The sequence below is a fragment of the Emys orbicularis genome, assembly GCF_028017835.1.
Source record: "Emys orbicularis isolate rEmyOrb1 chromosome 21 unlocalized genomic scaffold, rEmyOrb1.hap1 SUPER_21_unloc_10, whole genome shotgun sequence".
Taxonomy (NCBI): domain Eukaryota; kingdom Metazoa; phylum Chordata; order Testudines; family Emydidae; genus Emys; species Emys orbicularis.
This window is the reverse complement of record NW_027045152.1, coordinates 1-51,076: the sequence shown is the minus strand read 5'-3', so window position 1 is coordinate 51,076 and position 51,076 is coordinate 1. Positions and strand designations below refer to the sequence as shown.

Genomic DNA, 51,076 nt, shown 5'->3' with positions numbered 1-51,076 from the left:
CCACTAGCCTCGCCCCCTTGCTCCAGGCTGGTTTCCTGATCTCAGCTACGTTCTGAGACCAAACACTTAGATGGTTTTTAGTATATTTAATGTTGGACTGGGGGGCTTTACTTACCCAGGTCATCCCATTTGCCCTTTTCAAACATTGGTACAACATTAGCTTTCCTCCACAATTCTGGAACTTCCCCAGTATTCAAGAGTTGTTGACAATCACCATTAATGGCCCAGTGAGTTTCTCAGCCAGCTCTTTTAAAACTCTTGGTTCCAGTTATGTGGACCTGCTGATTTTAAAAGTGTCTCTGAAGTTATAGAACAGTGGTTCCCAAACTTTAACAACCTGTGAACCCCTTTCACTAAAATGTCAAGTCTCACAAACCCCTTCCTAAAAATAAATATTTCTAGGGATTTTCTCCTTTACCTGAGTATAAATTATAAAAGCAGTGATCTTGGAAATATAAAATTTGTTTTTGACATGCTTATTACACACTATTATTATTTATCATTACCGTATTTTTATTACATTATTAAAACGGCAACACTCTTCCAAGATCTCACTTTGGTAGCTTGTATCACTTTGAATAAGCCTGTTATAAGACAAGGCTCCTATGGTTCATCAAGGAGTATCAGATGTGAAACAGCAGGAAGGGATTTAAGAAGCCAACTCCGAGTTCCTCGTACACAAGTATTCAGGTCTTGAGCAGCCCAGGCAAACAACACACATTACAACAAAGCTTAAACTTCTTCTTCATAATTTTAAAAACAATACTAGCTGCCTATTTCATTTTTAAAAAACAGCAAAAAATATCCACCTCCCTTTCCATTTCTTATAAGGAGTCTTGAAGTGTGATAGGGGCTCTGTGCTGCTGGCCCCGTGCTGCCCGGGATCCCTAGGGACAGCTCTGTCCGCCATTAGGGAATTTTTTCCTGAGAACCCTCTGTAACATTTTGTGAACCTCTGTTATAGAATGTAAAATGTTTCATTATATGCTATGGCTGCCTCATGTATTTTTCTTAAAAACAACAGAAATATTAATTGGACACTTCTGCCATTTCTGCATTATTATTGACATCTCTGCTAGCCATAGAGTTCTCCTGGTCTCCTTTGCGTCCCTTATCAATTTTCTACATTTCCTAGTTCCTAATTATATCTTCATTACTGTCATCTCCCTTTTTATTCTATTAGTTATATATATATATATTTCCTCTCTTGCTGCAAATCTCTGATCAGACCTGTAACCTCCACCTCTGTCAGCGCCAGCCAGGGAAAACTCCATTGCTTAATGGGCCGGGACTGAGGCCCTAAACCAGCCCCTCTTGCATGTTTATGATCCGTGCATCTGAGTGGCAGATGTCACCTCAGAGCTGTCGGGCTGAGGCTGTGATGGGGGAATGTTCCATCCTTTAGCCTGAAATACATAAGCATTGGTACCAAAACACTTGGGGGTGTCAGGCATGTCCGGGCTATAAACCTGCTGAGGGCGGGGCCCAGTCCAGGCTCCACCCCTGGGCTCTGCGGGGCGGGACCTAGTTCCGCCCCGCCCCTCCCTCCAGCGCGCTCTGCTGCCGCCTGGTGGCCTCTGCACCGAGCGGCCCGGCAGGCGCATGCGCAGTGCGGGGCTCCCCATTGGCCGGCGCTGGGTGGGCGGGGCCGGGAGGCGGCCAATGGCGCGGCGAGGCGGGGGTATAAAGCCGGGGGCGGCCCCCGCGCGGGGAGCGGCGGTGGCTGCTGCCTCCGGAGCAGGGAAGGAGGGGGGCGGGGCTGCCGCGGGACGGGACCCAGGCGTCCGGGGCGGGGGCCGGAGTCACCCGGATGGGTCCGGGTCCCCGACGGGCGGCCCCTGGTCCCCAGGACTGTCTCGGGGGTTGGTCAGACCGGCCGGGGGGGGGTCAGAGCAAAGGTCCCTCCAGCCCCTGTAGCCTGTCTACACACAGGCAGCGGCTGGGACCCGCCCCGTCCATCCGGAATGAAGACTAGCCTGCAGTGTGCAGGCGGTCAGCCTAGATGTGCACTAGAGCCCTCTTTAAATAGTGGTGCTACACGAGCTATTCCCTGGTGACTCGTTAAATTTATCAATTAATTCCAAAGGAGCTGGTCCAAGAAGTAGTAATTGCAGAGGTGGTAAGATGGAGAATATATTATAATGGATGGTATGCCCACATCTTGAATACTGTGTACAGATGTGGTCACCTTCCTTACATAGTGTTTGTCAGCGGGTGGAGATAGATGGCCTTGGTGAGATAAGACCATCAAGAGTCTGCAGATGTGACTTTATTTGCAGGCACAGACATATAGGATTTCCCCCCCCCCCCAGTTAGGTCCATCTTGGGGCCCCCACAGCCCCCTTGGGAGGTCAAAGCCCTGTCTGTTTGTTCAGTTTCCCAGGCAAAGTGCAGCATTCTTAATTCATAGCAAGACCTTTAATTATTCTTGTTGCTCTTCTCTCTGGACCCTTTCCAATTTCTCCACATCTTTTTTGAAATGCAGTGCCTCTCTTCCCATTCTGTATGGAGCACTTTGTATGCCAAATCTAAGTCGTTAATGAAGATATCGAGACGGTATCAAGTTTGACAGGATTTGTTCTTTACAAATCCATGCTGGCTGTTCCCTATCACCTTCCAAGTGTTTGCAGATGATCTCCTTAATTACTTGCTCCATTATCTTCCCTGGCACAGAAGTTAAACTAACTGGTCTGTAGTTTCCTGGGTTGTTTTTATTTCCCTTTTTATAGATGGGCACTATATTTGCCCTTTTCCAGTCTTCTGACTTCTCGGTGAAGACCGAAACAAAGAAGTCATTAAGCATCTCTGCCATTTCCAAGTTTCCTGTTACTCCCTCTCTTCACTAAGCAGTGGGCCTACCCTGTCTTTGGTCCTCCTCTTGCTTCTAATGTATTGATAATGACTTAGATTATTCAAGGAGTATGGCAGAAAGGGATCTAGGGGGTTATAGTCCAACTCCCAATGGGGGGGGGGGGGTGTCTATAATACATACTCTGAGTAAATTACTAAATAAAAAGTGATTTTATTAAATACAGAAAATAGGATTTAAGTGGTTCCAAGTAGTAACAGACAGAACAAAGTAAGTCACAAGCAAAATAAAATAAAATGCGCAAATCTACGTCTAATCAAACTGGCTCCTCTCCCCCCTTTATATATCTGTTGCATAAGGCAGGAACCCTTTGTCCCCCCTCACTGGAAAAGCACCAGGTTAAAGATGGATTCCAGTTCAGGTGACATGATCATATCTTGCCAGCACACACATATACAGGAAAATGGGAGTCATCAAGATTCCAAACCATCATTAATGGCCCACACTTTACATAATTACAACAGGCCCTCAGAGTTATATTTTATATTTCTAGTTTTAGATACAAGAGTGGTACATTTATACAAATCGGATGATCATACTCCGTAGATTATTTTATAAAACCATATAGACTGCACAACGTCACAGGAGGTTTAGGTTGGACATTAGGAAAAAGTTCCTAACTGTCAGGGTGGTTAAACACTGGAATAAATTGCCTAGGGAGGTTGTGGAATCTCCATCTCTGGAGATATTTAAGAGTAGGTTAGATTAAATGTCTGTTTTCCAGTCTGAGAATCTATGAATTTATACAGGGTATAACAGATTTATTTGGGGTTTGTATCTAGCTGGTTTCGGTTAAGCCTGCAGCTTTTCCCAAGGGGGGGTGGGGGTGTCTCTGTGACCGAACCCATCACAATGGGCTCAAACATTTTCCCCAACATAAGACAAACACAGACAGGGTGAGCAGAGGAGAGTTTATTTCACCAGCAGGCTGAGAGATTTTTTGGGGGGGGGGGTGGGGAGGAGTTATGATGACCATCGGGCAGTAACAACGCCAGGGGCTCCACCGCAGCATTCCAGGGCTACATCTCTCACCGGATCTGGGAAAGACAGAGAGAATTATTGGGGAGGGGAGGGAGCACTGATTCCCCCTCCCCCGCCGTGCACTACTCCTTCCAACCCGTACTCAGCAATTCCCCTGGTATGGAGACATTTCCCCCCCCCCCCCCCAAACTCACGGTGTACTTGTCCCACTTCTTCTCGGGGTCGTAGGGCTCCCAGCGGCTGGCCGGGAAGATGTGCTTGTTCTTCTCGTACCAGCTGCGCAGGACGACCTTCCCAGCGTGGGACTGGGGGGAAGAGAAAGAGCTCAGTGGGGCTGGGGCTGGCCCTCCCCCACGGCAGGGACACAGGGCCTGTTCCCTCTAGGGGACATGGGGATGGGGGGGGGGGGGCACGCTCACCTCATCCTTCTCCACAGTGGCATCGCTCAGGAGTCGCACGTCCTCGTGAACGTCGAAGTTGAAGAGCGGCCCTGGGGAGTTGGGGGAGGTTAGTTGTTTTCTGACCAGCCCCAGCATGTCCCTTCCTCCATGGTGGTGGTGGAACATGACAGTCAGGGATCACCTTCCCCCTCTGTCATGGGGCCAAAAGTGACTAGAAACCCACCCCCCCCCCCCCAGGGGAGTGAGATTGGGGGCCATGGGGGGGGTGTCACTCACCACTTTTCCCTCTTGCTTTAGTCACGATGAAGTCGTAGAAGCTGTGATGCTGGCAGAGGGGGAGGGAAAGGGTTAAAATTCCACATCCCTTGGCCCGGCGCGGCCCCCCCCGCTGCAATGTGTGTGTGTTACTCAGATGCCCGGGGGGTGGGACGAGGGGGTGAGATTGTGGGGGTGACATTGACGCGCTGGCTGCGCCCAGAGACCAGCTGACACTCTGCAGCCCGGCCCCTGCAAGGACCAGCCCGAGGGGTCAGCGTGGCCCCAGGAAGGTCGGTCTCCTGGTTTGGGGCTCAGAGGGGGGAGCCCTGGATATTCCCCCCCACACACACACACATGATGGGGTGTTACACTAATAGCCACACTCCGGCTGGGAGGGGAGGGGAGGGGGAGAGGCTCCCCAGGGGTTCCATCTGTGAGCCCCCCCACAGGGAGCTCACGGGGTGACCGGGGGCTGAGCGTGCCAAGGCTGGACCCCCGAGCAGGCTCTCATTGACCTGGGAGGGAGCTCCTGGGGCGGGACGGGAGGGGAGAGAAACGTGAGCAGAGGACGCTGGGAGCCCGCGCCAGCCACTTACGTGGGGGATGATCAGATCCTCCTTGATGTACATGAGCTGCTCCACCCCGGCTGACCTGGGGGGGGGGGGGGGGGCGTGCAGTTGTCAGAATGGGGGGGAGAGAGAGAGACACACACACACACCCCAGCTCCCACCTCCCCAGTATGCACCCCCAGCCGCGCCCCCCCCCCGGCCCCCACCTGAGCTCGCTGAAGTCCTTGCGCAGGATCTCGAGGGCTTTCTGCAGGAACTGCTGCATGGTGTTCCCCTTCTTCATCTGGGGGAATGGGGAAGGTTAGGGCTGGGATGTCTCTTCCCCCCCCCCCCCCCCCGATCCTTCTCCCCCACAGGGCTGGGACAGCTCCTCTGCTCCCCCCCCCCCGCCCCCGCCCCAGTCACGGCTCCTCTGCGCTGCGCGCCCCCACCCCCCCACTCACCTTGACCGTGCGCCGGTGGCCGGAGCCATCCCAGTAGCTGAAGGTGATTTCAATCTCCTCGCCTGGGGGGGGGGGGGGGGAAGGCATGGGTCAATGCGGGGAGGGGACAGTCCTGCCTCCCCACCTGCCCCTAACACCCCCCCCCCAGATCCCATCCAACCCCCTCAGCTACAACCTCCCCCCCCCCCCCCCCAATGCCTACTGACAGCTGGAATCCTCCTCCTCCCTCCGCTCCCCCGAACCCGCTAATGGCTCCAACTCCCCCTCCCGTCCCATCTCCCCACCAGGCCCAGCCGCCGGCATCCCCCCAGGACCCAGTGGCAGGCAGTTCCCCTGGCCACGTACTCTTGATCTTCTCCTGCTTGGCCTCCCACTCCTGGCGCAGCTCCTCGCGCAGGCGGTTCTCCTCCTCCTGGGGGGGGGACGACACAGCTCAGTTGGGGAGGGCCTGACTCCCGGGTTACCCTGGGGTCCCGGCTAGAGGAGGGGGGGGTTGATGTTCACCTCGTGGTCCCGGCTGGGGAGGGGCGGGGGGGGGAAGGGGGGCGCGTACCTCACGGTCTGAGGGGGGGGGGGGGCAGGGCAGTACCTCGCGGTCCCGATCCGGCAGGAAGCTGGTGTCCACATCCGGATTCTTTCCCAGTTTGCGCTTCTTGGGGGGCAGCTCTGTGGAGAGAACGGGAATGAGACCCCCCCCCCCATACAATCTCCGCATGGACCCACTCCCAGGCTTCCCCAGCCCCCCACCGCACCTCCGATTGACTGGCCCCTGCCCGACGGCACCCCCTACAGCCCCCCAGCTCCCTCACGGGCAGCATCCCTGACACCCCCCCCCCCATACACACCCACCACCAGCCTGGCCCCACAGCTCCCCCTACAGCCCAGCCCTCCACCCCACCCCAGGCCCCTCCGCCAGCTTCCCAACCCACCCACCCTCTGGCTCTTCCTCCTCCAGCTGCTCTTCATCCTCCTCCTCATCCTCCTCCTCGTCCAAGGTGAAGGACAGGCTGGAGATCTTCCGTTTCTGCTCCTGCTTCCGCTCCCGCTCCCGCAGCCGCTCCAGCTTCCTGGGGGGGGGCAGGCCCCACCGGGGGGGGTGTCAGCACCCACCGGGGGGAGTACCATGTGTGTGTTGAGGGGGATCAGCATCCAATGACAGGGGTCAGTGCACCACGGGAACCTCAAACCCGGTGGTCGGTGCCCCATAGCACAGAGGGATCAGCCCCCCAACAGGGCCCCCAGACATGGGGACCCCCACCTTGGAGAGAGGAGCGGAAGCCTGAGGAGCCGGGTCCCCTCCCCCAAGAAATACCCCCTAAAAAGGGCTCCCTCCATCGGAGAGGAGACACAATGACCCCCCCCCTTACAGATCCCGCCCCCCCCAAGTTAGCACGGGAGCCCGGCAATCAGAGTCACCCCCCCACCCCACTCACAGCTGCAACTCCTTGGACTGCTCCTTCTTGGCCAGCTGCTTCTCCCGCTCCTTCACCAGCGCCTCCTGCTTGGCCTTCATGTCGTTCAGGGTCACCAGGCCTGGGGGAGAGGGTGTGTGTCAGGACGCCTGGGTTCTCTCCCAGCACCGGGAGGGGAGCAGGGACTAGTGGTTACAGCGGGGGGGCTGGGAGCCAGGACTCCTGGGTTCTCTCCCCAGCTCTGTGAGGGGAGTGGGGGGGTCTAGTTTTTTTGTTTGGGGCGGGGGGGAGGAGCCCAGACTCCTGGGTCCCCTGCCCACACTCACCCACAGTGCTGGATTTCAGTTCTGCTTCCACCGCATCGTAATGAGCCGAGAACTTCTTATCGATGTTCGACTTCATGATGTTCTCCTGCCGGGGGGGCATGGGCGTGAGGAATTGGGGGGCCGGTCTGCCCAACATGTCCTGCCTCCTCCCCCAGGTCTCTGCACTTTCCCCAGTTCTGCCCCCAGCTGCACCCCACCCCAGGTACCGTCCCCACCCCCAGAGGATCTGCCCCCCTTCCGTAGGGTTCCCATCTGTCCCCCCCTCCACCTCCCCCACCACCTCAGCACTGCCCCAGTAGCTCTGCATCCCTGGTCCCCACCCCCACCCACCCCCAGGCCCCGGGGTCCCCCAGCCCCCCACCTCCGCGATGCGCTGCCGCATCTGCTCCATGTGCTCCCGCTGCCGTTCCCGCTTCTTCATCAGCTGCAGGGCCCGACCGGCCTCGCTGGCCGCCCCCTTGTACTGCGCCATGGTCGGGGGCTGGGGGGGACCCCAAGACAGAGAGAGCGGGTGGGGGACCACGGCCTGTGAGGCGCCCGGGGTCGGGGGGGCTGAGGAGGGACCCTAGGAAGGGTCAGTGGAGAGGATGTGAGGGGGACTCAGGGGCCCTGTGGCTGCCTGGGGCCTGGTGGTCCCTGGATATGGGGAGCAAGGCGGGGGGGGGTCACTGGCTGGGGCTGGGGGTCCTGGGCGCTGGGGGGGTCCCAGGCACTGGGGGGCAGAGGCTGGAGCTGGGGGTCCCGGGCGCTGGGGGGTCGCTGGGGGGGCAGAGGCTGGAGCTGGGGGTCCCGGGCGCTGGGGGGCAGAGGCTGGAGCTGGGGGTCCTGGGCGCTGGGGGGGGTCCCAGGCACTGGGGGGCACAGGCGTGGAGCTAAGGGTCCCGGGCGCTGTGGGGGGTCCCGGGCGCTGGGGGGGTCACTGGGGGGCAGAGGCTGGAGCTGGGGGGTCCCGGGCGCTGGGGGGTCACTGGGGGGCAGAGGCTGGAGCTGGGGGTCCCGGGCACTGGGGGGCAGAGGCTGGAGCTGGGGGTCCCGGGCGCTGGGGGGCAGAGGCTGGAGCTGGGGGTCCCGGGCGCTGGGGGGTCACTGGGGGGCAGAGGCTGGAGCTGGGGGGGGTCCCTAGGCGGGGGCAGCCTGGGGGGGGGGGTCCCGGCGGGTCACGTGGGGGGATCCCGGCGACGTTTCCGGTCGGGGCCGCTGGACCCGCAGAAGCTCCGCAGCAACCAGCTGACGCGACGTCACCCGCACGCGCCGAGTGACGCAGCCCAGCCGCTGCCTCGCCCCGCCCCCCGCTATGCAAATCGCTGTGTGCGGGGCCGGAGGGAGCCGCGGAGGCTGCCGGGAGTGGGCGGTCACCGCAAGGCGGGGGCGGAGCTTCCCACATGCGCGGGGGGGGGGGGCACCGCCCCTTTCCTAGACTCACAACATCAGAGTTGGAAGAGCGGGGCGGGGGGGTGTTACTTAGCCCCACCCGCACCGAAAAGCAGGAGCGGCCCCGGGGTACATCACCCCAGCCAGCGCGGGTCCCGCCGGGCCTCGAACGCCGGTCCTGGGAACTGGTGCAGCGCTTCATGCCCCCCCCCGGGAGCCAGCCTAGAACCTCCCCTGAGCTGTCCCCTGGGAGCCAGCCTAGAACCCTCCCTGACCCCTCTCCTGAGCCAGCTTAGCGCCCCCCCCACTGTGAGCTGTCCCCTGGGAGCCAGCCTAGAACCCCCCAGCCAGTCTAGAACCCTCCCTGACCCCTCTCCTGAGCCAGCTTAGCGCCCCCCCCCACTATGAGCTGTCCCCTGGGAGCCAGCCTAGAACCCCCCCAGCCAGCCTAGAACCCTCCCTGACCCCTCTCCTGAGCCAGCTTAGCGCCCCCCACTGTGAGCTGTCCCCTGGGAGCCAGCCTAGAACCCCCCAGCCAGTCTAGAACCCTCCCTGACCCCTCTCCTGAGCCAGCTTAGCGCCCCCCCCACTGTGAGCTGTCCCCCGGGAGCCAGCCTAGAAACCCCGCCAGCCAGTCTAGAACCCTCCCTGACCCCTCTCCTGAGCCAGCTTAGCGCCCCCCCGTGAGCTGTCCCCTGGGAGCCAGCCTAGAACCCCCCCAGCCAGTCTAGATCTCTCCCTGACCCCTCCTGAGCCAGCTTAGCGCCCCCACCCACTGTGAGCTGTCCCCTGGGAGCCAGCCTAGAACCCCCCCAGCCAGTCTAGATCTCTCCCTGACCCCTCTCCTGAGCCAGCTTAGCGCCCCCCCCCACTGTGAGCTGTCCCCTGGGAGCCAGCCTAGAACCCCCCCCAGCCAGTCTAGATCTCTCCCTGACCCCTCCTGAGCCAGCTTAGCGCCCCCCCCACTGTGAGCTGTCCCCTGGGAGCCAGCCTAGAACCCCCCCAGCCAGTCTAGAACCCTCCCTGACCCCTCTCCTGAGCCAGCTTAGCGCCCCCCCCCCCACTGTGAGCTGTCCCCTGGGAGCCAGCCTAGAACCCCCCCCAGCCAGTCTAGATCTCTCCCTGACCCCTCTCCTGAGCCAGCTTAGCGCCCCCCCGTGAGCTGTCCTCTGGGAACCAGCCTAGAAACCCCGCCAGCCAGTCTAGAACCCTCCCTGACCCCTCTCCTGAGCCAGCTTAGCGCCCCCCCGTGAGCTGTCCCCTGGGAGCCAGCCTAGAACCCCCCCAGCCAGTCTAGATCTCTCCCTGACCCCTCTCCTGAGCCAGCCTAGACCACCCACAACGTGAGACCATCGCTTCTTGTCCGGTCACTGCCACCCCTGAGAACAGCCGAGCTCCATCCTCTTTGGAACCCCCCTGCAGGTCGTTGAAAGCAGCTATCAAATCCCCCCCCACTCTTCTCTTCTGCAGACTAAACAATCCCAGTTCCCTCAGCCTCTCCTCATAAGTCATGTGCCCCAGCCCCCTAATAATTTTTGTTGCCCTCCGCTGGACTCTCTCCAATATTTCCACATCCTTCTTGTAGTGTGGGGCCCAAAACTGGACACAGTACTCCAGATGAGGCCTCACCAATGTCGCATAAAGGGGAACGATCACGTTCCTCGATCTGCTGGCAATGCCCCTACTTATACAGCCCAAAATGCCGTTAGCCTTCTTGGCAACAAGAGCACACTGCTGACTCATATCCAGCTTCTCGTCCACTGTGACCCCTAGATCCTTTTCTGCAGAACTGCTACCTAGCCATTCGGTCCCTAGTCTGTAGCAGTGCATGGGATTCTTCCGTCCTAAGTGCAGGACTCTGCACTTGTCCTTGTTGAACCTCATCAGGTTTCTTTTGGCCCAATCCTCTAATTTGTCTAGGTCCCTCTGTACCCTGTCCCTACCCTCCAGCGTATTTACCACTCCTCCCAGCTTAGTGTCATCTGCAAACTTGCTGAGGGTGAGTCCACGCCATCCTCCAGATCATTAATGAAGATATTGAACAAAACCGGTCCCAGGACCGACCCTTGGGGCACTCCGCTCGAAACCGGCTGCCAACTAGACATGGAGCCATTGATCACTACCCGTTGAGCCCGACGATCTAGCCAGCTTTCTATCCACCTTACAGTCCATTCATCCAGCCCATACTTCTTTAACTTGGCGGCAAGAATACTGTGGGAGACCGTATCAAAAGCTTTGCTAAAGTCAAGGAATAACACATCCACTGCTTTCCCCTCATCCACAGAGCCAGTTATCTCCTCATAGAAGGCAATTAGGTTAGTCAGGCACGACTTCCCCTTGGTGAATCCATGCTGACTGTTCCTGATCACTTTCCTCTTCTCTAAGTGCTTCAGAATGGACTGAAGTGCCCCCTTCCGCCCCGGCGACACACCTGAGACCTGGTGCGGGGGGGGGGCAATGGGTCCCGCCTCCCCCTCCAGCTGCTCCCCTGTGGGTACTGGCCACCCCTGTGCCAGGTATCAGCCCCCCATGTGCCACCATCCACCCCCCTGACCCAGGTACCCACCCCCACTTGCCAGTTATCAGCCCCCCCCGTGCCAGGTACCCCCACCCCCCATGTGCCAGCATTGCCCCCCATGCCAGGTACCCCCCTGTGCCAGGTATCAGCCCCCCATGTGCCAGCATCACCCCCCCATGTGCCAGCATCACCCCCCGACCCAGGTACCCCCCCGTGCCAGGTATCAGCCCCCCCATGTGCCAGCATCCACCCCCCACATGCCAGGGATCAGCCACTCCCCTCCCCCCAGCTAGTTATCAGCCCCCCCCCCCCATGTGCCACCATCCCCCCCCCCCAACCCAGGTATCCACCCCCCACATGCCAGGGATCAGTCACTCCCCTCCCCCCCCAGGAGGCAGGAGCGTGGTTGACTAAAGTAACTTTATTGCCTGGACACAATTGAGCGGGGGGGGGGGGGGGGGGTGGTTTGCGGCATTGTTAAACAGTGACAGCATGGGGCACACCCCACCCAGAGCCCCCCCCAGAAACGGGGCTGCAGTGCCCCCCCAGATCTTCTCCCCCTCTTGGCCCTGGTCCAGTATTAATAATAACTTAAAATAAATTACAGCGAGCAGCAGGTGCTGGGGGGGAGCACTGCCCCCCCATGAAGTACACGAACCTGCCCCCCTACACGGCTAAGGCGGGGGGTGGACACAAGACAGGGGGCAGGGGAAATGGGACCAGCTTTGGGGGAGCGGGGTGACCCCCCACCCAAGACATCTCCCTGCCCCCCCCGATCTGGGGGGGGGGGGGGAGTCTCCCGGGCCTTAGAAGTGCCCTACAGAGCTGCCCCCGGGGCGAGGGAAGACTCCCCCAGGGGGAGGTGGGGGTTGGGGTAGTGCCAGGCTTGGTCCCTGCTTGGGGCAGCAGCTGTGGGGTGGGAGGATTTGGGGGTGATAGGCCACAGCTGTTCCTGGTACTTAGGGAGGTACTGGATCGATGTGTGTGTAGGGGGGGTTGGTCCCAGAGGATGGGGGGGTGGGGGGGGAAGAGTCACAGCTGGCCCTGGTTGGGGGGACTGGTCCTGGTGCAGATGGGGGAGGAGAAGTCACAGCTGGTCCCTGTGCTGGGGGGGGCAGGTCCCAGTGGAGATGGGGGGGCCCCAGCTGGCCCCGGCGGGGGGGGGTCACTGCTCGTCCTCCCCAAAGACGTGGCTCTGGCGCCGTTTCATGCTCTCAAAGTCAAAGGCGGCGCCGACCATGCGCCGGTAAATGTCCTTGATGTCGTCACAGGTCGTCTCGAAGTGGGTGGTGGCGTCATATGACCGGGAGCAGAAAATCTGGGGGGGAGGGGGGGGATGAACACGGTGTCACCTGGGGTGGTGGTGAGTTTGCACTCGCTCCCTTCCCTGCTCCCCCACCCCGCAACACCCCCTACCTACCACGCATCCATCCCCCATCAGCACCAGGATACCCCCAGCCTGTCCCCCAGCCCATGGGACACCCCTAATGCAGCATCAGAACAGCCAGGTGGGGTCAGACTAAGGGTCCATCTAGCCCAGTGCCCTGTCTGCTGCCAGTGGCCAGTGCCAGGTGCCCCAGAGGGAATGAGCAGAACAGGGAATCACCAAGTGATCCATCCCCTATCGCCCATTCTCAGCTCCTGGCAAACAGAGGCTACAGATACCATCCCTGCCCGTCCTGGCTAATAGCCACTGATGGACCTATCCTCCATGAATTTATCTAGTTCTTTTTTGAACCCTGTTATGGTCTTGGCCTACACAACATCCTCTGGCGAGGAGTTCCACAGGTTGACTGTGAGTTGTGTGAAGAAATACTTCCTTTTATTTGTTTTAAACCTGCTGCCTATTCATTACATTTGGTGACCCCCAGTTCTTGTGTTAGGAGAAGTAAATAACACTTCCTTATCTACTTTCTCCACAACAGTCATGATTTTATAGACCTCTATCATATCCCCCCTTAGTCGCCTCTTTTCCAAGCTGAAAAGTCCCAGTCTTATTAATCTCTCCTGATACGGCAGCCGTTCCAGACCCCTAATTATTTTTGTTGTCCATTTCTGTATCTTTTCCAATTCAAATATATAATTTTGAGATGGGGTGACCACATCAGCACACAGTATTCAAGATGTGGATGTGCCGTGGATTTATATAGAGGCAACATAATATTTTCTGTCTTATTATCTCTCCCTTTCCTAATGATTCCCACCATTCTGGTCACTTTTTTGGCTGCCGCTGCACATTGAGTGGATGTGTTCAGAGAACCAACCACAGTGACTCCAACCCCCCCTCTCCGGTAACAGCTAATTTAGCCCCCATCGTTTTATACGTGTAGTTGGGATGACGTTTCCAATGTGCATCACTTTGCATTTATCAACAGTGAATTTCCTCTGCCTTTTTGTTGCTCAGTCACCCAGGTTTGTGAGATCCTTTTGTAGCTCTTGGCAGGCTGCCTGGGACTTAACTCTCTTGAGTAGTTTTGTATCATCTGCAGATTTTGCCGCCCTCCCCCGGCCCCCCCTCCCCCGGCCCCCCCCAGAGGGGGGGAAGATGGGACGTCCCACAAAGGGGGGGGAGGGAGATGGGAATTCCCTGCAGGGGCGCTCACCTGGCTCTCCGAGCCATCGTCCATGGGCTCGTACAAGTCACTGATGGCCACAAACCTGCCGGGGAAGAGGGTGAGTCACACTCACGCAGTCCCCACCAGAGGCCTTTACCCCCCCCCCAGCTCCTCCCTCCCCCACTTTCCAGCTCACCTGGCGAAGCAGAATCTCCCCATCCCCCACACTGACCTTCCCCCCCCGGGGGGCTCTGCACCTCAGGCAGCACCCTGGGGCCCCCGTCATTCACCGATCGTGCGTTTGGTACAAAGCCGTGGGGGAGGGCGTGTGGCGAGTCCGGGTCTGCTGGGCGTTATCGTCCCGTGGGCCAGCCCAGGGCCGTGACGGGGGCTGGGAGATGCCCATAGAGGGACACCCCAGGCTAGTGGGTTTGGGGGGCTGAACCCCAGGGACCCCGTCAGACCCCCCACACACTGGGTTCCAAGCTCCCCAGCTCCCTCCTTGCCCTATTCCCCCCACAATTCCCAGCCCTTCACCCAGCTCCCTACCCCCCCGGCCTCACTTCTGGTCGATGGGCTCCAGCAGCTGCAGCGCCGGCTCCACCTCCCGCTCTGGCTCCGACGTCTCCACCGTGGTGCTGACAATGGCGATGAACTTCCCGGGCGCGGCCACGTTGTGGGCCCAGGAAACCAGACAGACGTAAATATCTGGGGAGGGGGGGAGGGGTCGTGAGGCTTCGTAGAAATAGCGGGCGTGCCTCAGTTTCCCCCAGAGGCTGCCCAGTTAACGAGGGGCCAGGGAGACGAGGAAATGCAGCTGGCGACACCCCCGCAGTGACCGAGTCGCCTGTACAGGCCTGCGGGGTGCTCAGTGTGGTGCCCCCCCCAGCACTGCACCCCTCCCCCGTGGCTCAGCCCCCCCCCAGCACTGCCCCCGTGGGATGCCCCAACTGCCTGCACCCCCCTCCCCCCCCCCGCAGCTCTGCCCCACGTGATGCCGCAGGGGGTGGGAGCTCCCAGGGACAGGCCCAGCCCCCCTGGCGCTGACCCGACTTGCGGCCCAGCTGGTTCTGGGGCAGGATGATCTGGCAGGAACCGGCCTCGCTGGTGCCGTGGATGGGGTGGCTCAGGATGCAGATGACCCGGACGACGCGCCCGGCCCCGCGGACTCGCTCTGGCACGTAGCTGGGGTCGCAGATCAGCTGTTTGCACCGCGCCACCTGGGGGGACAGGAATTCAGCCCCTCCCAGGCCTGAGCCCAGAGAGAGAGGGGAAACCCCCAGCCCGACTCCCCCTCCCCCCCGGCATCCCCCAGATTCCCTGCTGGGTAAAGCGACACCCCAAGGCAGAGCCAGGAACCGGGCCGGGGGGGACAGGCAACCCCTCCCCCAGGAGAAGGAGAACTGGGGGCAGCCACTGGGGGTTGGGCCTGAGCCCCCCTCCCCAGGGAAGAAGCGCCCCAAACCCAGCCCCTATCGGACAAGCCAGCCCCCTGATACCCCAGGCAGGGGGCACTGATGGAAACCAGAGAACCCCCCTTCAGATTTAACGGGGAGCCTAGTGGGGAACCCCCCAAAATCACTGTGTGTGTTGGGCTGGTGCCTCCCCCCTGCACCCCCCGCTCACCTCCCCCTCCGATCGGACCCCCACGACCCGGCCATTCTCCATCACGATCTCGTCCACGGGCTTGTTGAGCATGTAGGTGCCCCCGTAGATCGCGCTGAGCCTGGAGGGGGACAGAGACCTTGGAGACCAGCCGCCGCCCCCCCCGAGCTCTCTGCCATACCCCCACGCCCCCCACTCACCTGGCGAACCCTTGGGGCAGCTCCCCCAGCCCGTAGAGCGGGTAGAGGTAGGGGCTCTTCCCATAGCGGGCCAACGACTCGCTGTACAGCTTGATCCGGTTAATGGTCTCTAGGCAGGGCTGGTCCAGGTAACTGTGGGGAGAGATGGGGTGAGGGGGGCCCAGGGCTGGGGCTGCGGGTCGGGAGTGAGGGGCACCGGCAGAGCTGGGGTGGGGGGTCCAGGACAGGGGGTTTCATATTTCATATGAATAGTGTGAGTGCCTCAGTTTCCCCACGAGCTGCATGGCTAACTAAGCGGGGTGGGGGGGTGTTGATTTTTGCAGAGACCCAGAGGTGCCCGGCTGGCAGGAGCTGGGCCCCCCAGGAGACCATGGCCACGCCCCTTGCGTGGATATTTGGGGCAACCCCTGGGCAGGAAGCCGGCCGGGGACCCGCTGGGGGACAAAGCGCCAGGCAGAGCCGGGGCAGGAGCTTTAGAGCCAGGGCGAGGGGGGCGCCCCCCCACCCTCCCCGGGGCTCTGACCCAGGGGGACTTGCTGCAGGGACGTGACCACCCCCGAACTGGGCACGGCCCCCCCGGGAGCGGCTCCGGAGCACGACTCACTCGTCGGTGCGGTACAGCGCCAGCGCGTGGCCCGTGAAGTCGATCACGTCCTGCCCCAGGTCGAAGCGCTCGTACACGTCCCGCATGGGGGTCCCGTGGGGGTCGACCCCCTCCAGCGTCTGGGGCTCGTTCTCGTCAAAATTGGCCACGAAGACGAGGAACTTCCGGAACCTGCGCTTCTCGAACATGCCCATGAGATCTGCGGGGGGTGGGGGGGTCGTTAGTGCGGGGGGATGGGGTGGCGGTGGCTGGAGGGCACGGGGGGTGGGGAGAGGTGCCATGTGGGGGGGAGAAAACCAGGCTGGGGGGCTTACATCACCCCAGGGGATGGGGCCATGGGGGGGTCAGAGGGCACGATCCCCTTGCGGGGGGACACCAACTCCCCCCAGTCTAGGGGGGGATGGACAGCAGGGGGTCCCCAGAGCAGTGGGGGAGTTCCCTCGGGGGGAGGGGCCCCTTGGGGGGGGGAGGGGTCCTAGGAAGGGGAGCGGTGGGGGGTCCCCTCGGAGGGGGCAGTGGGGGGTCACTCACTGGACGCCAGCGCCTCGGTCTCGGTGGAGGGCACCTTGTGTACCTGCCCCCCCCTGTAGACGAAGCTCCCCTCCACCACCTTGAAGTCCAGGTACCGGGTCACCTCCGTGTACAGCAGCATCTTCACCAGTTGGCCTGGGGGCGGGGGGGGGGACTACGGTGAGGGGGGGCGAGTGGAGCGACACCCCCCCTCCCCCAGCCCCGCATGAGTTCCCCAGAACCTCAACTCCCCTCACATCCGAGGCCCCTGCTCCCCCGGGCCCCCCTTTACCGTTGGCCATGAGGAATTTGGGGATCAGGTCGACGTTCCAGTCCCGGCCGCGCCCCATGGACTCAGGGGGCCCCTCGGGGAGCCCAAAGCGTTTATACAGCTGCGGGGGGGAGGGAGAGAGAGTTAGAGTCACCTGTCCCAGCCCCCTGCCCTCTGGGGCACCCCTGCCCTCCAAGCCAGCCCCCACATCCTCCCACTGGTGAACTCTCCCCCAGGCTCCTTCCCGATGAGCCCCCTGCACCCCCAAACCAGCCCACCTCCTCCCACTGGGGAACCCCCTGCACCCCAAAACCAGCCCCCCACCTCAAACCCTGTCCTTCTAGGGGACCCCCATGCCCCCCCAATAGACCCCATCTTGAACCAGCCCCCCCATCAAACCCCCTTCCGCTGGGGCCTACACCCCCAAATCAGCCCTCCTGAGACCCACTCCCCGCTGCCCCCCCATCACCCCAAGGCCCAGCCCCTCACCTCCTCCAGGGGGGTGATGGAGGAGCTCTCTCCCCCATAGTAGGGGTTCCGGTCCATGTGCAAAACCTTCTTCCCGTTCACCGACATGATCCCCGACAGGATGCATTCCTGGAGGGCGGGGGCGGGGGGGGGGGGTCAGTGCCAGAGCCGCCAGGGACCCCCGCCTCAGAGCCCCGGCTCCCATCTGGCCCTGGGGTGGCGGGTCGGCGGCTGGGTGGGAGCAGGGAATGGGCCCCTTCTCCCTTCCCTCGAGATAGGGCAAGAGGCTGGGTGGGGCTGGAGGGAGCTGATGCAGGGTCAGGAGCTGGGATGTTGGAAGGGGGGCAGGGTTACATTTGGGGTGCAGTGGGGGGCACCCACCCTGGCAGGAGTGGGGCAGCCCAGTTGTACCTGGTGAGCTGGGGGGGTTAGTGACTGTTGGGGAGGCAGCTTTGGGGTGCAAAGGGAAGACGCCCCCAGCTGCCAAGACCTGGGTGGGGGTGGTAAGGGGGGACTTCACGGCCCCATTGGCTGGTGCAAGGGGCCAGCACAGGGGGGGGCTGCACCCTGCTGTGCAGTGCAGGGAGGGGGGGGCTCTGTGATCCTGGAGGGGCTGACAGAGGGGGAGCTGGGGGGGGGGTCACTTCCCACCTCTCCCTTGGCAGAGATGCAGTGGGGGGATAAATGGGGGGAGTACCCCATTTGCAGGGTGCTGGGGGGGCAGGGCGCACTGGGGGACAGGTGGGGGCTGAAGGACGGGTGATGGGTTAGGGAGGGGGAACGGGGGGTGCACGGAGTGGGGAGCACAATGGGGAAGGTTCCAATAAGAATCTAGTGGGGTGCCCGGGGTGGGGTGCCCAGAGATCGGTGCAAGAGGGGTGCATGGGGAGGAGACGCAAGGGGGGACAGGGAAATATTACCATGGGGGGCTGAGGGACACTGGGGTAGGAGGAGCGAGACATGGGGGGGGGAGCAGAGGTTGCAATGGGGGGTCTAGTGGGGTGCCTGGAGATGGGTGCAGTGGGGGAGTTGCAGTGGGGCACATTAGGGACTGCAATGGGGGGCCATGTCAGGGGTGCCAAGGGGGATGTGCATGCGGTGCAGGGCACACAGAAGGTGCAGTGGGGGGTTGCACTGGGGGAGTTGCAATAGGGAGGCCGCAGGGGGGTCCCACACCAGGGGGTGCACCAGGGGCTGCATTGGGGGGCTGCAGGTGGGTCCCACACCCCAAGGTGCAAGGGGGGCCCTGGGGGTGCACCAGGGGGCTGCATTGGGGGGCTGCAATAGGGGGGCTGTAGAGGGTTACACACCTGGGGGTGCAAATGGGGGGGGTTGCACTGGGGAAGATGCAATGGGGGGCTGCAGGTGGGTCCCGCACCCGGGGGTGCAATGGGAGGTTGCATTGGGGGAGTTGCACTGAGGGGTGCAATAGGGGGGCCGCGGGGGGGGCGCGGGGGGCCCGCCCCCCAGGGTGCAAGGGGGGCCCTGGGGGTGCACCAGGGGGCTGCATTGGGACGCTGCAATACGGGGGCTGTAGGGGGGGTCACACACCCGGGGGTGCAATGGGGCCCGCATTGGGGGCCCGCCCCCCGGGGTGCAAGGGGGGCCCTGGGGGTGCACCAGGGTGCTGCATTGGGACGCTGCAATACGGGGGCTGTAGGGGGGGGTCACACACCCGGGGGTGCAATAGGGGGTGCACCGGGGTCTGCACCCGGGGGCGCAATAGGGGGTGTAAGGGGGCCCGCATTGGGGGCCCGCCCCCCGGGGTGCAAGGGGGGCCCTGGGGGTGCACCAGGGGGCTGCATTGGGACGCTGCAATACGGGGGCTGTAGGGGGGGTCACACACCCGGGGGTGCAATAGGGGGTGCACCGGGGGCTGCACCCGGGGGTGCAATGGGGGGTGCAAGGGGGCCCGCATTGGGGGCCCGCCCCCCGGGGTGCAAGGGGGGCCCGCCCCCGGACTCACGCTCAGCCCGGTACCCAGCACGATCACGTCGTAGGCCTCGTCCATGGCGGCGGGTCCGGAGCCGCCTCCCCCCGCCCCGCGCGGAGCCAGGCTGGGCCGCAGCGCCGCCCGCCCCGGATCCCTCCGCCTGGAAACGAGTCCCGGGCCTACCTACCACACCCCCGGATCCCTCCGCCAGGAAACGAGTTCCGGCAAAGGCGCTTGACACGCCCCCCTCCGCCTGCAGGCAAACTCCGGGTCAGGGCCTCTTCACCGCCAGAAGTGGAAACCCTCCTCCAAGAAATAGAGTTCCGACATCCATCCCGTCAAAGCACCGCATCCCTCCGCCGACAAAACTAATCCCGGCTCAATATTGAAGCGTAGCCTTCGCCCCCGAAGGGAAAAAACCCCAGATCCTTCCGCCCAATAAATGAGTTCCTATTCTGCGCCGCATGAGCTTGTCTCCGTCCGCCAGAGAACAAAGTCCCAGGTTTAATTCTCTCCCTAGCTATCCCAGATCCTTCCGCCACAACTGAGGTCCAAATCGAGACACCAACCCCGCTCCCTCTGCCAGAGAAAGAAGTCCCAGGCCCCTCCCGGCCCCCTACAACCCCCGGACAGACAGACGGACACAGCGGCTGGGCCCAGACACGATTTATTCAGGGGCTGGGGGGAGAGGAGGGGGGGCCCAGGGGCCCCCAATAAATAAAGAAGCAGCCCCCAGCGGGGGTGGGGCAGGGTTAGAGCAGCTGGGGGGGAAGACAGGAGAGCAAGGGGGGGTCTAGACCCCCCCCCTTCAGCTGCTGTGTGGAGCTTGGGGCAGAGTGTGGGGGGGCTGCACGGGCCCCAGTGCACAGAGCCTGGGGGGAGGGGGGGAGAGAGCAGGGTCCGGGGGGGGGGGCGCACAGCTTAGGCCCCCGCGCACAGAGCCTGGGGGTCCCAGCTCGGGGGGAGCAGGACCCAGCCCCACCCTACTCGCCCTGGGGCACGGCGATGGTGGCCCCCTTGGGGTCGTCGAAGCGGTCCATGGTCTTGAGGCCTAGCAGCATGTGGAGGCCGCAGGCGAAGATGGCGCCGAGCAGCAGGGCCGTGAGCAGCCCCATCCACGTGCCCGGCGCGAAGAACCCGGCGCAGTCGCTGGCGTAGGAGAACTGCAGGCCCATCACGTTGAACCCCTGCAGCTGGGGGGGGGGGGGAACGGTTAGATTCAGCCAGGCTCCCAGCCCCCCTCCGCCACTCCCCCGCCCAGCGCCAGGCTCCGAGCCCCTCCCCGAGCCAGGAGAGAACCCAGGCGTCCCAGCCGGTACCTGCACATCCTGGAGCAGCACCCCCCAGCTGGGGCTGGGGCCGTGGCCCCGAAGCCCGGCCCCGAAGCCCGGCAGGCTGCTGAGGTGGGCGCAGTGCCAGGAATAGTTGCTGGGGGCCGTCACCTGCGAGGCGTTGAAGACAGTGGGCCTGGCCAAGGGCGTCGCCAGCTCCAGGCGGCTCAGCTGGAACCAGTCCCGGCCCGAGACAGGAAACCGCCGGCTGGTCATGTGGAACCTGGAGAGGCGGGGGGGAGGGGGGACGGCTCATCCAGACATGCCCCAGCCAGAACCCCCTGAGCCTTCAGCCAGGCCCCCCAAAGCCACCCAAGGGCCAGACAGACCCCCAGAAACCCCCAAGGGTCAGCATACGAAGAGCCACACTGAGTCAGCCCAAAGCGCCGACCGTGGCCAGTGCCAGGGGCCCCAGAGAATGAACAGAACCGGTAACATCAAGTGATCCATCCCCTGTGATCCAGCCAGATCCCCACAGACACCAGCAACCTCCCACCACTTACCCCCTCCCCAGCCTCCCGACATATCCCAGCACCCCCAGAGCCTCCCAGTCAATGTAGTGACACCCCCCAGGAGACAGCACACGTCTCTCCCAGGCCTAGCCAGCCCCCCAAATACTCACGTGGCAGTCAGAGGGGACCCAAGAACATTCGCATACTTCAGCACCAGCCTGGATAGGGGGACAGAGACAGTGACCCTGGTGGTGCCCCACACTCCCAACCAGCAGCCCCCTATCAGCCCAGCCCTGGGCTCCCCCCAGCTCTGCCAGTGCCCCTCCTGACTCGCACCCCCTGGTAGCCCAGCCCTCAGTCCCCCCAGCTCTGCCTGTGTCCCTCACTCCTGACCCGCACCCCCTGGTAGCCCAAGCCTAAGCCCCCCACCACTGCAGTGCCCCTCACTCCCGACCCGCAGCCCCACTCTCACCGGGAGTCATTGGAGCTCCAGGATGAGCCGCTCACATCAACGGAGGCCTCAGCCCCGAACGTCTGGGACGTCAGGTCGACCCACTTGCTGCCCTGGACCACAGAGAAGTTCTGGGCCCAGAAGAGGATCCGGGGCTCACCGGTCAGGGGGTACCGCACCGGGGGGTGCTGTGCTGGTGCTGGGGTCGGCTTCTGCAGCAGCTGGCGGCCCACTCCCCCGGGGGCCACCCCAGAGACGTCCCGGAGAACCTGGGGAGAGGGCTGGGTGAGAGCTGGGGGGCAGCCTGGGGGGGGGGGAGGAGTACCCGGGGGCCCCAGCTCAGGGGTTAGGGCAGGTCTCTGGGAGGGGGGGTTGTCAGTGTGAATGGGACATACCCAGGAGAGGTGCATGGCCAGGGCACCAGATATGGGCATGTACCCAAGGGGCCCCCCAGCCAGGGGAGGAGGGTCAGTGGGGGGACATACCCCTGAGGGGACCCCTGGCCAGGGGAGGGGACGTACCCCTGAGGGGACCCCTGGCTGGGGGGGGCAGGAAAGAGAGAAGAGATGTACCCGTGAGGGGGCTCCGGCCGTCAGCAGCGCCGTGTAGGGCACGTCCTCCTCCTTCAAGGCGCTGAGCACCTGCCCAATGATCTCATCTGGGACAGACACATCAGGGGTTAACAGCACTGCCCCACGGCCCCACTGCCTCCCCAGCTAACCCCTCAGCCAGCCCCCAACACTGACCCACCCTACCCCAGGGGCTGTGGAGGGGATACTCCCCACACCAATCGAGGCACTTCAGGGGGGAAATGAGGAGCACCTAGCAATGGGGGGAGGGTCCCTGGGTACGAAGGGTGGCTGGGAGACCCAGCCATGGGGGGCAGAGGACCCAGGATCGGGGTAGGGGAGGGGCCCTGGGGAGCCAGACTCACCGTTGCTCATCAGCACCTCCTTGGGGGCCATGAGGCTGGAGCTGGAGATGAAGAGAAGCACATCAGGGGAAGATGCCAGAGGGCACCCCCCCCATGTGGGCCCCATGCCGGGACCTCCAGCCCCACATTCCCGCAGACCAGCCAATCACAGCGTCTCCAGCCCCCCACTCTCCAAGGGGTGAACCCAGAGCCACAGCCACAGACCTGGGTAGTGCAGGGCAGGCCGTGGGGTGGACATGGGGCAGCTGGACCAGCAGCAGGGCGGGCAGGCCAGGTCATGGGGGGGGGGGGAGGAGGAGGGAGAAGACGAGGCACGTACCCAGTAGCAGGGCGGGCAGGCCAGGCCATGTGTGTGGGGGGACGACCATATGGGGCACGTACCCAGCGGCATGGGGCAGCCGGACCAGCAGCAGAGCAGGCCAGGCCAGGGGGGGACATGGGGCACGTACCCAGTGGTGTAGGGCAGCCGCACCAGCAGCAGGGCGGGCAGGCCAGGCCGTGGGGGGAGGGGGGGACATGGGGCACATACCCAGCGGCATGGGGCAGCCGCACCAGCAGCAGGGCGGCCAGGCCAGGCCAGGCCAGGCGGGGGACATGGGGCATGTACCCAGCAGCAGGGTGGCCAGGCCAGGGGGGGACATGGGGCACGTACCCAGCGGTGTAGGGCAGCCGCACCAGCAGCAGGGCGGGCAGGCTGGCGTTGAGGCGAAGCTCCCTCAGGGTGCCCGGCTCCACATGCAGGGGGCTCAGCCCCAGCTTCTCTTTCAGCAGCCCCAAGACGCCGGCGGCCGCCGCCCCCTGCACGGCTGGGAGCACGAGGGTTGAGGGGGCCCCCGCCAGGGCGCTCTGTGTGTGTGGGAGGGAAGAGTTAGAGACAGGCACCTGACCCACAGCCCCTCATCCCCGACCCACAGCCCCATCAGGGCCCCTTACCCCACCCTGCAGCACCTGCCACCCCCCAACCCACAGCCCCTCACCCCCAACCCACAGCCCCATCACGGCCTCTCACTCCTGAGCCACGGCCCCTGCCTCCTATCCCCCTCCCAGTCCCACCAGCTCTGTCCGGGCCCCCCTTGCTCACCTCCAGGCTGGGGAAAGCGCTGTCGGGCTTGTTGCCGAAGACCCCCCCAAACGCTGTGAAATCCTCCAGGCTGAGCTGGGCAGGGGGGCAAGAGGGCATTAATGGGGGGTGATTTGAGGCCCCCCCAGGCCCAGCTCCCTCCCCATTGGGCATGATACATGTATTATCGGGGGGAGGGGGGCAGCACAGAAGCTGGAATCTCACAGGGAGATCAGTCACTGATCACATGACGGGGGGGCGCGCGCGGGCTGGGCTCATTTCCCCTTACAGAGGGGCTGTGAGGGGAGGGGACAAGCAGGAGCAACCTCCTCCCCCTCCCGCCCCCCCAGTGAAAGGGCCCGGGCTGGATTCTGGGAGCCCTGTGGGGCTGCCCCCCGCCAAGGTAATTGCCCCCATAGCTCCCAGGGAGCTGGGGACCCCAGACACCCCAGCAGTCGGGAGGCTCCCCCACAGACCCCCAACCCACCTGGCAACAGGCGGAAGCACCCAGCTGCTGCCCAGGGCCAGAACCCCCAGGCTGAGCCCCACGAGCACAGCGGGGTAAGAGCAAGACTGGTAAGTGCATTGTGGGGGGGACAGTAGAAGGCAGAGGTACTTGGGGGACAGGGGTGTTGTGGGGTTCACTGGGGCAGGAAGATGGGAATCTTTAGGGCCAAAGGGTATTTGGGGGCCCAGAGGCCAGGCAGGGGGACCCCCTTGGACCTTGTAGGGCTCCCTGTATTTCAGGGGGCCCAGAGGCCAGGTAAGGGGACCCCCTTGGACCTTGTAGGGCTCCCTGTATTTCAGGGGGCCCAGAGGCCAGGCAGGGGGGACCCCCTTGGACCTTGTAGGGCTCCCTGTATTTCTGGGGGCCCAGAGGCCAGGCAGGGGGACCCCCTTGGACCTTGTAGGGCTCCCTGTATTTCAGGGGGCCCAGAGGCCAGGCAGGGGGACCCCCTTGGACCTTGTAGGGCTCCCTGTATTTCTGGGGGCCCAGAGGCCAGGCAGGGGGACCCCCTTGGACCTTGTAGGGCTCCCTGTATTTCAGGGGGCCCAGAGGCCAGGCAGGGGGGACCCCCTTGGACCTTGTAGGGCTCCCTGTATTTCTGGGGGCCCAGAGGCCAGGCAGGGGGGACCCCCTTGGACCTTGTAGGGCTCCCTGTATTTCAGGGGGCCCAGAGGCCAGGCAGGGGGACCCCCTTGGACCTTGTAGGGCTCCCTGTATTTCAGGGGGCCCAGAGGCCAGGTAAGGGGACCCCCACAGGGGGACATAGAATCATAGGACTGGAAGGGACCTCGAGGGGTCTCTAGTCCGGTCCCCTGCACTTATGGCAGGACTAAGGATCATCCAGCCCATCCCTGACAAGGGTTTGTCCAACCTGCTTTTAAAATTCTCCCGAGGGAGATACCACAGCCCCCGGGGTGATTTCTTCCAGCGCTTAGCCACCCTGACAGGAAGTTTTCCTAACGGCCCCCCCCAAGGCCTCTCTTCTCCACACTAAGCAAACCCAGGGGCTTCAGTCTTCCCTCATAGCGCCATGTTTTCTAGCCCTCGGATCCGTGTTTTGCTCTCTGGACGGTCTCCAGTTTGCCCAGGTCTTTCCTGAACCGCGGGGCCCAGCTCTGGACACAGGCCTGCCGCCGGGGCCTTGTGAGCGGGAGCAGAATCACTGCTGGTGTCTGGCCTGCGACACTCCTGCTGACACAGCCCACCATGATGTTGGCTCCCCCCCAGTGTAGCCTCATTGACTCATATTTCGCTTGTGATCCACTGACACCCCCAGATCCCTTTCCACGGTGCTCCTGACTGAGCCGCCATTGCCCACTTGGGCATGGGGGGCGGCTGTATGTGGGGGGGAGGGGGAGGGCAGAGGCCAGGCAGGGCCTCTCCAAGGACACGGGGGGGGCAGCTGTACTAGGGGGCCCAGAGGCCGGGCAGAGAAGACATGGGGGGGGGCTGTGCTGGGGAGCCCAGAGGCCAGTGGGGGGAAAGAGGAAGGGGTGCCCAGGGGCCAGGAGGGGCCCGGCTTGGGGGGGGAAGGCAGGGGGGCTGGGATCGGGGGGGCTGGGGGGGCCCAGATAGGGGGGAAGAGGTGGGGGAAAAGACATGGGGGGGGCCGAGGGGACCCAGAGGCCGGGCGGGGGTGGGGGAGAGACAGGGGGGACAGGACTGGGGAGGAAGAGGCGGGGGGGCTGGGAGGGGCAGGGGGGACAGGACTGGGGAGGAAGAGACATGGGGGGGGGCGAGGGGACCCAGAGGCCGGGCGGGGGTGGGGAAGAGACAGGGGGGACAGGACTGGGGAGGAAGAGGCGGGGGGGGCTGGGAGGGGCAGGGGGGACAGGACTGGGGAGGAAGAGACATGGGGGGGCCGAGGGGACCCAGAGGCTGGCCGGGGGGGGGGGGGAGACAGGGGGGACAGGACTGGGGAGGGAAGAGGCGGGGGGGGCTGGGAGGGGCAGGGGGGACAGGACTGGGGAGGAAGAGGCGGGGGGGCTGGGAGAGACAGGGGGGCAGGACTGGGGAGGAAGAGACATGGGGGGGGCCGAGGGGACCCAGAGGCCGGGCGGGGGGGGGGGGGGGAGAAGAGACAGGGGGGGCAGGACTGGGGAGGAAGAGGCGGGGGGGGGTTGGTGCGATGGGGGGGCAGGGGGGCCCGGCTGCGCTGGGGTCTCACCCGCTCCTGCAGGAAGAGCAGGACGTTGCGAGGGCCCCGCTCCAGCGCGGGGGCGAGGAGCGCGCTCAGCTGGGCCGCGCCGACCACGTGTCCCTCGTAGCTGTCGGCCAGGGGGGGCCAGAGGGAGCTGGGGGGGGCACAGGGGGGGGGCACAGGGGGGGTCAGAGGGTGACAGCGCCGCCCTGCCCCCCCAGCAGTGTCCCCCCCCGCCCATGCCCCCCCTCACTGCCCCTGCCCGGCCCCGCCCCCCCTGCAGTGACCCCCCCCCTCACTGCCCCCGCCCGGCCCCCCCCAGCAGTAGCACCCCCCTCACTGCCCCTGCCCGGCCCCCCCAGCAGTGCCCCCCCTCACTGCCCCCCGCCCCCCCTGCAGTGCCCCCCCAGCAGTGACCCCCCCCCTCACTGCCCCCGCCCGGCCCCCCAGCAGTGCCCCCCCCCGCCCGGCCCCCGCCCCCCCCAGCAGTGACCCCCCCCCCTCACTGCCCCCGCCCGGCCCCCCCAGCAGTGCCCCCCCCGCCCGGCCCCCCCAGCAGTGCCCCCCCCCTCACTGCCCCTGCCCGGCCCCCCCAGCAGTGACCCCCCCCCTCACGGCCCCCGCCCCGCCCCCCACCTGTGGCCAGACCAGCCCAGCAGCGGGACCCGCTCGGCGCGCGCCGCCCCCAGCACCAGCCCCGCGAGCACCAGCTGCGCCGCCGCCATCTTGGGCACTGTCCCCACCCGCGTCCGCCGCCGGGCCTTGGCCACTGCCGCCGCCCCGCCCCTTGACCCCTCCTGCCAATCACAGCGCGGGCTGCCCTGCCCCGCTACGCCTATCACAGCAATGGCCGCCCCACCCCGCCAATCACAGCGCGGGCCGCGCCGACGGCGACCAATCAGAGGGCGGGGAAGCGGAGAGCCAGCCAATGGCAGCGCCCCGTTACCCCCCAGAGGAGGGGATGTTGGGGGCTGCTCCCCCCAGGGCCCCACAGGGGAAGGTCCCAGCAGCTCAGCCCCCAGGGTTACTTGGGGGTCAGGCCCCAACCCCCCATCACAGGGAGACTTGAACCCCTGCACACCCGGCGGGTGGGGAAACCGAGTCACAGCCACGGGGTGCTACAAACACGGGGGGGCGGAGCCGGCTCGCAGTCCCCAGCCGCGTTCCGGCCAGCACGGTGCCCACCAGCTCTGCCGGCTTCTCCTCCCGCCCCCCACGGCCCCCCACCACCAGCGCCCCGTCCCTGCCTCGGCTGGAGCAGGCCTGCCGAGCGCCGGGGCGGCTGCCCCCCACGGCTGCTGGACCAGCTGGCTAAGCCGGCGCTCAACAGAGCCAGGTCTCGCCTCCAGCCTGGGCGCTGGGGGGTGGCTGAGGGAAGGGGCAGGAGGGCAGCCCCTGTCCTGGCCCAGATCCCTCCCCCCTTAAGCCGGACACCAAGCTCCCCCACCCTCAGCCCCCCATTACCCCAGCCCCCTCTGCCACCCCCCAGCCCTGGGACAGTCTCCACTCCGACATCAGGGTTAAAATCCTTTATTGGAAAAGTCCAGAGTAAAAAAAATGGGGGGGAGGGCTGGGTGCCAGGGACCACAGGGAGCAGGAGAAGGGGGGTGCTGGGGGGCCCCCTATCCTGACTCATGCAAGTCATTGTCTTTCTGCATGATTTAGGGGAGTTGAGCCAGCAGCCCACTTTGACCCCCATGCATGTCGGGGGGTAGGGGTATTTCCCCCCCCAGGAGGAAACACCCCTTCCAATCCAGCCTGACCCAGCAGGGCCCCCACAGCTTGGATGGGGGTGTGGCCAGCAGCCCCTCAGGGGCTGCCCCCCCTTTATAAGGCCTTCACCAGTAGGGTCCGGGGGGGCCACAGGAAGAGTCCAGGGGGACAGGAGGCTCCAATGGCTTCCAGGCGGTTCCCAGATGTGGGCTGCTCAGCCAGCCCCTGCCCCATGGTGGGTGAGGGGCAGCCCCAGCAATGGGGCAATCTCCTGTCACGGGGGGCAGGGATAGGCCGGTCAGCCAGCGAGTGGGGCAGGGAATGGGCCAGCTGGCTGGCATGTGAGGCAGAGGAGAGGAGCCAGCATGTGGGGCAGAGGTGTCAGATTGGGAGGGGCCGGCCTGCCGGTGAGTGGGGCGGGGGGGGAGGGGGCAATGGGCCAGCCGGCTGGCATGTGGGGCAGAGGTGTCGGGCAGGGAGGTGCCAGCCTGCTAGTGAGTGGGGCGAGGAAGATGGGCTGGCCGGCCTGCTGATGTGTGGGGCAGAGGGGAGCGGCCCGCCAGCATGTGGGGCAGAAGTGTCAGGCGGGAGGGGGCCGGCCCGCCAGCATGTGGGGAAGAGGGGAGGGGCCAGCGTGCATGTGGAGCACAGCTGTGGGGCAGGGAGGCCAGCCACACACACACACACACACACACACACACCCCCGGCTATCTCTGCCACTGGAACGTCTGATGCAGCCGCTCGGCCTGGCCCTTCAGTGCCTGGATCTCGCCCTGGATGAAATCCGTCAGCGCCTTGCGCATCTCCACCTGGGGGTGAACGGGGGGGTCAGGGCTCCCAGACACACCCACCCCCCCAGACACCCCCACACCCCGCCCGCCAGACACCCCCCCCAGACACACTGCCCCACACCCAGACACGCCCCCCACACCCAAGACACTGCCCCCCAGACTCACCAGGTCTCCCCCAGCTGGTCACTATCCCCCTCCCCATGGGTCACTCCCTGCACCCCACACAAACACAGGGCCCCCCCATGGCCCCCCAGCTCACCGCTGACTTGTTCTCAGCCTGGAGACGCTCCAGCACGGGCCGGACGCTGAATGGTTTCCCGATGAGAACAGTGATCCGCTGGGGGGGGACACAAGGGTGAGTGGGGACCCTGCTGCTGCCCCTGCCCCCTCCCCCCAAACCCACCCCCCAGCGTGAAAAGCCACCCCCCTGCCTCCCGACCCATGGCAGGGAGCTCCCAACCTCCGACACACACACCCCCCCCCGCCAGCTGATGTTTACATAGGGCCTACCCAGTGCAGTGGGCGGGGAAAGGGCTCCACTCCGCACACCCCCAGCAGGCAGCCCAATACCCACCTGGCCGACACGGGGCACATACGGGGGGGTGTTGGGCAGCACATCGTTCAGACCTGGGGGGGAGAATGTTAGAGACGTGGGGGGGGACTCCAATCCCCCCCACTCCCCCTGCAGGTTATCCACCTAACCCGGCTCACCCACCTCCACGCTCCCCATGCCCCCCCCCAGCTAACCACCACCCCCCCAGCCCCACGCTCCCCATGCCCCCCTCCCCCAGCTAACCACTGCCCCCCCAGCCCCACGCTCCCCATGCCCCCCTCCCCCAGCTAACCACCGCCCCCCCAGCCCCACGCTCCCCATGCCCCCCTCCCCCAACCAGCCACGGCCCTCTCAGCCCCATGCTCCCAGCTAACTACCGCCCCCAGCTAATGACCCCACTGCACCATGCTCTCCAACCCCCCCCACCATATCCCCCCTGCTAGCAGCCCCCCTTCCCCTTGGCTGACAGGAGATTTGGGGGGCCCAGCAAAGCCTCACCGACGTGCCAGAGGGGCAGGATGACGGGGTGCTGCCGGCACTCGGCCAGGAGTCGCCCGATCCCTGGGGGGCAGAGAGAGGAGGGGTTAGAAAGGGCAGCCCCCCCCCTCCCCACTCCCCTTCCCCCCATGCACTCACCCCACTTGAAGCGCATGAATTCCTGGCTCATGTTCACCTTGCCTGGGAGTGAGAAGAGAGAGGTGGGTTGGGAGACACAAGGAGACCCCCTGATGGCCCCCACAACAACCGTGGTTGGGCCCCAATCAGGGCTCCTCCACCCCCCCATGACTGGCTGGGCCGGCTATTCTGCAGTGCCCCTCACCCCCCCCCCCCCCGTGCAGCACAGTCCTACCCCTCGCCCCCCACTACCCCCAATGCTGTTCTCCCCCCAAAATGAGCACGCCCCAAGGGGCTGTGCCCAGCTCCTCCCCCACGGCCCCTGCCCGGAGTTACCCTCAGGGAAGATGTGCACCCAGTCCCCGCGGTTGAGCTTCTCCAGGATGAAATCCATCCCCTTCTGATAGACGCCATCCCCTGGGGGGGCAGTGCCATTAGCCCCTGGCCCACAGGTCCCCCCCTCCCCCCCTCAGCCGGTCCCCCCACCCTGCTCCGGCCCCTGCCACAGCCCCCTCACCCCCACATTTTCCCCTTAGCCTCTTCCGCTCCAACTCCTGCCCCCGGGTGCCTCAGCGTCCCATGTGACCCCAGCCACCACCACCCCATATCCCCCTCTCCCCCTCGCCCAGTCTAAATAAAATAAATAAATTAATGGAGATATCCTATCTCCTAGAACTGGAAGGGACCTTGAAAGGTCATCGAGTCCAGCCCCCTGCCTTCGAGCGGCGAACAGCAGAGGCTAACAGAGGGAGTTTGCCTGGGAGCTGTCCGAGAGGAGGGACGCTAAGTGCTGCATTAGGGGGGCTGTGTTGGTGAGTATCTGAGTGTCTGTTGCTGGGATAGTTTGTCAGTTTGACCCTGTGCTTGATTGCTTGCTTGTTTGTTTGAAAAGTGTGAATTGGGAGTGCTTTGTTCCAGGTGGGCCTGACTGGTATAGAAGGGCAGTCAGCAGCGAACCAGCTGAGCGGCGAACAGCAGAGGCTAACAGAGGGAGTTCGCCTGGAGAGAGCTCACTGAGGCTTTCATCTGCAGGTTTCTCCGAGTAGTTCTTGCAACAGCTGAGGAAGCTCTTAAGAGGAAGGTGATATGGAAGGTGAGCGATCAGCTGTTGTAATCTGCACAGGTTGTGACATGTTTGTCTTTCTTCCACAGGACAGAAGCGACTTTGTCTGTACAAAGTGCAAGCTGGTCTCCATATTGGAAGAGAAGGTTTGAGGTCTGGAGAAACGAGTATCGACTCTGCGTTGCATAAGGGAAAATGAAGATTTCCTGGACAGACGTCAGGAGAAGCTTCTACAGCCACAATGTTCTGAAGATTCAGAGCAGGCGCAGCAGGGACAGACGGATGATGAAGAAGTTTGGCAGCATGTGACCTCCAGAAGGAGAAAGAGGAGCGTCCATGTACCAGCAATGGAGATACAGGTGAGCAATCGTTTCCATGTTCTCTCCACAGGTACTAATGCGGAGAGTGGAGTAGATGACCCATCTGAGGGAAGGGAGCAGAAGGAGACTCCACCGATTGGAAGGCAAAAGATGCACTGTCCTAGGGATGGGGGTTCCACGACCACCACTCCCAAGAGGAGGAGGAGGGTGGTGGTGGTCGGGGACTCCCTCCTCAGGGGGACTGAGTCATTTATCTGCCGCCCCGACCGGGAAAACCGAGAGGTCTGCTGCTTGCCAGGAGCTAGGATACACGATGTGACGGAGAGACTGCCGAGACTCATCAAGCCCTCGGATCGCTACCCCTTCCTGCTTCTCCACGTGGGCACCAATGATACTGCCAAGAATGACCTTGAGCGGATCACTGCAGACTACGTGGCTCTGGGAAGAAGGATAAAGGAGTTTGAGGCGCAAGTGGTGTTCTCGTCCATCCTCCCTGTGCAAGGAAAAGGCCTGGGTAGAGACCGTCGAATCGTGGAAGTCAACGAATGGCTACGCAGGTGGTGTCGGAGAGAAGGCTTTGGATTCTTCGACCATGGGATGGTGTTCCAAGAAGGAGGAGTGCTGGGCAGGGACGGGCTCCACCTAACGAAGAGAGGGAAGAGCATCTTCGCCAGCAGGCTGGCTAACCTAGTGAGGAGGGCTTTAAACTAGGTTCACCGGGGGAAGGAGACCAAAGCCCTGAGGTAAGTGGGGAAATGGGATCCTGGGAGGAAGCACAAGCAGGAGAGCGCAAGAGGGGAGGACTCCTGTCTCATACTGAGAAAGAGGGACGATCAGTGAGTTATCTTAAGTGCCTATACACAAATGCAAGAAGCCTGGGAAACAAGCAGGGAGAACTGGAAGTCCTGGCACAGTCAGGGAACTATGATGCGATTGGAATAACAGAGACTTGGTGGGATAACTCACATGACTGGAGTACTATCATGGATGGATATAAACTGTTCAGGAAGGACAGGCAGGGCAGAAAAGGTGGGGGAGTTGCGTTGTATGTGAGAGGAGTATGACTGCTCAGAGCTCCGGTATGAAACTGCAGAAAAACCTGAGTGTCTCTGGATAAAGTTGAGAAGTGTGAGCAACAAGGGTGATGTCGTGGTCGGAGTCTGCTATAGACCACCAGACCAGGGGGATGAGGTGGACGAGGCTTTCTTCTGGCAACTAGCAGAAGTTGCTAGATCGCAGGCCCTGGTTCTCATGGGAGACTTTAATCACCCTGATATCTGCTGGGAGAGCAATACAGCGGTGCACAGACAATCCAGGAAGTTTTTGGAAAGTGTAGGGGACAATTTCCTGGTGCAAGTGCTGGAGGAACCAACTAGGGGCAGAGCTTTTCTTGACCTGCTGCTCACAAACAGGGAAGAATTAGTAGGGGAAGCAAAAGTGGATGGGAACCTGGGAGGCAGTGACCATGAGATGGTCGAGTTCAGGATCCTGACACAAGGAAGAAAGGAGAGCAGCAGAATACGGACCCTGGACTTCAGAAAAGCAGACTGACTCCCTCAGGGAACAGATGGGCAGGATCCCCTGGGAGAATAACATGAGGGGGAAAGGAGTCCAGGAGAGCTGGCTGTATTTTAAAGAATCCTTATTGCGGTTGCAGGAACAAACCATCCCGATGTGTAGAAAGAATAGTAAATATGGCAGGCGACCAGCTTGGCTAAACAGTGAAATCCTTGCTGATCTTAAACGCAAAGAAGAAGCTTACAAGAAGTGGAAGATTGGACAAATGACCAGGGAGGAGTATAAAAATATTGCTCAGGCATGCAGGAGTGAAATCAGGAAGGCTAAATTACACTTGGAGTTGCAGCTAGCAAGAGATGTTAAGAGTAACAAGAAGGGTTTCTTCAGGTATGTTAGCAACAAGAAGAAAGTCAAGGAAAGTGTGGGCCCCTTACTGAATGAGGGAGGCAACCTAGTGACCGAGGATGTGGAAAAAGCTAATGTACTCAATGATTTTTTCCCCTCTGTCTTCACAAACAAGGTCAGCTCCCAGACTGCTGCACTGGGCAGCACAATATGGGGAGAAGGTGACCAGCCCTCTGTGGAGAAAGAAGTGGTTCGGGACTATTTAGAAAAGCTGGACGTGCACAAGTCCATGGGGCCGGATGCGCTGCATCCGAGGGTGCTAAAGGAGTTGGCGGATGAGATTGCAGAGCCATTAGCCATTATCTTTGAAAACTCATGGCGATCGGGGGAGGTCCCGGATGACTGGAAAAAGGCTAATGTAGTGCCCATCTTTAAAAAAGGGAAGAAGGAGGATCCGGGGAACTACAGGCCAGTCAGCCTCACCTCAGTCCCTGGAAAAATCATGGAGCAGGTCCTCAAGGAATCAATTATGAAACACTTAGAGGAGAGGAAAGTGATCAGGAACAGTCAGCATGGATTCACCAAGGGGAAGTCGTGCCTGACTAACCTAATTGCCTTCTATGATGAGATAACTGGCTCTGTGGATGAGGGGAAAGCAGTGGATGTGTTATTCCTTGACTTTAGCAAAGCTTTTGATACGGTCTCCCACAGTATTCTTGCTGCCAAGTTAAAGAAGTATGGGCTGGATGAATGGACTGTAAGGTGGATAGAAAGCTGGCTAGATCGTCGGGCTCAACGGGTAGTGATCAATGGCTCCATGTCTAGTTGGCAGCCAGTTTCAAGCGGAGTGCCCCAAGGGTCGGTCCTGGGGCCGGTTTTGTTTAATATCTTTATTAATGATCTGGAGGATGGTGTGGACTGCACTCTCAGCAAGTTTGCCGATGACACTAAACTAGGAGGCGTGGTAGATACACTAGAGGGTAGGGATCGGATACAGAGGGACCTAGACAAATTAGAGGATTGGGCCAAAAGAAACCTGATGAGGTTCAACAAGGACAAGTGCAGAGTCCTGCACTTAGGACGGAAGAATCCCATGCACTGCTACAGACTAGGGACCGAATGGCTAGGTAGCAGTTCTGCAGAAAAGGACCTAGGGGTCACAGTGGACGAGAAGCTGGATATGAGTCAACAGTGTGCTCTTGTTGCCAAGAAGGCTAACGGCATTTTGGGCTGTATAAGTAGGGGCATTGCCAGCAGATTGAGGGACGTGATCGTTCCCCTTTATTCAACATTGGTGAGGCCTCATCTGGAGTACTGTGTCCAGTTTTGGGCCCCACACTACAAGAAGGATGTGGAAAAATTGGAAAGAGTCCAGCGGAGGGCAACAAAAATGATTAGGGGTCTGGAGCGCATGACTTATGAGGAGAGGCTGAGGGAACTGGGATTGTTTAGTCTGCAGAAGAGAAGAATGAGGGGGGATTTGATAGCAGCCTTCAACTACCTGAAGGGGGGTTCCAAAGAGGATGGAGCTCGGCTGTTCTCAATGGTGGCAGATGACAGAACAAGGAGCAATGGTCTCAAGTTGCAGTGGGGGTGGTCTAGGTTGGATATTAGGAAACACTATTTCACTAGGAGGGTGGTGAAGCACTGGAATGCATTACCTAGGGAGGTGGTGGAGTCTCCTTCCTTGGAGGTTTTTAAGGCCCGGCTTGACAAAGCCCTGGCTGGGATGATTTAGTTGGGAATTGGTCCTGCTTTGAGCAGGGGGTTGGACTAGATGACCTCCTGAGGTCCCTTCCAACCCTGATATTCTATGATTCACTAGCAGGACCAAGTTCTGATTTTGCCCCAGATCCCTAAGTGGCCCCCTCAGGGATTGAACTCACAACCCTGGGTTTAACAGGCCAATGCTCAAACCACTGAGCTATCCCTCCCCCCCAGTCCTCTCTCCCACATGTATCTCCCAACTCCCCTGGCCCAGCCCCATGTGCCCCCCCAGGCCAGCCCCTCCGCCTGCCACCCTCACCTCGGCACACGGGGACGCACTGGCCCAGGCTGAAGAAGCGCGAGTGCAACTCTCGGGTGAAGCAGATGTCAGCGGCCGTGGGGGTCCTGAGAGGGGAGCAGATAACACATAAATGGGGGGGGGGAGAACCACAATCCCTCCGCAGCACTGCTGGCCCCTCCCCCACTGGACAGAGGGCAGCGGGGTGGGGAACCCCTGTAGGCCGGCCTGCCTCGGACCCTCCAGCACAATGTGGGCCCCCGATGTAGTGGGTGAGGGGCCCCTTCAGGGAGGTTATGGGGACGACTGATGGGGAGGGGTTCCCCACAAACTCCCCTCATACAGCCCCCCACTCACCAGCGCATCTTCTTCACGTTCCAGACGTGCCGAAGCTTCAATATACCTGGAAATTGGGGGCAGGGGAGAACAATTACTGGGGGAATCTCAGCCAGACCCCCCACAGGGAGATAACTGACGTGGGGGAGGGGTCTGTTCTCTCCACGGGCTGCTCCGGGGGGGGAGCAGGAATAACACCGAGAACCAGCCCCCCTACCCTGACAAAAGGGTCTCTGCCCCCCCTGCCCCTAGAATGCAAAATCCCTCTCCCAGCCACACTCTCCAGGGGTCCCCCCAGAGATGGGGCCCCCTGCACCCAGCGCCTACCCCAGAGGTGGGGGTCATCCATGCAGGACTGGTGGTTGGACACGGTGATGAGGGGGGTGCCGGGCTGGCGCCGCTCGACCAAATCGTACAGAACCTCCTTGTTATGGACCCGCAGCCGGTTCATGCGCCCTGCGGGGAGGGGGCGCAACTTAGATGTGGGGGGAGCAGCCAGGGGAGACCCGTGGTGGGCTCCCCCACCCCCAGTGGCCTGGATGATTGGGGCACAGGAGCAGGACAGTGGAGGGCAGGGGGGAGCTCGGGGTGGAGGGGCAGTGCGTGGGTCTGGGAAGCAGGGCGGGGGTGCGGTGGGAGGTGCAGGGCAGGGGGGCTCAGGGTGGGGGGGCAGTGTGTGGGTCCGGGGGAGCCTGGGGCGGGGGGGTGCAGGATGGGGGGGAGCTCAGGGCGGGGGGGGGATGCAGGATGGGGGGGTCTGGGGTGGAGGGGGTGCAAGGCAAGGGGGAGCTCAGGGTGGGGGGTCAGTGTGTGGGTCTGGGGGGGGGCCCGGCACTCACTCGTCCAGAAGCAGCTGTAGGTGCCCACCAGGCCGGTGATCAGGCGACTGGCCAGGGTCCAGGGCAGCCGCGGGGCCGGTGGGAAGGGCCAAGGCACCTCCAGGGGCATCGTCCCGCCCCCTGCGGGGACACGCTGGGGTCACAAGGGGGCTGCAGTCCCTCGCCCCTCCCCCCATTACCTCATCCCCCTCCACCACATCGCCCCGCCCCTTTCACATCACCCCGCCCCACCCTCATTGCTCCACCCCCTCCACCACATCGCCCCGCCCCTTTCACATCACCCCGCCCCACCCCCATTGCTCCACCCCCTCCACCACATTGCCCCTCCCCCTCACATCGCCCCTCCCCCCATTGCCCCCCTCCTCCTACCCACCCCCACCCCCCTCCACCACATCGCCCCTCCCCCCTCACATCGCCCCTCCCCCCATTGCCCCCCTCCTCCTACCCAACCCCACCCCCCATTACCCCACCCCCTCCACCACATCGCCCCGCCCCTTTCACATCACCCCGCCCCTCCACCACATCGCCCCTCCCCCCATTGCCCCCCTCCTCCTACCCATCCCCACCCCCACCCCCCATCGCCCCTCCTCCTACCCATCCCCACCCCCCATTGCCCCGCCCCCTTCCACCACATCACCCCGCCCCTCCACCACATCGCCCCTCCCCCCATTGCCCCCTCCTCCTACCCATCCCCACCCCGACCCCCCATCGCCCCTCCTCCTACCCATCCCCACCCCCCATTGCCCCGCCCCCTTCCACCACATCACCCCGCCCCTCCACCACATCGCCCCTCCCCCCATTGCCCCCCTCCTCCTACCCATCCCCACCCCCACCCCCCATCGCCCCTCCTCCTACCCATCCCCACCCCCCATTGCCCCGCCCCCTTCCACCACATCACCCCGCCCCTCCACCACATCGCCCCTCCCCCCATTGCCCCCCTCCTCCTACCCATCCCCACCCCGACCCCCCATCGCCCCTCCTCCTACCCATCCCCACCCCCCATTGCCCCGCCCCCTTCCACCACATCGCCCCGCCCCTTTCACATCACCCCGCCCCTCCCCCATTGCTCCACCCCCTCCACCACATCGCCCCTCCCCCCATTGCCCCCCCTCCTCCTACCCACCCCCACCCCCCATTGCCCCGCCCCCTTCCACCACATCAACCCGCCCCTCCAACCCGCCAGCCGCTTCCATCCCCTCCCCCCATTACCCCCCCTCCTCCTACCCATCCCCACCTCCCCCGCGGCTGTAAAGCGCCCCCGCCTCCTCCCCGCTGTCGCGAATGCCGCCGGCCACGGGCGGCCTCTCCGGCCGTAAAGCGCGCCCGGCCCGGCCGCAAATGCAGGTGTCGCACAGCGCCGCGAAGAGGCTCGGAGGACTCGGAGCATACGAGATGCGATGGGTAGAGCGGCCAACTTCCGGGTTCGCGACCACAGAGAGCGGCGGCGCGACCGGCCCCTCCCCCCAGGGCAGACGAGCCGAGCCGAGCCGGGCGGCTAGAGCGGCCCGGGGTAGGAGGCAGCATACAGAAGCAGGACGTGCTGGCAGGAGCGCCCCCCAGGGGCGGCAGCATGACATCAGGCCAGATCTGATGATGTCATAATCAGACGTAGTGACATCACCACCTTCTGCGGTGACATCACGGCCACCCACAACGCCATCGTGACAGATCTGGTGATGTCACAGTTAGGCGCTGTGACATCACAGCGTATCCGGCGAGGTCTTGGCCACACGTGATGACATCACGCAAGGCCATAGCAACCAGGGCCGGCTCCAGGCACCAGCCCACCAAGCTTGTGCTTGGGGCGGCACCTGGAGGGGGGCGGCGCGGCGCTCGGGCCGCCGGGGAGAGCGGGGCCACAGCCGGGCTCGCCGCCCTCCCCCCGGCGCTCTGGCTGCCCTCTCCCCCTGCGCCCTCCCCCAGCGGCCGCCGGGGGGAGAGCCGAGCCCCAGCCGGGGCTCGCCGCCCTCTCGCCGCCCTGCCCCCGGCGCTCTGGCTGCCGGGGGGAGAGCCGAGCCCCAGCCGGGGCTCGCCGCCCTCTCGCCGCCCTGCCCCCGGCGCTCTGGCCGCCGCGGGGAGAGCGGAGCCCCCGCCGGGGCTCGCCGCCCTCCCCCCCCGGCCGCCGGGGGGAGAATGGAGCCCCCGGCGCCCTCCCTCCGGGGCTCCGGCCGCCCTCCCTCCCCCTCCCCCCCAGTGGGGGGGGGGGGGGCGGCCGGTGGCTTTTTTGCCTGGGGCGGCAAAAAAGCCAGAGCCGGCCCTGGTAGCATCGCCAGGGTCAGGCGGGGTGATGACCTCGCGACCTCGCGTGGTGACGTCACCCCCACACACTGCACCCCGGGACCGCACGGCGACACGTCCCCTCCGTGTCGGTGCATGTTAGCACGTGTTCTCCTGCCAAGCCCTGTGGGGGGGGCCACACACCCGCGGGTGGGGCTGGCGTGTCCTTGTGTGTTGGTGCATGTTCCTGTGTCCATCCATGTAGGCGTGTAGGTTAGCACAAGCATTTGTGCGATATCTGTGCGTGTGTGTCAGTGTGTGTGTGTGCTGCTGATGCATGTCACTGCAGTTGTGTTCGGCACACACGTTTGTGCATTAAGCCGTGGCAGTGCATGTGGGGTGGTTGCATGTACACATGTTCTGGCATGTTGGCATGTGCTTGTGTTAGTGCGTCTGTGTCAGCGCGTGTTTGACACGTCCCTTAACGTGTCAGTGTGTGTGCGGGTACACGTGAGTGCCTGTATGTTAGCCTGTGTTGGTGCATCTGTGGCTGTTACCGTGTTTGCATGGCAGCGCATGGGGCTGTATGCCGGCGAGCCCCTACAGGCCTGTCCTGTGGATACCTGCAGCGGGGCGGGGACCCCGACACCTCCTCCCCCCTGCGGGGCGGGGCCAGCCTAGCTCAGCGGGGGCTGGCGAGGAGGGGGGGAAGTGAAACCCTGGAGGGTGGGGAGAGCTGGGGCCCATGGGTGGAGCAGCCAGTGGAGCCAGCGTGGGGAGCAGGGAGAGGAGGGTGAGGCTGGGCTCCCTGGCTGGGTTGGGGGTCAGATCTGGGCCCCGCTCTGCTGGGGTGGCAGGGGGTGGTATTTGGCCCTCCTCTGCAGAGCTCTGCTCAGGTTGCTGCCTGGGGGGGGAGTACCAAATTGCAAAGCCCCCCTGTCCCTATCCCGGGTCTCCCAGGCTCTCCCCACCCCCCACTTCCTGTCCCGGCCCTGGGTCTCCCCCCTTCCTGTCCCAGTCCCGTCCCGGGCTCCTTTTCCCTGCCCTGGGTCCCCGTCCCCGTCCCCGCTTCCTGTCCCAGTCCCCTCCCTGGCTCCTTTTCCCTGCCCTGGGTCCCCCCCCCCCTTCCTGTCCCAGTCCCCTCCCGGGCTCCTTTTCCCTGCCCTGGGTCCCCCCCACTTCCTGTCCCAGTCCCCTCCCTGGCTCCTTTTCCTGCCCTGGGTCCCCCCCCCCCTTCCTGTCCCAGTCCCCTCCCGGGCTCCTTTTCCCTGCCCTGGGTCCCCCCCACTTCCTGTCCCAGTCCCCTCCCTGGCTCCTTTTCCTGCCCTGGGTCCCCCCCCCCCCTTCCTGTCCCAGTCCCCTCCCGGGCTCCTTTTCCCTGCCCTGGGTGTCCGTCCCCCCCCCCCCCCGCTTCCTGTCCCAGTCCCCTCCCGGGCTCCTTTTCCCTGCCCTGGGTCCCCCCACTTCCTGTCCCAGTACCCTCCCTGGCTCCTTTTCCCTGCCCTGGGTCCCCCCCCCACTTCCTGTCCCAGTCCCCTCCCGGGCTCCTTTTCCTGCCCTGGGTCCCCCCCGCTTCCTGTCCCAGTCCCGTCCCTGGCTCCTTTTCCTGCCCTGGGTCCCCCCCCCCCTTCCTGTCCCAGTCCCCTCCCTGGCTCCTTTTCCCTGCCCTGGGTTCCCCGCCGCCTTCCTGTCCCAGTCCCCTCCCGGGCTCCTTTTCCCTGCCCTGGGTCCCCCCCCCCTTCCTGTCCCAGTCCCCTCCCAGGCTCCTTTTCCTGCCCTGGGTCCCCCCCCCCCTTCCTGTCCCAGTCCCCTCCCGGGCTCCTTTTCCCTGCCCTGTGTCCCCCCCTTCCTGTCCCAGTCCCCTCCCAGGCTCCTTTTCCCTGCCCTGGGTCCCCCCCCTTCCTGTCCCAGTCCCCTCCCGGGCTCCTTTTCCCTGCCCTGTGTCCCCTCCCTTCCTGTCCCAGTCCCTTCCCGGGCTCCTTTTCCCTGCCCTGGGTCCCCCCCACTTCCTGTCCCAGTCCCTTCCCGGGCTCCTTTTCCCTGCCCTGGGTCCCCCCCACTTCCTGTCCCAGTCCCTTCCCGGGCTCCTTTTCCTGCCCTGGGTCCCCCCGCCCTTCCTGTCCCAGTCCCCTCCCGGGCTCCTTTTCCCTGCCCTGGGTCCCCCCCCTTCCTGTCCCAGTCCCCTCCCAGGCTCCTTTTCCCTGCCCTGGGTCCCCCCCACTTCCTGTCCCAGTCCCCTCCCGGGCTCCTTTTCCTGCCCTGGGTCCCCCCCCCCTTCCTGTCCCAGTCCCCTCCCGGGCTCCTTTTCCCTGCCCTGGGTCCCCCCCGCTTCCTGTCCCAGTCCCGTCCCTGGCTCCTTTTCCTGCCCTGGGTTCCCCGCCGCCTTCCTGTCCCAGTCCCCTCCCGGGCTCCTTTTCCCTGCCCTGGGTCCCCCCCCCTTCCTGTCCCAGTCCCCTCCCAGGCTCCTTTTCCTGCCCTGGGTCCCCCCCCCCCTTCCTGTCCCAGTCCCCTCCCGGGCTCCTTTTCCCTGCCCTGTGTCCCCCCCCTTCCTGTCCCAGTCCCCTCCCAGGCTCCTTTTCCCTGCCCTGGGTCCCCCCCCTTCCTGTCCCAGTCCCCTCCCGGGCTCCTTTTCCCTGCCCTGTGTCCCCTCCCTTCCTGTCCCAGTCCCTTCCCGGGCTCCTTTTCCCTGCCCTGGGTCCCCCCCACTTCCTGTCCCAGTCCCTTCCCGGGCTCCTTTTCCCTGCCCTGGGTCCCCCCCACTTCCTGTCCCAGTCCCTTCCCGGGCTCCTTTTCCTGCCCTGGGTCCCCCCGCCCTTCCTGTCCCAGTCCCCTCCCGGGCTCCTTTTCCCTGCCCTGGGTCCCCCCCCTTCCTGTCCCAGTCCCCTCCCAGGCTCCTTTTCCCTGCCCTGGGTCCCCCCCACTTCCTGTCCCAGTCCACTCCCGTGCTCCTTTTCCCTGCCCTGGGTCCCCCCCCTTCCTGTCCCAGTCCCTTCACGGGCTCCTTTTCCTGCCCTGGGTCCCCCCGCCCTTCCTGTCCCAGTCCCCTCCCGGGCTCCTTTTCCCTGCCCTGGGTCCCCCCCCCACTTCCTGTCCCAGTCCCCTCCCGGGCTCCTTTTCCCTGCCCTGGGTGTCCCCCCCCCCCCGCTTCCTGTCCCAGTCCCCTCCCGGGCTCCTTTTTCCTGCCCTGTGTCCCCCCCCTTCCTGTCCCAGTCCCCTCCCGGGCTCCTTTTCCCTGCCCTGGGTGTCCCCCCCCCCCGCTTCCTGTCCCAGTCCCCTCCCGGGCTCCTTTTCCCTGCCCTGGGTGTCCCCCCCCCCCGCTTCCTGTCCCAGTCCCCTCCCGGGCTCCTTTTTCCTGCCCTGGGTCCCCCCCCTTCCTGTCCCAGTCCCTTCCCGGGCTCCTTTTCCTGCCCTGGGTCCCCCCCACTTCCTGTCCCAGTCCCCTCCCTGGCTCCTTTTCCTGCCCTGGGTCCCCCCGCCCTTCCTGTCCCAGTCCCCTCCCGGGCTCCTTTTCCCTGCCCTGGGTCCCCCCACTTCCTGTCCCAGTCCCCTCCCGGGCTCCTTTTCCCTGCCCTGGGTCCCCCCCCCTTCCTGTCCCAGTCCCTTCCCGGGCTCCTTTTCCCTGCCCTGTGTCCCCCCCCCTTCCTGTCCCAGTCCCCTCCCGGGCTCCTTTTCCCTGCCCTGTGTCCCCCCCCTTCCTGTCCCAGTCCCCTCCCGGGCTCCTTTTCCCTGCCCTGTGTCCCCCCCCTTCCTGTCCCAGTCCCTTCCCGGGCTCCTTTTCCCTGCCCTGGGTCCCCCCCCTTCCTGTCCCAGTCCCCTCCCAGGCTCCTTTTCCCTGCCCTGGGTTCCCCGCCGCCTTCCTGTCCCAGTCCCCTCCCTGGCTCCTTTTCCCTGCCCTGGGTCCCCCCCCCCCCCACTTCCTGTCCCAGTCCCCTCCCGGGCTCCTTTTCCCTGCCCTGTGTCCCCCCCCTTCCTGTCCCAGTCCCCTCCCGGGCTCCTTTTCCCTGCCCTGTGTCCCCCCCCCTTCCTGTCCCAGTCCCCTCCCGGGCTCCTTTTCCCTGCCCTGTGTCCCCCCCCCCTTCCTGTCCCAGTCCCCTCCCGGGCTCCTTTTCCTGCCATGGGTCCCCCCCCCCTTCCTGTCCCAGTCCCCTCCCGGGCTCCTTTTCCTGCCATGGGTCCCCCCCCCTTCCTGTCCCAGTCCCCTCCCAGGCTCCTTTTCCCTGCCCTGGGTCCCCCCCACTTCCTGTCCCAGTCCCCTCCCGGGCTCCTTTTCCTGCCATGGGTCCCCCCCCCCCTTCCTGTCCCAGTCCCTTCCCGGGCTCCTTTTCCCTGCCCTGGGTCCCCCCCACTTCCTGTCCCAGTCCCCTCCCGGGCTCCTTTTCCCTGCCCTGTGTCCCCCCCCTTCCTGTCCCAGTCCCCTCCCGGGCTCCTTTTCCTGCCATGGGTCCCCCCCCCCTTCCTGTCCCAGTCCCCTCCCGGGCTCCTTTTCCTGCCATGGGTCCCCCCCCCCTTCCTGTCCCAGTCCCTTCCCGGGCTCCTTTTCCTGCCCTGGGTCCCCCCCCCTTCCTGTCCCAGTCCCCTCCCAGGCTCCTTTTCCCTGCCCTGGGTCCCCCCCCTTCCTGTCCCAGTCCCCTCCCAGGCTCCTTTTCCCTGCCCTGGGTCCCCCCCACTTCCTGTCCCAGTCCCTTCCCGGGCTCCTTTTCCTGCCATGGGTCCCCCCCCCCCTTCCTGTCCCAGTCCCCTCCCGGGCTCCTTTTCCTGCCCTGGGTCCCCCCCCTTCCTGTCCCAGTCCCCTCCCGGGCTCCTTTTCCCTGCCCTGGGTCCCCCCCCTTCCTGTCCCAGTCCCCTCCCGGGCTCCTTTTCCTGCCATGGGTCCCCGCCCCCTTCCTGTCCCAGTCCCCTCCCGGGCTCCTTTTCCTGCCATGGGTCCCCCCCCCTTCCTGTCCCAGTCCCCTCCCAGGCTCCTTTTCCCTGCCCTGGGTCCCCCCCACTTCCTGTCCCAGTCCCCTCCCGGGCTCCTTTTCCTGCCCTGGGTCCCCCCCCCTCCCTTCCTGTCCCAGTCCCCTCCCGGGCTCCTTTTCCTGCCCTGGGTCCCCCCGCCCTTCCTGTCCCAGTCCCCTCCCGGGCTCCTTTTCCTGCCATGGGTCCCCCCCCTTCCTGTCCCAGTCCCTTCCCGGGCTCCTTTTCCTGCCCTGGGTCCCCCCGCCCTTCCTGTCCCAGTCCCGTCCCTGGCTCCTTTTCCCTGCCCTGGGTCCCCCCCCCCCCTTCCTGTCCCAGTCCCCTCCCGGGCTCCTTTTCCTGCCCTGGGTCCCCCCCCCCTTCCTGTCCCAGTCCCGTCCCTGGCTCCTTTTCCTGCCCTGGGTCCCCCCCCCTCCCTTCCTGTCCCAGTCCCCTCCCGGGCTCCTTTTCCCTGCCCTGTGTGTCCCCCCCCCCTTCCTGTCCCAGTCCCCTCCCGGGCTCCTTTTCCTGCCCTGGGTTCCCCCCCCCCCTTCCTGTCCCAGTCCCTTCCCGGGCTCCTTTTCCCTGCCCTGGGTCCCCCCCCCCCCTTCCTGTCCCAGTCCCCTCCCGGGCTCCTTTCCCTGCCCTGGGTCCCCCCACTTCCTGTCCCAGTCCCCTCCCAGGCTCCTTTTCCCTGCCCTGTGTTCCCCGCCCCCTTCCTGTCCCAGTCCCCTCCCGGGCTCCTTTTCCCTGCCCTGTGTCCCCTCCCTTCCTGTCCCAGTCCCTTCCCGGGCTCCTTTTCCCTGCCCTGGGTCCCCCCCCACTTCCTGTCCCAGTCCCTTCACGGGCTCCTTTTCCTGCCCTGGGTCCCCCCCACTTCCTGTCCCAGTCCCTTCCCGGGCTCCTTTTCCTGCCCTGGGTCCCCCCGCCCTTCCTGTCCCAGTCCCCTCCCGGGCTCCTTTTCCCTGCCCTGGGTCCCCCCACTTCCTGTCCCAGTCCCCTCCCAGGCTCCTTTTCCCTGCCCTGTGTTCCCCGCCCCCTTCCTGTCCCAGTCCCCTCCCGGGCTCCTTTTCCCTGCCCTGTGTCCCCCCCTTCCTGTCCCAGTCCCCTCCCAGGCTCCTTTTCCCTGCCCTGGGTCCCCCCCCCTTCCTGTCCCAGTCCCCTCCCAGGCTCCTTTTCCTGCCCTGGGTCCCCCCCCACTTCCTGTCCCAGTCCCTTCCCGGGCTCCTTTTCCCTGCCCTGGGTCCCCCCCACTTCCTGTCCCAGTCCCTTCCCGGGCTCCTTTTCCTGCCCTGGGTCCCCCCCCCACTTCCTGTCCCAGTCCCTTCACGGGCTCCTTTTCCTGCCCTGGGTCCCCCCGCCCTTCCTGTCCCAGTCCCCTCCCGGGCTCCTTTTCCCTGCCCTGTGTTCCCCGCCCCCTTCCTGTCCCAGTCCCCTCCCGGGCTCCTTTTCCTGCCATGGGTCCCCCCCCCCCCCTTCCTGTCCCAGTCCCCTCCCGGGCTCCTTTTCCTGCCCTGGGTCCCCCCCCCCTTCCTGTCCCAGTCCCCTCCCGGGCTCCTTTTCCCTGCCCTGGGTTCCCCCCCCCCTTCCTGTCCCAGTCCCCTCCCGGGCTCCTTTTCCTGCCCTGGGTTCCCCCCCCCTTCCTGTCCCAGTCCCCTCCCGGGCTCCTTTCCCTGCCCTGGGTCCCCCCCCTTCCTGTCCCAGTCCCCTCCCGGGCTCCTTTTCCCTGCCCTGGGTTCCCCACCCCCTTCCTGTCCCAGTCCACTCCCGTGCTCCTTTTCCCTGCCCTGTGTCCCCCCCACTTCCTGTCCCAGTCCCCTCCCTGGCTCCTTTTCCCTGCCCTGTGTCCCCCCCACTTCCTGTCCCAGTCCCCTCCCGGGCTCCTTTCCCTGCCCTGGGTCCCCCGCCCTTCCTGTCCCAGTCCCCTCCCTGGCTCCTTTTCCTGCCCTGGGTCCCCCCCACTTCCTGTCCCAGTCCCCTCCCGGGCTCCTTTTCCCTGCCCCGCTTCCTGTCCATGCCCCGGGTCCTGCCCCCACGGCAGGGGGGGGATGACACTGCAGAGCCCTGTGAGTCCCTGACCTGGTGAGGGGGGCGAATCAGCTGGGGAAGGGTCCGGACAGCTGCGGGGGAAGAGAATCGGGGAGGGGGTGAGGGGGGTTGGGATAGACAGGACTGACCAATGGGAACCAGGGTTTTAATTTCTGCCCATGGCTCTGGGGGGGGGGGGGGGAAATCTTGGGCTCACACTGACCTGGGCGGGGAGTAGGGCAATCTGGGGGAGGGGGAAGGCAAAGGGGGAGATTTTAGGGGGAGTCTCTGGGGGTGGGAGGGGAGCTCTCTGGGGCGGGGGGCTCTCTGGAGAGGAGTGACAGGGAGCAGGTGGGTTGTGTGGGGCTCTGTCGGGTGGGAGAGGGGGCAGCGCTTTGGACACGGGTGGGGGGGGAGGTTGTGATGGAGAGAGCCAGATGCAGCCCATGGGGTGGTTTTTGTTTTGTGCTATATTTAGCCCCCCAGGAAGCCCTGTTTAGATTTAATGCCAGCCAGGGAGTGCCCACCGCCGCCCCATTCCATCTGTCTGTCCCCACAACCCTCCACCTGGCTGTGTCCGTCCATCTGTCCCTCTCTTGCAGGGTTTGTCCAGGGCCGAGCCGCTCCCCCCACCATGGGGCTGCCCCTCCGCACCCTGCTGCTCCTGCTCCTGCTGTGCCCGGCAGCTGCCCCCTTCCGGATTTGCGCCTTCAACCTGCAGCGCTTCGCTGGCCCCAAAGCCGCCAAGACCGCCGTCATGGACACGCTGGTCAAGGTGAGACGGGGGCTCGGGGAGCAAGGGGGGAGTCAGTGGGGGGCACATGGAGGAGTGGGTGGGGGGGAGACAGGGAGGCCACCAGGGGTAGGGACAGAGGAGAGGCAGGAGGTGGTGCTGTGTGATTTGCATATGCAGATGTATGCTAATGATCCCGACCCACACAGATTGTCTCTCGCTGTGACATCGCAGTGCTGCAGGAGGTGATGGATGCCAAGGGGCAGGCCATGCCAGCGCTGATCAGCGCCCTGCACAGGTGGGTTATGTGGGGGCAGGGGCGTAGGTGGGGCTGGCTGGAGGGTGACCGCTGGGATCCCCCTCACCCCGTCCCCTCCTGCCCCCAGGTCTGCAGGCCCCGACTCCTACACAGCCCTGGGCAGCCCGCTGCTGGGAGCCGGGAATTACCAGGAGCGCTACGTCTTCGTGTACCGGTGAGTGCGGCCTGGGGCAATGTGACGCCCTCAGCCTGGCCTGTCACCGACCGAACGCGCTTAGTTCAGACATGGCGCCAGTGAGCTGTCGTTCGACGGGCCGCCAGGGCCTGGCCCACGGCACAGTGGGGCTACGCTGCCTTGTTTCACCACGTTCAGCTCAGTTCCCATTCCGCAGGCGCCCGGAAGGCTGGTCTGAGACTCAGACCGTGGGCTAAGGGGGCTGGGGTGCACAGGCCTGGGGAGCAGAACCGCTCCGGTCCCCCTATGACCTGCAGCCACCGCGGAACAAAGCCGGGCGCGTCACTTCGCGAGAAGCCATTTTCCTTCCAGCTCCTGCAGGTTTCAGGGCGTTGGGTTCGCTGGCTGAATCGGAGAGGCTGCCCGTGCGGTCCGACTCCAGCCCCCACCACAGGCAGCGTGACCAAAGCACAGGTGAAAGGACACGAACCATCACCCGGCGACTCGGAACCGCAGTGCGGCCAACGTCTGCCATAGAAAAATCAATGAGTAAAATCAACCCGCCGGGGTGGAGGGATCCAGCACACGCTCCCCCCCCACCACCCCCCCCGAACCCCACTCTAACCCTGCCCCTTACCTGCAGGTCCGGCCGCACCCAGCTCCTCGACTCCTACGTGTACCTGGACGAGAACCCCGCCAGACCGGATGCCTTCGCCCGCGAACCCTTTGTCGCGCGCTTCAGCCTGTCCAGCAAAGGTGAGTGTGTGCCAGGACACCTGGGTTCTGCTGGGAGGGGAGTGGGGTCCGAGGGGAGGGGTTGGGAGCCAGGATACCTGGGTTCTGCTGGGAGGGGAGTGGGGTCCGAGGGGAGGGGTTAGGAGCCAGGACACCTGGGTTCTGCTGGGAGGGGAGTGGGGTCCGGGGGGAGGGGCTGGGAGCCAGGACACCTGGGTTCTGCTGGGAGGGGAGTGGGGTCCGGGGCGAGGGGCTGGGAGCCAGGACACCTGGGTTCTGCTGGGAGGGGAGTGGGGTCCGGGGGGAGGGGCTGGGAGCCAGGACACCTGGGTTCTGCTGGGAGGGGAGTGGGGTCCGGGGGGAGGGGCTGGGAGCCAGGACACCTGGGTTCTGCTGGGAGGGGAGTGGGGTCCGGGTGCAGGGGGCTGGGAGCCAGGACACCTGGGTTCTGCTGGGAGGGGAGTGGGGTCCGGGTGCAGGGGGCTGGGAGCCAGGACACCTGGGTTCTGCTGGGAGGGGAGTGGGGTCCGGGTGCAGGGGGCTGGGAGCCAGGACACCTGGGTTCTGCTGGGAGGGGAGTGGGGTCCGGGGGGAGGGGCTGGGAGCCAGGACACCTGGGTTCTGCTGGGAGGGGAGTGGGGTCCGGGGGGAGGGGCTGGGAGCCAGGACACCTGGGTTCTGCTGGGATGGGAGTGGGGTCCGGGTGCAGGGGGCTGGGAGCCAGGACACCTGGGTTCTGCTGGGAGGGGAGTGGGGTCCGAGGGGAGGGGTTAGGATCCAGGACACCTGGGTCCTGCTGGGAGGGGAGTGGGGTCCGGGGGGAGGGGCTGGGAGCCAGGACACCTGGGTTCTGCTGGGAGGGGAGTGGGGTCCGGGGCGAGGGGCTGGGAGCCAGGACACCTGGGTTCTGCTGGGATGGGAGTGGGGTCCGGGGGGAGGGGCTGGGAGCCAGGACACCTGGGTTCTGCTGGGAGGGGAGTGGGGTCCGGGGGGAGGGGCTGGGAGCCAGGACACCTGGGTTCTGCTGGGATGGGAGTGGGGTCCGGGTGCAGGGGGCTGGGAGCCAGGACACCTGGGTTCTGCTGGGAGGGGAGTGGGGTCCGGGTGCAGGGGGCTGGGAGCCAGGACACCTGGGTTCTGCTGGGAGGGGAGTGGGGTCCGGGGGGAGGGGCTGGGAGCCAGGACACCTGGGTTCTGCTGGGATGGGAGTGGGGTCCGGGTGCAGGGGGCTGGGAGCTAGGACACCTGGGTTCTGCTGGGAGGGGAGTGGGGTCCGAGGGGAGGGGTTAGGATCCAGGACACCTGGGTCCTGCTGGGAGGGGAGTGGGGTCCGGGGGGAGGGGCTGGGAGCCAGGACACCTGGGTTCTCTACCCTGTAGTTACTCTTCTTTCTCTGTATCCCCCCCCCCCCCAGCCCTCCCCACCCTGGTGCTTGTTCCCCAGCACACCGTGCCCAAGAAGGCCGAGGCGGAGATCGATGCGCTCTACGATGTCTTCCTGGATGTCCAGGCCCGCTGGGGGACAGAGGTGAGGAGGGGGCCGGCCAGGGGCACTGACAATACTGTGAGAATGGAACCCAGGAGTCCTGGGGCTTCTAGACCCCCCTCCCAATAGAACCCAGGTGTCTTGATGCTTTCTCCTCCCCTCCCCCCAGGACATCATGTTCCTGGGGGACTTTAACGCCGACTGCGGTTACGTGGCCAAGAAGCGCTGGGGCCAGATCCGGCTGCGGCGTGAGCCCGGCTTCCACTGGCTAATCGGAGACGCTGCCGACACCACTGTGCGGAACAGCACACGCTGCGCCTACGACAGGTGGGACCCGGGGTGGCGGGGGGTGCTCTAGAGAGACCGGGAGCTGTAACCCCCTTCCCTCCTCCCCCTGCAGGATCGTGGTGCATGGGGAGCGCTGCCTGGCGCTGGTGGTGCCCGGCTCAGCCCAGCCCTTCGACTTCCCTGGCACGTTCGGGCTCACGGAGACCCAGGTAATGCCCGCAGCTCCCTGTCCGTGCAGGGACCCTGCCCTGGCGTGAGAGATGCCCACTCACCCCACGCTGGCAGTGCAGGTTGGGGGGGTCTCTGTGCTGTGCGGGGGGCAGACGGGATGAGCCCCCAGGCTGGGCTGGCAGGTGAATGAGGCTCAGTCTGTGACCCGGCCCCCCCAGGCCAGCCATCTGGAGGGGAACCGTGGGCGGGGCAGCGGCCTGGGAATGCCAGCAGCATAGGACAGAGCCGGGGATCTCTAGCAAACCCTGCAGACCCCCTCCACCCCCTGACCCCTGTCTCCTTGTCCCCTGCCCCAGGCGCTGGAGGTCAGTGACCATTACCCAGTGGAAGTGCAACTGGAACTGAACGCCGCCCCGAGGGGGCGCTGGCCGGCCGGCCCAGCACTGCTGCCCCTGGCCATGCTGATGGCCGGACTGGGGGGCTGGTTCTGACCTCCCTGCTCAGCGCTGCCGGGCGCCCGGACCTCGGGGAACACGTGACCGAGGGGCTGGAGTCTAAACCCACCCGCAGGAGCAAAGGCCTTTACTTAGATGCCTGGGTTCCCCACACACACACAGTTTTCTTAGCTCAGGGCTCCTCCCCCAGAAGATACAGAAACCTCTCATCTCAGACCTGACAAACTCACTGCAGCAAATACAGGGCTGGCAGCGTTCCCAGGTCCAAGGCCAGGGGAGGTTACAGGACCATCCCCCCAGGTCCTGGGCCTGGCTGCCTGGAGTGTTCAGCTGGAGGGGGCTGGCCCCTGGGCTGGTTCAAATCCTGCCAGAGGGGGTGGGTTGTTTCTTTTTCAGTGACAGAGCAACTAAACCCCTCCATAAGAACAACGCAGAGTCCGGCGGCACCTTAAAGACTAACAGATTTATTTGGGCATAGGCTTTCGTGGGTAAAAACCCACTTCTTCAGATGCATAGTTGTTTTTGTGGATACAGACTGACACGGCTACCCCCGATACTGTTGGGGACTCAGAACCCAGACGGCACGGTTTGTTGTCTGACCGTAGAGAGACAGGCAACACCAGCAAGGTCCAGTGACAAGCTCTTCATTGAGGAGTGCACACAACAATAGAGAGCGGCCCGTCTCCAGAGAGAACCAGCCACCGTTCTAACATCTAGTAGGGTTATATAGACAGTTCCATCGCGTCATAAATTATTCATTTAAAACAACCCGCATCCCACCCCCCTTTGTTAGTGAGAAACTTTTAGTATTCATGTATACCTATCCCCCTATACAAGCAGCCTTAAGCAATTCATAATGTCTCAGCAACTTTCTTATCAGCACGGTTAACAAGCACCAGAACTACGAGACAGGGGGAGTCAAGAACATACAAAGAACAGAAACAGGGAGTGGAGACAGTGTGTCTCCTAATCTATCTTCTGAGCACACTGTTCGTAGCACATCTGATACAGGAATGCAGCTTCCCTCTTATCTCATTTTTTCAGCTTAAACAACTCTGTCTTCGATTCGGCCCGGGGACTACCCAGAAACCTCTGTTGGCCTAATTCTGGTTAGGTTGGCATAACTGCTCTACAATTTTTCTTTTTGGGCCTAACAACCCCCCCTTTGTCCCTAGAGTCCCTTAAAGGGACTCTTGGGACATAGTGGCTGCAACTCTTACTGAGTCCGGTTGTAGAATCTTGCCTGTATGCTCGGGGTTCTGCTGATCGCCATATTTGGGGTCGGGAAGGAATTTTCCTCCAGGGTAGATTGGCAGAGGCCCTGGAG

At 64.0% G+C, this 51,076-nt stretch overlaps 5 protein-coding genes across 7 annotated transcripts; 1 reads left to right on the top strand and 4 right to left on the bottom strand.

The window, feature by feature from the left end:
* Positions 1 to 3,766: 3,766 nt before the first annotated feature.
* On the bottom strand, positions 3,767 to 7,746 carry FAM50A (family with sequence similarity 50 member A). Its single transcript, XM_065423044.1, has 13 exons — positions 7,621 to 7,746; positions 7,260 to 7,344; positions 6,955 to 7,054; positions 6,455 to 6,588; positions 6,111 to 6,187; positions 5,867 to 5,933; positions 5,522 to 5,583; positions 5,285 to 5,361; positions 5,106 to 5,160; positions 4,528 to 4,576; positions 4,270 to 4,340; positions 4,045 to 4,155; positions 3,767 to 3,906 (listed from the first exon to the last, which is right to left on the bottom strand). Exons 1-13 carry the CDS (start codon positions 7,729 to 7,731, stop codon positions 3,898 to 3,900), a joined length of 1,008 nt encoding a protein of 335 aa, XP_065279116.1. The 5' UTR covers positions 7,732 to 7,746; the 3' UTR covers positions 3,767 to 3,897.
* A 4,567-nt stretch (positions 7,747 to 12,313) lies between these two features.
* On the bottom strand, positions 12,314 to 19,384 carry GDI1 (GDP dissociation inhibitor 1). 2 transcript variants are annotated; one of them, XM_065423048.1, is made up of 11 exons: positions 19,328 to 19,384; positions 17,383 to 17,490; positions 16,915 to 17,014; positions 16,644 to 16,778; positions 16,113 to 16,311; positions 15,509 to 15,640; positions 15,330 to 15,429; positions 14,752 to 14,923; positions 14,267 to 14,411; positions 13,752 to 13,806; positions 12,314 to 12,466 (listed from the first exon to the last, which is right to left on the bottom strand). In XM_065423048.1, exons 1-11 carry the CDS (start codon positions 19,370 to 19,372, stop codon positions 12,314 to 12,316), a joined length of 1,344 nt encoding a protein of 447 aa, XP_065279120.1. In that variant the 5' UTR covers positions 19,373 to 19,384. The 2 variants fall into 2 exon arrangements, with proteins under 2 accessions (XP_065279120.1, XP_065279121.1); XM_065423049.1 differs by lacking the exon at positions 16,644 to 16,778.
* Positions 19,385 to 20,277: 893 nt separating this feature from the next.
* ATP6AP1 (ATPase H+ transporting accessory protein 1) lies at positions 20,278 to 26,895 on the bottom strand. Its single transcript, XM_065423051.1, has 10 exons — positions 26,807 to 26,895; positions 26,198 to 26,324; positions 23,544 to 23,618; positions 23,115 to 23,308; positions 22,463 to 22,503; positions 22,101 to 22,186; positions 21,550 to 21,797; positions 21,248 to 21,295; positions 20,614 to 20,848; positions 20,278 to 20,487 (listed from the first exon to the last, which is right to left on the bottom strand). The coding sequence occupies exons 1-10, from the start codon at positions 26,893 to 26,895 to the stop codon at positions 20,278 to 20,280; spliced, it is 1,353 nt and encodes a 450-aa protein (XP_065279123.1).
* A 1,416-nt stretch (positions 26,896 to 28,311) lies between these two features.
* On the bottom strand, positions 28,312 to 36,377 carry TAFAZZIN (tafazzin, phospholipid-lysophospholipid transacylase). Of its 2 annotated transcripts, XM_065423045.1 has the most exons (10): positions 36,269 to 36,377; positions 35,757 to 35,885; positions 35,451 to 35,496; positions 35,115 to 35,200; positions 30,179 to 30,259; positions 29,864 to 29,905; positions 29,726 to 29,788; positions 29,249 to 29,301; positions 28,934 to 29,011; positions 28,312 to 28,692 (listed from the first exon to the last, which is right to left on the bottom strand). In XM_065423045.1, exons 1-10 carry the CDS (start codon positions 36,375 to 36,377, stop codon positions 28,591 to 28,593), a joined length of 789 nt encoding a protein of 262 aa, XP_065279117.1. In that variant the 3' UTR covers positions 28,312 to 28,590. The 2 variants fall into 2 exon arrangements, with proteins under 2 accessions (XP_065279117.1, XP_065279119.1); XM_065423047.1 differs by lacking the exon at positions 30,179 to 30,259.
* A 9,705-nt stretch (positions 36,378 to 46,082) lies between these two features.
* Positions 46,083 to 49,785, top strand: DNASE1L1 (deoxyribonuclease 1 like 1). The gene is made up of 8 exons (XM_065423050.1): positions 46,083 to 46,223; positions 46,391 to 46,479; positions 46,568 to 46,654; positions 47,259 to 47,371; positions 48,765 to 48,877; positions 49,005 to 49,162; positions 49,236 to 49,332; positions 49,651 to 49,785. Exons 1-8 carry the CDS (start codon positions 46,083 to 46,085, stop codon positions 49,783 to 49,785), a joined length of 933 nt encoding a protein of 310 aa, XP_065279122.1.
* Positions 49,786 to 51,076: the final 1,291 nt, after the last annotated feature.

Excerpts from the sequence above, each read along its gene's own strand:
- FAM50A (XM_065423044.1), bottom strand. The coding sequence starts at position 7,731 with ATGGCGCAGTACAAGGGGGCGGCCAGCGAGGCCGGTCGGGCCCTGCAG. Across the intron at positions 5,934-6,110 it reads TGCCGGATCGGGACCGCGAG|GAGGAGGAGAACCGCCTGCG; the intron begins GTACTGCCCTGC and ends TCCCCCCCCCAG. Across the intron at positions 5,161-5,284 it reads AAGGACTTCAGCGAGCTCAG|GTCAGCCGGGGTGGAGCAGC; the intron begins GTGGGGGCCGGG and ends CCCCCCCCCCAG.
- GDI1 (XM_065423048.1), bottom strand. The coding sequence starts at position 19,372 with ATGGACGAGGCCTACGACGTGATCGTGCTGGGTACCGGGCTGAGC. Across the intron at positions 15,641-16,112 it reads GCGCTGTACCGCACCGACGA|TTACCTGGACCAGCCCTGCC; the intron begins GTGAGTCGTGCT and ends CTCTCCCCACAG. Across the intron at positions 15,430-15,508 it reads CTGCCCCAAGGGTTCGCCAG|GCTCAGCGCGATCTACGGGG; the intron begins GTGAGTGGGGGG and ends GTCCCCCTCCAG.
- ATP6AP1 (XM_065423051.1), bottom strand. The coding sequence starts at position 26,895 with ATGGCGGCGGCGCAGCTGGTGCTCGCGGGGCTGGTGCTGGGGGCGGCG. Across the intron at positions 23,309-23,543 it reads GCGCTTTCCCCAGCCTGGAG|AGCGCCCTGGCGGGGGCCCC; the intron begins GTGAGCAAGGGG and ends CCACACACACAG. Across the intron at positions 22,504-23,114 it reads CGGCTGCCCTACACCGCTGG|CTCCAGCCTCATGGCCCCCA; the intron begins GTACGTGCCCCA and ends CTTCATCTCCAG.
- TAFAZZIN (XM_065423045.1), bottom strand. The coding sequence starts at position 36,377 with ATGCCCCTGGAGGTGCCTTGGCCCTTCCCACCGGCCCCGCGGCTGCCC. Across the intron at positions 29,789-29,863 it reads ATTCATGCGCTTCAAGTGGG|GGATCGGGCGACTCCTGGCC; the intron begins GTGAGTGCATGG and ends TCTGCCCCCCAG. Across the intron at positions 29,012-29,248 it reads ATGTGCCCCGTGTCGGCCAG|CGGATCACTGTTCTCATCGG; the intron begins GTGGGTATTGGG and ends GTCCCCCCCCAG.
- DNASE1L1 (XM_065423050.1), top strand. The coding sequence starts at position 46,083 with ATGGGGCTGCCCCTCCGCACCCTGCTGCTCCTGCTCCTGCTGTGCCCG. Across the intron at positions 46,655-47,258 it reads CGCTACGTCTTCGTGTACCG|GTCCGGCCGCACCCAGCTCC; the intron begins GTGAGTGCGGCC and ends CCTTACCTGCAG. Across the intron at positions 49,333-49,650 it reads TCGGGCTCACGGAGACCCAG|GCGCTGGAGGTCAGTGACCA; the intron begins GTAATGCCCGCA and ends CCCCTGCCCCAG.